The following is a 72,089-nucleotide window of genomic DNA, read 5'->3' on the forward strand; positions in this document are numbered from 1 at the left end:
GTACACATTAACTATTTTGTCTCCTGCACCCACCACTCTCACCAGCCTACATAAATAGAAATAAACCTCACATCCACAAGTCCTCCTTGCATGTCCTCTTTCTCACCTTACTCCTTTTCATAGCTGTTGGTAATATCTCATATAACCCTGGGCCCCATACAATCACAATTATCTGCTTAGGCTCCTTGCTCCACCCCAAACCTTTCCATCCATCCCGTATTTCCAATCCTGCCAACCTTATCCACATATCTCCAATACCCTCCTTTCCCTTCTCCTTTGCACTATGGAATTCCAGATATGTTTGTAACAAACTCACATCTATCCATGATCTATTCATTTCAAAATAATTCAACCTCTTGCCTTTAAAAAAAAACTTGGCTCACCTCCTCTGACACTACATCCCCTGCAGCTCTCCTATGGGAAACTCTCTCTCAGCCACACTCCCAGACCTGGAAACAAACAAGGTGGTGGAGTAGACAAATCTTACAGCGCTAAAATAAAAAAGTAAATATACCTAATGGCCAGGAAGAACCAATAATTGTTAAAAATCAAAGAGTGGTAGATCCAATGATTTAATACACTGCACATAACATTATTAAAATACATATAAAATAACTTTTAATCAAAAGAGACTGGTCTCATAACAATGATTGGCCAATGTAGAAAAATACAAAAGTAATATTAATACAATAAACTAAAATTCATTCCAAATGAAATGCACATATGTATCTCCAAAAAGTATAGAGAATAGAAAAACGAAACAATGTATCCCAGTGTAAACTCAGTATTGGATACCAATATAGGGTGTAGCAGCTGAAATATGCAACAGTATTGACCCTCGATATTAGCACAGAGTCAGTTCTTTTAAATGATGATATGATATTCCTATATCGTAATCAGTTAATAATAATGAAAATCGGAATGAGACATACCGTTATTGACACAGTCAAATGTTCTATTCACCATGTGTCAGGGCTAATGTAGTTCCACTTAGCATCCGTGACCAAGCGTTAATATCACAGCTAAATCCTCTGTTCATCACATGTCGGGACTTAGTATAACTTCACTTAATAACCATGAGCCAGGAGAACCATGTATACGGACTAATGAATTCTGATCCCCGCACTCAGGTCTCGTAGCGAGCAGTATACACACCAGTAGATGAGCAATCCAGAGCGGCGTGTCAGTTTGACCTGAGTGAAAATTAGTCCTACTCCGCTTGTAGTCCGTGATATAGAAATCACTGTTTGCGTTCGCTGGTACTTATGGGACGAATCTGGTGTACTATGGCCATTATATAGATAACCTTTTCATTATTTGGAAGGGCGGTTACAATTTGACACTTGAGTTTATATCTTTTCTTAATACTAACATGTATAATTTATCTTTTACCCATACTTTTGATTCTAATTATGTTAATTTTTGAATGGGTCTCTTTTGGTACAAAATAACAAGATCATATCAACTAATTACAACAAGCCAGTAAATGCCAGTAATTTTCTTAGTTTCAATAGTAGTCACCATAGACCTTGAATTACAAATATACTGAGTAGAGATGAGCGGGCTCGGATATCTGAAATCCGAGCCCACCCGAACGCTGCCGATCCGAGCCGGATCCGAGACAGATCCGGGTATTCCCGCCAATTGCAAAACTGAAACCGAGGCTCTGAGTCATAATCCCGCTGTCGGATCTCGCGATACTCGGATCCTATAAATTCCCCGCTAGTCACTGCCATCTTCACTCGGGCATTGATCAGGGTAGAGGGAGGTTGTGTTAGGTGGTTCTCTGTCCTGCTATATCTCGTGCTGTGCTGTGCTGTTCAGTTCAGTTCTGTGCTGTGCTGTGCTGTGCTGTGCTGTGCTCTGTTCTGCTCAGTCCAGTGGTGCTGTGTCCTGTGCTCTGTCCTTCTGAGTTCAGTGGTGCTGCTGGGTCCTGTGCTGTGTCCTGTTCAGTCCAGTGATGCTGTGTCCTGTGCTCTGTCCTTCTGAGTTCAGTGGTGCTGCTGGGTCCTGTGCTGTGTCCTGTTCAGTCCAGTGGTGCTGTGTCCTGTGCTCTGTCCTTCTAAGGGCATTGTTATTTCCCCATTATTCCCTAGTTAAAAAAAATTTTAAAAAAAAGTTATAAAAAAAAAATATCCAAAAACAATCCTGCAGTATAAATCCATTGGTACTGCAATATTACATAGTTCACTGATTCTGCAGTATAAGTCCAGTGGTACTGCTATATTACAAAGTTCACTTATTCAGCAGTATAAGTCCAGTGGTACTGCAATATTACAAAGTTCACTTATTCAGCAGTATAAGTCCAGTGGTACTGCTATATTACAAAGTTCACTGCTTCAGCAGTATAAGTCCAGTGGTACTGCTATATTACAAAGTTCTCTGATTCAGCAGTATAATTCCAGTGGTACTGATATATTACAAAGTTCACTGATTCAACAGTATAAGTCCAGTGGTACTGCTATATTACAAAGTTCACTGATTCAGCAGTATAAGTCCAGTGGTACTGCAATATTACAAAGTTCACTGATTCAGCAGTATAAGTCCAGTGGTACTGCTATATTACAAAGTTCACTGTTTCAGCAGTATAAGTCCAGTGGTACTGCTATATTACAAAGTTCACTGATTAAGCAGTATAAGTCCAGTGGTACTGCTATATTACAAAGTTCACTGATTCAGCAGTATAAGTCCAGTGGTACTGCTATATTACAAAGTTCACTGATTCAGCAGTATAAGTCCAGTGGTACTGCAATATTACAAAGTTCACTGATTCAGCAGTATAAGTCCAGTGGTACTGCAATATTACAAAGTTCAATGATTCAGCAGTATAAGTCCAGTGGTACTGCTATATTACAAAGTTCACTGATTCAGCAGTATAAGTCCAGTGGTACTGCAATATTACAAAGTTCACTGATTCAGCAGTATAAGTCCAGTGGTACTGCTATATTACAAAGTTCACTGATTCAGCAGTATAAGTCCAGTGGTACTCTCCTGTGCCGCATATAATTTTTAAAGGCTTTGCCGAGTGTGTGTGGCTTAGGGGTACGTTCTCTTGTGCTACATATAATGGAAAACAAAAATTTGGAGGATAAAGTAGGGAAAGATCAAGACCCACTTCCTCCTAATGCTGAAGCTGCTACCACTAGTCATGACATAGACGATGAAATGCCATCAACGTTTGGCAAGCCCGATGCCCAATCTCCTAGTACAGGGCATGTAAATTCCAAAAAGCCCAAGTTCTCAAAAAGTAGCAAAAAGAGAAACTTAAAATCATCTGAGGAGAAACGTAAAGGTGGCAATATGCCATTTACGACACGTAGTGGCAAGGAACGGCTTAGGCCCTGGCCCGTGTTCATGACTAGTGGTCCAGCTTCACCCAAGGATCTAAGCCCTCCTCCTCCCCCCCTAAAAATTTTTTAAGAGAGTTATGCTGTCAGCCACAGTTGTTTGGTAGGCCCTGACGCTGAAATTATTGGTTTGTTAAAGTGTGCATGTCCTATTTCAACAACATAAGGGTGGGTGGGAGGGCCCAAGGACAATTCCATCTTGCAACTCTTTTTTTTCTTTGCCAGCTCTTTTTGTGGGGGTCCAAACAAACCAATCATTTCAGGCACAGTTTGGTAGGCCCTTTTGCTGAAATGATTGGTTTGTTAAAGTGTGCATGTCCTATTTCAACAACATAAGGGTGGGTGGGAGGGCCCAAGGACAATTATATCTTGCAACTCAGTCAACAAATAACACTTCGACCCTGTCTGTCTTTCACATACTTGATGGGATCTCAATGATGAATGCTCTGTACCATGGTCGTCTAAAACAAGAGTTATTGATGTGCTATAACTACTGTAGTTTTTATAAATTATAAACACTACACTTGAAAGTTGGAGGAGGTATTGTGGCCCCGGTACCAAATTGGGTACCGGGGCCACTCCACTATGCAGTCCAGATAGAGGCGTATCAGATATTAAACAACATTGACTTTTGCTGCCAAATCATAAATTAATGAAAATGACCTGTCATCGTCAAAAACAAGAGGTATTGACATGCTCGAACTACACCCTGTATATGCTGCAGAGGATGTAGGAGCAGGCAGCTGTGCAGTGGAATTCAGACCATTTGAAGGCGGAGGTATTGTGGCCACGGTACTAAATTGTGTACCGGGACCACTGCACTATGCAGTCCAGAAAGCTACCTCGGTGAAACGTTTTGGACTAAAAACAATATTGTGAGGTGTGAGGTGTGAGGTGTTCAGAATAGACTGGGAATTAGTGGAAATGATTGTTATTGAATGTTATTGAGGTTAATAATAGCGTAGGGGTGAAAATAACCCCAAAAACTTGTTTTTAACACTTTTTATGTTTTTTTTCAAAATAAATCCGAATCCAAAACCTTAAATCCGAGCCAAAACCTGTCGTCAAGTGTTTTGCGAAACAAATCCGAACCCAAAACCTCAAGCAAATCCGAATCCAAAACACAAAACACGAGACACCAAAAGTGGCCGGTGCACATCCCTAATACTGAGGAGTCAGTTTTATCATTTGAGGAGGAATTGCAGCTTGAAGATTATCAGGTTCAGTCGTTGAGAATGTGTCAAGAGTTCCTACAGAGGGGTTATCCGAGTGATCTCTTAAAAGATGCTAGAATAGAAGCCTCTCAGTTAGATCGAACTAAGCTTCTTCAATGTCAATCAGATATTAAAAACTCAGAATGTATCCTTCCTAAGGACAAAGATATTCCCTTGTTTATATCTAAGTACAATACTAAAATCAATGCAAATATAAAGAATTGTTAACCGTAACTATGAAATACTGAAATAAGATACTATCTTGGGGTCCTATTTAGGGGAGAAACCTAAAATTGTAGTCCGTAAAAATAAGAATCTGAAAAATATACTAGCGCCAAGGTTTTTCAAACACCATAAAGATCATAATACAGCATCTATTAGTTGGCTGCCTCCCAAACCCCTAGGTTGTTACAGATGTAATAAAAATATATGTGTCACTTGTACATTTCTAGTTAATAGAACTAAAGAAATCACCTCAACAATAAATATTATACTATTAATCAAATCTTCAATTGTGGATCAAAGTCATTTTGTTGTCTTTTATATTCAATATAAGGTGGTGGAAGCATTTTACTTTCTCCAAGCTGCACCATCCAAGTCATGCCCTTTGAAATTTCCCTCTCATTCTCTTTTGTTTAAAGTCCACACTATCCATTTATTTTATCCTCTCCACCTTCATGTTGCTGTCATTTATCACACCCAGGTCCAGTTTCCCAATGCCTTGACAACTTTGCAGCTTGGCTCACTTATTTCCAATCCTTTGACCTTCCTACTTTTATATTTGGCTATTTCAGCATTCCCATTGATAATCCCACTGTCTATTTTGCTAAAGTTCTTTCACTTGCTTCCTCCTTTGGTCTCTCGGAATGGGCCTCATCTCCCACCCACTGTGATAAAAACTCCCTTTACCTTGTCTTCTCCCACAACTGCTCCATCTCTAGTTTCTCCAATTTAGCCTTCTAACTCTATGACCACAACCTCCTTTCTTGCAGCCTCACTTTACCTCATGCCCTCCCCCTGCACTCAAATCCACATGTACACAATGAAACCAAAGTAGTCTTAACCCAATCCACTTCTCATTTTCACTAATAAATCAATTTTCTCCAATGACTGCATTGTCCTGTCCTAATCAGGCTGCTTCTTTCTGTAAAAATACACTCAGTTAGCCCTAGACAATGCAACCCAAGCTACTACATGTAGTCTCAGACAATCCATGCCCCAACCAAGGCACACCAACAGACCCGCTACCTGCAAAAGTGTTCCCACACTGCAGAGCACCACTAGAGGAAATCTCGTTCCTTTCCCAATTTCCTCCACTATAAATCCATCCATTCATCTTACAGCACTGCCCTTTCAATTGCCAAACAAACATTCTTCAAATCTTTAATATCCACCCAGTATTCTAACCAATGTCACCACCTTCAACTCACTTCTCTGCCACACTGTACTTCCTACCCTTCCTCCCTCACAGCCCATGATTTTGCCACCTATTTCAAAGACATAATTGACACCATTCGAAAAGATATTTCCTCATGCCAAATGTCACTCACTCCACTTACTTACACTCCCCAACCCACCTTTAATTCATTCTCTCCTGTAACTGAAGATGAAGTACCTGCACTCATTCATCATCTCACCCTTCAACCTGACTCCTCGACTCTATTCCCTCCCAACTTCTCTGCTCCCTCTCCTCCACTGAATGCCCACCTCTAACGCACCTCTTCAATCTGTCTCTCTCCACTGGTACATTTCCATTCTTCTTTAAACATGCGCTCATGTCACCAAATCTAAAGAAACCATCTCTCGACCCAGCCTTTCTCTCCCACTACCGCCCTATTCTCTCCTCCCCTTTGCCTTTAAACTACTTGAGCGATAAGTGTACATTTGCCTGTCTCACTTTCTCTCCTCACATTCCAAACTCGACTCTCTGCAACCAGGCTTCCGCCCCAAACATTCTACTGAAACTGCTCTCTCAAGAGTGCTCAATTATCTACTTACTGCAAAGTCTAAGGGCTAGATTTACTAAGCTGCTGGTTTTAAAAAGTGGGGATGTTGCCTATAGCAACCAATCAGATTCTAGCTGTTATTTTGTAGAAGGTACTAAATAAACGAAAGCTAGAATCTGATTGGTGCTATAGGCAACATCCCCACTTTTTCAAACCCGCAGCTTAGTAAATCTAGCCCTAAGTGTCATTTCTCCATACTTATTCTCCTGGACCTCTTTTGACACTGTTGATCACCCTCTTCTTCCTTCACACCCTTCACGCCATTGACCTTCATGACACAGTTCTTTCCTGGTTCACTTCCTATATATCAAACTTCTTCTTTAGTGTTTCTACCTCTGGCACATCCTCCGCCCCACTCCCACTATCTATTGGGGTCCCACAAGGCTCTATTCTTGGCTCTGTACTTTTTTCATTGTATACCTCTTCTCTTGGGGCACTAATTCGATCATTCGGCCTTCAATACCACTTGACACTGATGACACTCAAATCTATATCTATTCTCCTGATCACTCTCCCTCTGTACTATCTTGTGCAACCAACTGTCTTTCTGCTATCTCCTCATAGATTTCCCAACGCTACCTAAAGCTCAACATGTCTAAAACCGAGCTTATTATCTTCCCTCCTGCCAGAGTCACCACTTGCCCTCAAATCTCCCTCACTGTCAATAGCACCACAATTTCATCAGTCTCCCAACCGCGCTGCCTTGTCACACCTTGCCTTACTCCTGTGTCACACTTGGCTCCACCCTATGCTTTATTTCTCACATCCAGACTCTCTCTCAGTCCTGTCGACTCCCCCTTAAAAACATTGCAAGAATACGTCCTTTTCTTACTCAACATGCTACCTGCCATTCTTGACACTTCTATATCCACACTTTAGTCCATTCTAAATGCCTCTTTTACTGCTCCACATCCGCTACTCCACTTTGCAAATCCCTACCTGACTCCCTCTGTCCTCCAGAATCAAATTCAAATTACTCACCCTTACCTACAAACCACTATACCACAGTAACTCTTCATACATCTCAAATCTCATATCAAAATACTTTCCTTCCTGCCCTCTTAGATATACCTCTGACCTGCACCCTGTCTTGTCTCTGGTTACCACCTCTCACTTCTGCCTACAAGACTTCTCCATACTGCTTTCCACTTATGGAATTCACTACCACACTCAAACAGACTTTCTCACAGCCTTTAAATCTTTATACACTCTTTGAAAACCCATCTCTTTTTTAGAGGTGACCTTATCCCCGATAACACTATTCACACTAATGCACCCTCACAACTGTCCCTTAAAACTGTCCTAATCTCCACTCTGAACCACATTTGCTCCTCTTATTTCAGCTGTGCCTTCTTCCTCTTAGAATGTAAGCTCTTTATTGAGCAGGGTCCTTCATACCGTTGTTTTCATGTGTGCAGTTATTTTGTCTACCTTGTATGTCCCTATTTTATGGATGTACTCTTTTCCCTACTGTGCAGCACTGTGAACACTGTTGCTCCTTACAAATCTATGATAATAACAATAATAATAGTAATATATATTTATAATAAGTAATGGTATAACAGGCAAAAAAAAATATATACATACAGATAGATTCTACAGAATTGACACATGGTGAATCAGTAAATAAATTGGACTTTATTGAGGATATTGATTTTTCACATGTGTTAACAATTCATGTTGTATTCAATTGCTTACAGGAATGCAAAGATGACATGAAGAGCATGTTAAAAGTTTTTTTTTATTGATTTGCAATGAAAAATTTTCATGTGTTCTTTTACAATATTATTCCCAGTGCAAAGCAACTGTCACTCACCGGACCGTGAGTGCCTCTTCCCGGACATTTAGGAACCGTGGCCGTCCACCATCCTGAGGGTCTGCGCATGCGCAGCCCTTTTCTATACTTCAGTGTATACCCCTTTAACTTAATTGGCAGATCAGGCAACCTCCCTATATTAAGCACCTGTGGTCACCACCACGTTGCCTGATCTTGGAGTCTCATTCCTCATGAGTCTCTGAAGGTGTTCCTGTATTACTTGTGTATTCAGTGCTGCTGATTCCTGTGGTTTCCAAACCACTTCTACTATTGTGGTTCCATACCACTTCTACCATCAACTGTATCATCATGACTGTTTGCTGATTCCTATCCGCTGCCTCCGTGCACTACAGTCTTCTACACCACTTCAACGTTATTTTATATCAATGTGACTGTTTACTCATTGCTATCCGCTGCCTCCGTGCACTCCAGCTTTTACCTCACTCACCTGCTTCTCATCAAGTCTGTTTGCTGATTTCTATCCGCTGCCTCCGTGCACTACCGTCTCCTGCTTGCAACTCGCCTGTGTTCAACATCGTGACTGCCAGCTGACTACTATCCGCTGCCTCTGTGCACTACCGTCTCCTGCTTGCAACTCGCCTGTGTTCAACATCGTGACTGCCAGCTGACTACTATCCGCTGCCTCTGTGCACTACAGTCTCCTGCTTGCAACTCGCCTGTGTTCAACATCGTGACTGCCAGCTGATTACTATCCGCTGCCTCCGTGCACTACACTCTCATCTCATCTTTGCTGTGACTTCCTCGAGACTGCCGCTTTTCATTACCATCTGCTACACTTCGTGATCTACAGCTCCTGCCCTGCGCTGCACTCCTGTTTCCCATCGCTGTTGGTTCCTGTGGTTGCTACTGGTTACCTCCGTGTGCCGCTGAGTCCTGCCGCTGTGGTCAGCGCTATCGTCCATCTCCTGCTGATCCACTCTCCACGCCTTCACGTGTTCCACTGGCCTCTACCCTCCTGTCAGCATTGGATTTGTATCTCTTCTACTACCCTCTGCTGGATCATCTCCATTCTCCTGGGTTTCCTATGAGTCCAGTTCCACGTGTTGCTGACTCCTGTGGATTCGTGTCCCTGTCGGTCTACTCACCTGTGCGCTGCACCTGCTAGACCGCTGCTTCTCCTATCCAGGGACTTCCTATCCAGCCGGCCTCCAGCCGCTCAGGTACCGCTGCAATCCCATCTGACTGCTACTGCTGAACCACGGTATGCATACTTCTCATTGACTGTGCTGTGTATTGCATATCTTGCTGGACTGTGTTTGGTTCTCTCTGGAGTCTGCTATCCGCTGAGTCTATTGCCATCATTGACTGTGTTATCATTGTGCTGGACTACTTCAAGAGACTTTCTAGATTGCAGACCTGATCAGTCATTTACATATATATATACCTATATTGTGCATATTACTGTGGATCGTGTATAAGGTGCCTGTGTATATCCTGTGTTGCAGTCTTCCCCCGTGCACCTCCTCACATATATATGCAGTGGTACAACTTGCTGATGTCAGACCACTGATCCCTGTTTCCGGTATCACCTGTTCCATTATCCTCTCACATAGCAGTGGTACAACTTGCTACCGCAGACCACTGACTACCTGGATACCTCCACTTGGATTCCATTCCTTCACTCAGACAGCGGTACAACTTGCTACCCGCAGACCGCTGACTCTCATCACCTCCTTGTTTCTGTTGGACATTCCTCCTCACTATAGCAGTGGTACAACTTGCTATCGCAGACCACTGACTACCTTCACGTGTCCTTGTCCATACAGTTCCTTGTGTATCATTACCTCATTATTACCAGTGTTGCTAGTCATAGACTTTCCTGAGCATCTCATCGGCCATCATTTCATGTTCCGTGATCACCCAGCTACCAGAGTACCCTATTACCATCTACATTGCTCTGGTAAGCCTACCATCTGGTGATTCCTGGGTAAAGACTCCTAGTGCCCGTGACAGTAAGATCAGGCCATGACAGACCCAGATGTGGAACCTACCGCCAAAGAGATGCTGCAACATCTGGTTAGCCGTGTGGAGCAACAGGATGCCCGCCAACAGCTGTTACTTCAGTGTTATCAGTCATTAACCTCCCAAGGAACATCTGGACAGACTGTGACAGCTACTACTGAAGCTCCTGTGCTTTCCTCCGTTTCCCCATTGCCATCCCAGGTGTCTATAGCTTCCACGCTTCACCTGCCTACTCCGTCAAAGTACGATGGAGACCCCAAAACTTGTAGGGGTTTCCTTAACCAATGTTCAGTCCATTTTGAGCTCCAACCTCAAAATTTTTCTACCCATCGTTCCAGAGTGGCCTATCTTATCTCTTTGTTTTCAGGACAAGCCCTGGCTTGGGCCTCCCCTCTGTGGGAGAGGAACGATCCAATATTACAAGATAGTGCCAAATTCATTTCTACATTCCGAAGTGTGTTCGATGAACCAGGTCGTGTGACCTCCGCTGCTTCCAGCATCCTCCGTCTGCGACAAGGATCTCATACTGTGGGCCAGTACGTCATTCAATTTAGGATCTTAGCCTCTGAACTTCAGTGGAACACTGAAGCCCTAGTTGCCGCCTTCTGGCAGGGGCTTTCCGATAAAATTAAAGATGCACTGACTACCCAAGAGCTTCCTTCGTCACTTGAAGATTTGATCTCTCTATGCCATCGTGTTGATATGAGATTTCGTGAAAGAGAGGCTGAGAAAACGACTTCTGCTAAAGCACCTTTTCGCTCTAACCCTCAATTTCGTCCAGTGTCACCCGCTGTGATTCCCATGGAGATTGGACGTTCCAAGTTATCTTCTGAGGAGAGGAAACGAAGAGTCAAGAATAGACTCTGTATCTATTGTGCTGATTCCACTCATGTCCTCAGCTCCTGCCCTAAGAGATCGGGAAATGCCAGGCCCTAACTAGTTCTGGAGAGGTGAAGTTAGGGTCCCTGGAGTCCTCTCCATCGTCTATGAAATCTAAAGTCTGCGCTTTTGATGTGACTATTTCCTTTGCTACCAAGACCTTTGAGTCACAGGCATTGATTGATTCCGGAGCAGCAGGAAATTTTATTTCCAAATCGTTAGTTAATCAATGGTCTCTACCAATGATTACCTTAAAAACTCCCATTACTGTGACGGCTATCGATGGATCACGTCTCATCAACGGTCTCATCACCCAGAGTACGTCTCCAGTAACCCTTCAGATTGGTGCTCTGCATCATGAAGAGATATCGTTTTTAATTCTTCCTGTTACGACAAGTCCGATTGTCCTAGGCCTTCCATGGCTTCAGTGTCACTCTCCCCAGATTGACTGGCGCACCCCTCAAGTCACGTCTTGGGGGCCTGAATGTCACCATCATTGCCTTTCCCAAGTCATTCCTCTCAAGGTACAGCAAGCTTCCATTTCAGCTATTTCACCGGGACTCCCTCCTCAATATGCTTCATTTACCGATGTTTTTGATAAAGCTCAGTCTGAACGTCTTCCTCCTCATCGTTCTTGGGATTGTCCGATTGATCTTCTTCCTGGCAAGACTCCTCCCAGAGGCCGGGTCTATCCAGTCTCGTTACCTGAAACTCAAGCTACATCTGAATATATACGGGAGAACCTCCAGCGTGGGTTCATTCGACCTTCCACCTCGCCCGCTGGAGCTGGGTTCTTCTTTGTCAAAAAGAAGGATGGATCATTACGCCCTTGTATAGATTTTCGTGGACTCAATGCCATTACTATCAAGAACCGGTATCCCATTCCGTTGATCACTGAGCTATTTGACCGCATCAAGGGAGCCCGTATTTTTACTAAGTTGGATCTTCGTGGTGCTTACAATTTAATCAGAATCCGTTCCGGTGACGAATGGAAGACGGCGTTTAACACCAGAGACGGGCATTACGAATATCTGGTAATGCCTTTCGGGCTATGTAATGCCCCCGCTGTTTTTCAGGGCTTCATTAATGAGATTTTTCGGGACTTATTATATGTATGTGTCGTCGTCTACCTGGACGACATATTGATTTTTTCACAGGACCTGCCTTCTCACCACCAACATGTGGCAGAAGTCCTCTCCTGGCTACGGAAAAATTCATTGTTCTGTAAATTAGAAAAATGTTCATTCGAATTACCCCAGATTCCATTCTTGGGGTATATTGTTTCCGGAGTTGGTCTGAAGATGGATCCTGACAAAGTAAATGCTGTACTACATTGGCCCCAGCCAACTACTCTTCGTGCCATCCAGCGTTTTTTAGGTTTTGCCAATTACTATAGACGCTTCATTCAAGACTTTTCTTCCATTGCATCTCCTATTGTGGCCCTGACTCGTAAAGGGGCTAATCCTAAGCAATGGTCTACTGAGGCTATTCAAGCCTTTCAAACATTAAAAGAGTCCTTCTCTTCGGCTCCAATCCTTCGTCAGCCTGATGTGACACTCCCTTTTTTCCTAGAAGTAGATGCCTCTAATGTGGGCTTAGGAGCTATTCTCTCCCAACGCTCGGAACAGCAAAAATTCCACCCTTGTGCCTTCTATTCTCGGGGTCTCCTACCCGCAGAGAAGAATTATACCATCGGAGACAAGGAATTACTGGCTATCAAAGCCGCATTAGAGGAATGGAGATACTTGTTGGAGGGAGCTCGCCATCCGGTGACGATCTTCACGGATCATAAGAACTTGTCATATCTCCAGTCTGCCCAATGCTTGAACCCTCGTCAAGCAAGATGGTCTCTTTTCTTTTCCCGTTTTGAATTAATTATAACCTTCAAACCAGCTGCCAAGAACAAAAAAGCTGACGCTCTGTCTAGAGCTTTTGTGACGTCCTCTGATGTAGAAGAGGTTTCCAACCATACTATTCTAGATCCCAAATGTATCTCACTGGCTGCTTCATCCACCAAAACGCTACCATTTGGGAAGACCCTCGTGCCTTCTACTCTAAGGAGGAAAATCCTTTCGTGGTTCCATGCCTCTCGTTTTTCTGGACACGCCGGTGAACACAAGACTTTTGAGATCCTCTCTCGAAGTTACTGGTGGCCTTCAATGAGGAGAGACGTCAAAGAGTTCATTGCTTCCTGTGAATTATGTTCGCAATTCAAATCCTCCCGCAGAACCCCAGCAGGGTTGCTGCGACCACTACCCATTCCGTCCAAACCATGGACCCATATTAGTATGGATTTTGTTACTGACTTACCACCTAGTAAGAACCATAACACTATTTGGGTGGTAGTGGACAGATTTTCGAAGATGGCTCATTTCATCCCTCTGTCTGGTTTGCCTTCCTCGTCTATCCTGGCTGAACATTTCATTAAAGAGATCTTCCGTATCCATGGATGTCCATCTGAGATTGTGTCTGATAGAGGAGTACAATTCGTGTCCAGATTCTGGCGAGCCCTTTGTAAAACCTTGGGCATACGATTAGCACTCTCATCTTCTTACCATCCACAATCCAATGGACAAACCGAACGTGTCAATCAAGATCTTGAGACTTTTATAAGGATATTTTCATCAGCCAATCAAGACAACTGGGTAGAGTTACTCCCTTGGGCTGAGTTCGCCCATAACAACATGTACCATGAGTCATCATCCAAAACTCCATTCTTTGTGGTTTACGGTCACCATCCGTCTTTTCCGGAATTTCCTGCCCTCCCGCCCACCCAAGTTCCTGCGGTGGAGACTGTTTGTCAGACCTTTAAAAATATCTGGTCTCAGGTTAGAACCTGTTTAAAGAAGACATCTGTCAAATATAAATCTTTCGCTGATAAGAAGAGGCGGGCTATTCCACCACTAAAAATTGGAGATCGTGTCTGGTTATCCACAAAAAATATTCGTTTGAAGGTTCCATCCATGAAATTCGCCCCTCGTTTTATTGGTCCATATAGGATCATTCAAGTTATCAATCCAGTATGTGTGAAACTCCTTCTTCCTAAGAGTCTTCGGATTTCTAATGCCTTCCATGTATCTTTGCTCAAACCTCTTATTATCAACCGTTTTTCAACTCCTCCCTCAGCTCCGCAGCCAGTTCAAGTCCATCAGGAGGAGGATTTTGAGATTACCGAGGTACTAGATGCAAAAATTTCGCGAGGAGTCCTCCACTTCCTCGTTCATTGGAAGGGCTTTGGTCCTGAAGAGCGTTCATGGATCAAAGCTGAAGATCTTAGTGCTCCTGCCCTTCTGAAGAAGTTTTATTCCAAAAATCCGGACAAGCCCGGTTCCAGGCGTTCTGTGCCCACCTTTAAAAGGGGGGGTACTGTCACTCACCGGACCGTGAGTGCCTCTTCCCGGACATTTAGGAACCGTGGCCGTCCACCATCCTGAGGGTCTGCGCATGTGCAGCCCTTTTCTATACTTCAGTGTATACCCCTTTAACTTAATTGGCAGATCAGGCAACCTCCCTATATTAAGCACCTGTGGTCACCACCACGTTGCCTGATCTTGGAGTCTCATTCCTCATGAGTCTCTGAAGGTGTTCCTGTATTACTTGTGTATTCAGTGCTGCTGATTCCTGTGGTTTCCAAACCACTTCTACTATTGTGGTTCCATACCACTTCTACCATCAACTGTATCATCATGACTGTTTGCTGATTCCTATCCGCTGCCTCCGTGCACTACAGTCTTCTACACCACTTCAACGTTATTTTATATCAATGTGACTGTTTACTCATTGCTATCCGCTGCCTCCGTGCACTCCAGCTTTTACCTCACTCACCTGCTTCTCATCAAGTCTGTTTGCTGATTTCTATCCGCTGCCTCCGTGCACTACCGTCTCCTGCTTGCAACTCGCCTGTGTTCAACATCGTGACTGCCAGCTGACTACTATCCGCTGCCTCTGTGCACTACCGTCTCCTGCTTGCAACTCGCCTGTGTTCAACATCGTGACTGCCAGCTGACTACTATCCGCTGCCTCTGTGCACTACAGTCTCCTGCTTGCAACTCGCCTGTGTTCAACATCGTGACTGCCAGCTGATTACTATCCGCTGCCTCCGTGCACTACACTCTCATCTCATCTTTGCTGTGACTTCCTCGAGACTGCCGCTTTTCATTACCATCTGCTACACTTCGTGATCTACAGCTCCTGCCCTGCGCTGCACTCCTGTTTCCCATCGCTGTTGGTTCCTGTGGTTGCTACTGGTTACCTCCGTGTGCCGCTGAGTCCTGCCGCTGTGGTCAGCGCTATCGTCCATCTCCTGCTGATCCACTCTCCACGCCTTCACGTGTTCCACTGGCCTCTACCCTCCTGTCAGCATTGGATTTGTATCTCTTCTACTACCCTCTGCTGGATCATATCCATTCTCCTGGGTTTCCTATGAGTCCAGTTCCACGTGTTGCTGACTCCTGTGGATTCGTGTCCCTGTCGGTCTACTCACCTGTGCGCTGCACCTGCTAGACCGCTGCTTCTCCTATCCAGGGACTTCCTATCCAGCCGGCCTCCAGCCGCTCAGGTACCGCTGCAATCCCATCTGACTGCTACTGCTGAACCACGGTATGCATACTTCTCATTGACTGTGCTGTGTATTGCATATCTTGCTGGACTGTGTTTGGTTCTCTCTGGAGTCTGCTATCCGCTGAGTCTATTGCCATCATTGACTGTGTTATCATTGTGCTGGACTACTTCAAGAGACTTTCTAGATTGCAGACCTGATCAGTCATTTACATATATATATACCTATATTGTGCATATTACTGTGGATCGTGTATAAGGTGCCTGTGTATATCCTGTGTTGCAGTCTTCCCCCGTGCACCTCCTCACATATATATGCAGTGGTACAACTTGCTGATGTCAGACCACTGATCCCTGTTTCCGGTATCACCTGTTCCATTATCCTCTCACATAGCAGTGGTACAACTTGCTACCGCAGACCACTGACTACCTGGATACCTCCACTTGGATTCCATTCCTTCACTCAGACAGCGGTACAACTTGCTACCCGCAGACCGCTGACTCTCATCACCTCCTTGTTTCTGTTGGACATTCCTCCTCACTATAGCAGTGGTACAACTTGCTATCGCAGACCACTGACTACCTTCACGTGTCCTTGTCCATACAGTTCCTTGTGTATCATTACCTCATTATTACCAGTGTTGCTAGTCATAGACTTTCCTGAGCATCTCATCGGCCATCATTTCATGTTCCGTGATCACCCAGCTACCAGAGTACCCTATTACCATCTACATTGCTCTGGTAAGCCTACCATCTGGTGATTCCTGGGTAAAGACTCCTAGTGCCCGTGACAGCAACCTTATATGGGTGTAGTAAGTAAATCAGAGTACTGTATGAATATAAATATATAAAAGCTGACTTTATTGAAAAAAATTATATAAAATAATCCCTAAAATTGTCTATAAAAGTATCCTTAGTGCAATGCCATATGATGTAGGTCTTCCAATGTGGAGTCATCAACATTTTGATGTCAAGCAATCATTAGAAAGTGTATAGCAGCGTGTACCCAGCTAAAGAGAGGCACATGCAAGTAAACACTATACACCATAATAATGTTCCCTATTTATGAAGGGGGGAGTGTTACAACTGTAAATTGATATTGCAAATTTTAATGTTTGTAGTTTAAATATGGATTGGGTCTCTTATGCTCCAAGAGAGCTTGAGTTAATGCCTGATGATGACACAATGTTATCACTGGCCTGGCTTTCACACAAGCACAGAAGAATGTTCATTGTGATGAAGCGAATGGGTGCAAGAGAACCAAATGAAAGAGTCCTTCCCTGAGTGTTGGGATGGGGTATAGAAAAGAGCTTAGGGATGGTATTCCAGCCTCCCTTACATGTTTATTTTCTGTATGTCATAAATGCTATAGTAATTGTAAAAATAATAACACTATTTTATTTTCAACTTTTCTCCATTAAATTGCTGCTACATATATTAATATATTTCTATGATTATACTAAAAGAGATTATGAAAATATAGCAATTCAGATATAACAAGTGTCTTTCATTTGTCAACATGCATATTAAACTGCCTTTATAAATGTGTTTTATCTCTTTTCTTCAGTACATATTCCACTTACTACAGTAATACCTGCTGAATTTAATATAACTGATGCTAGCCATATGTGCTATGATATTGCAATTTATATATGGCAACTAGAGTGTGGCCCTAAAACTACCGTGAGGCCTGAAAATACATTTGCCAAGTGTTGTCTGAAGATGACCATATTCATGCTGCGCATAGTAACCCTTTGAACAAGAGGCTGACTTAGCTTGTGTATATGTAATAACAAGGAAGTGAGAGCATGTTCATCTTGAATTGGTTGCCTATAACCACATGCACTTGTATAGTCCTGTGTTTATACTGCAAACACCATGAAAGTTTTCTTGTAATTGCTTGTAAGCTTAATAAATAACTTTCATACTGCAAAACCATTACAAGCATAATAATTGCCTTTCTATTTACATACCTGCCCTTCCCATCAGGAAATCCCCAAGCAGGAGGAAATTGGTCTCATTTATTCCCTGAAGTTATGAAGATTTTTTTTTTTTCGTGACAGGTTAAACCAGTTCAATCTGTGTAATTTTATACACCTACCATTATCTCATTATTTGCAGCATCCACTTATCTTTTAGCTGACTTTTCTTATTGCTTATTTATATGGGGTGGGACGGGAATCCACCTATTATTTAAATTTAAATTAAAGTAAAGTGAACACGCGTGCACACACACACACATATATATATATCTATATATATATATATATATATAGATATATATATGGAGCTATATATATACATATATATATATATATATATATATATATATATATATATATATATATGTGTGTTTTAGAAATTTGATGACCATTAACATTTTTGCATTACAATTTTCAACAGACTGTAGACGTTAACATTAGTATTTTAAAATACTATTTAGATCTTAAAAAGCTCACATTATCCCTTGCTTTTTACATTTAAAAACAGATACAATGTATCAGTTTAAGCTTGAACGTGTTCAAGCAAACTTTCCCAAGGTTGAACCAGCTCAAATCTGTTTAAATTGCTTACATTTTGCTTGATTTTTTAAATCAATCTAAATTTCAAAGAATTCCATAAAATTTTCAAACTTTTGTATTAATTTGACAAACCTGTTTGAGAAACAGATTTCATCAGATTCTAATCACTACATACATGCTTGGTAAGTGAACAATTCTGTGACATACTTTACATGTAGGATACATCTTTAATGTGTAGCACTGTGTTATATGTAAAATTAACCTAAAAGAACAGAACACAACCATTTACTGGCAAAGCTACAAAGCATTCTCTCAATGTTTGTATAGCACTGTGCAACCACAAAGATCAACCACTCCAAACCATATCCATAATTCCCAAATGTCCTGAAACCAGCAGGACAGTAACAAATTGTGGATTTTAAAAGCGATGGTGCTTACATGGAAATGGGTGAAGCTTTGCTGAAAAGTGGGGGTTTTGGCCAGGTCCTGTGTAGATATTTTTATTTAAATTTTGCACATATAAATGTTGCATACCACACAAACAACCTTGGTGATAGAGCATTCTAACAAAACAGTTGTGTTGAAGCATTTAATGTTCTTATATTAGGTCTTCAACTGATATCTGAAAAGTAATACCAGTATGGCATACTTAAAGAAGAACTCCAACCAAAACTTAAAGGCTGGTGTTGGTCGGAGTTCACTAAATAAACTTTAAATATGGAGATTTACACTGATGTTCACCAAAGCACTTAACCTGAGAAAGTCAAGCCTCTATGGCAAAATGTCTTTGAAATTGCTGACTATAGTGACAATAGAAGGCTGTCGTAGACAGGAAGGGGTTTGTTTTCCACAATGTTACATAATAAGGGAATACAGAGAAAGACACGTTTATCTCACATCCGGTGAAAACAAAAATGTGGTACTCCAAGTACCAGCATGACCTGTCAGCCATGGGTATTCTGGTGCTTGTAGTACTACAAGCACCAGCATGCTCAATCTGTTAATAGCAGCATGGACTTGCTGGCATCTGCAGTGCACCAGGGCCAAAAAAGGCATTTTACTTAAAAATATAGTTTGATAACCCCACAACCACCACCCAGGGGTGTTGGGAGAGCCCATTGGCTTTCAACACAGGGTTGGGTACTCTTAAGGGGGGGGGCTTTTTTATTTGCAGACCCCATCTCCCTAGGGAATCCAGTGCCATGCTGACCTGCCTGTGGTTGGTTGTCATTATGATAGGGAAACCCCACCCTGCGGATTCCCCTGCTATAGTGCCACAAGCCGCAACTGGCAAAGCCTAGTACTATTACTAATAAAATGCTTTTGGCTCCCCAATTTTGCTAGTACCACCCTAGACAGGCGGCACTAGGGTTAAGCTGTTTGGGGAGGGGGCAGGGGTTCACACACTTTTTGTTTTAAAGTTTATGTACGGACATTTTCTTTTTTTTTCTTTACCATGTTATTTAATGTATTGCACCGGCGGGACCAGTGGCTGGTTGTGGCATTAGTGTTTGAATGTTGACATTGTGACTTTCGAATTTAAAAACCGTTGACAGTCACAAAATCGACATTTTAACCGTGTAAATACACTGAACCTGACAACATTCTGACTGTCTACATTTTGGTATCGACAACCTGACTGTCGACAGGTTCAGCGTCTACAGATCGTCCCCAACCCATCTAAGAAAATTTTACATTTAAATGCTAGAATGATTACACTATAGACATCCACTTCTTGTATTTTAGAACAATAAATGGAAAGGAATATATTTTACACACACATTAATGTTTTAATTAGAGTGTAGTCAGTATCTAAATTAGAATAAAAGTTTCACTAATAAAATAAGTAATTTTCAGATTTATAGTTAAACAATAAATACAATATCACAAAACAATGAATCACACAATATATTGACACATATATATGTATATAATATATTTACATATATATTTATATAGAGAAAATTTATTGAGCCCTGTCCTGCAGGACTTTTAATTCTGGTGAACATGGGACCATTAAAAAATATATTTTTTAGTGCTCCTACAGCATGTCCTGCTCCATGTTCTTAGCACGCTCGAATAGCTGCATAATCTTAGCAGCTGGTACACACCCTTCCCGTAATATACTGATGGCTCCTGCAAAAGAATAATGAGCTATGTTAGTAAATAGCACAAAGCAATTAAGTGATAATATTCAAAAGTTACTAGACCATATTTGCCAACTTTCTTCCATTGAGACATTGCCAGGGGAGGGCCCGGGGGACAAGACTTGACTCAGCAGCCTATTTTAAAGGAAAAAAATGCAGGTGAACCAGGCCAAGGTAGCTCACAATGGGACCAGCCAGGTAGGCAGATGCCCCCCGGCTCCCCATCCCAGCCCAGCCCCTGGACATTGCACAGTCTGGGGAGCATGACGATGCAATTTTCTACAAATGACTTCATCGAGTCTCCTGTCCCATCCACTTCACTAGGAAGCAGGTAGGATGCGGGAGAGTAGCCTGCTCTCCTGGGAGTTCAGGAGAACTACTTAATATCTGGAGTATACTGGACATTTTGTGAGAGAGGGCAAAAGTGTACTAAATAGATTGAGCTTTTTTAATTCATATGGTAGATATTATGCATTGAAATATGTGAAGTTGTTAATTTGGTTTGCTGTGAATATCTAATGCAAAAATATCTGTTGGTTTATGTATCCCTTGAAGGTTAAGTCTAATATCCCTCATACTACTGTAAAACATCAGTTAGTTGTGTTATTTAAAGAGCAGTTGAAATTTATAAAGTGCAACAAACTATTGTTAGCACTTGTATAAGTTTAATATGCACTGTAGGGCAAGGCACATTAAGTAATATTCAATCTAATAGCATTGGCAGATTAGAAACTAGAGATGTTCACTGACCCCCGTGGTTTGGTTTTGGTTCCCGATTTTTTTCTAAAATCCCTATTTTTTTTTTCTAAAATCACATAATTTAGCTCTTTTTCCAATCATTTCCAGACAATTTTTGTCAAATGACAAGAACACTGCTATCCTTCCTGTTTCTGTATGAGCAATGGCACTGAGCAATGTCACAGGAAAGTGACAAGAACACTGCTGTTTCTGTGTGAGCAATGGTGCTGGATCTCCTGGGGAGGGAGGTACTTAAGGAATCCAAAACCTGTGAGATCCGACAACGCAATGATGACGTTTTACCTCGATTCAGATCCGAGGATGTGCAGAGACACCAAGCCTGTTCGCGGGCCTATCTCGGATCCCCTAAATTCAGGTGGGCTCGGGCTTAAGCTAGAGATGCTCACTGACCCCCGTGAAGTGGTTTTGGTTTTGGATCTGGATTAGTTTCATGTTTTGGTTGTGGTTTTGGCAAAACCTCCTTCGTGTGTTAGTTTTGGTGTAGGATTTTTTAGAAAAAAATCCTAAAATATGCTAAAATCACATATTTTTGCTCTTTTTTTCCCCAACATTATTATTAACATCAATAACACTAATTTCAAGTCATTTGCAGTCAATTTTGACCACCTCACAGATCACAATATTATTTTCATACACTTTCGGACAAATACTGCAGCGACCTGGGTGGATGTTAAGTGACAGAGCAATGATACAAACACATAGCAGTTCCAAGCACATCTAGGACACATTGGCACACAGCAGTGGAAGAAAAGAAAAACGGCGCAAGATGGAATTGTCTTTGGGTCGGCCCTACCTCCCTCCCACCCACCGTTATGTTGGATCTTAAAAGGGAATCCAAAAATCACGAGATCCGAGATCCGACGACATAACGATGATGTTTTGCCTTGTTTTCGATTCCGAGGGCGCGCGAAACTACCGAGCCGAGCCTCGGATCCCCTAAGTTCGGGTGTGTTCGGTTCTCGAGGAACCGAGCCTGAGCATCTTTAATTTAAACCTTTGCAGAAACTAAATATTTCAGTTCAAATTTCTAGACATTTTGCTGCAGCTGTCATAGACACTTGATGCAATGTCAGCTTAATTTATAGGCAACCAGAAATTGCATGCTGGGATATGTCATGCTTTATTACAAGTTACACCTATGAAGAATACTTTGCTTTGTCTGCTTTCAATGATTTTTGTTGTTTGCTACTTGTGCATTTGATTATACATATTTACCTTCATCTACTTTGGTGCAGATCACCACAGTTGATCCCACAAGCTCATTTGAATAACCATCACACAGAATTGCATCCAGCTTATGATTCAGACGTCTGCAAAAATGTTTACATTTATAGTGTTATAATAAGGAATAGGTCAGGACTACAGGTGGTACTGTGCATCTTACATGTTAGAATGTGTTAACATATAAAACTGAAAGATGAGTACTGCAGATAAGCTCTTCTAAATACCAGGTTTTAGCAAAAAGAATAAAAAAAGAGACATGAAACATCTATGTACATAGTACAGAATAAGTCAACTGTTAAGAGTGCTATGTGGAGGTTGTATTTAAGGCAGTGTCTGAGTAAATGAGAAGCACTTTGAAATATCTAATTAAAGGTAACTATCTGTATATATAACATTTTAATGTGAGGCTATGCTTACAAAGTGCTGGTCTGAATAAGCTCTTACAGTATCTAGCAATGCAAAGTAGCTGAATGATTTATTATTATTTACAATAATAATAATCATTTTTATTATTATTATTATTAGTCATTTTGGTGTTGGATTGGTCATATTCAGATCAGAGTATTCTACTTACGTTATCACGTGGTCATGGTGAGTACTATCACTTTCGCCACTTGGGTTGGCAGAGGTGATAGCTAAAGGTCCTGTCATATCAGTAAGATGGGCTGTGACTGAGTGATCAGGAACTCTTATCATAATAGAGTCGTGTGTACCAACATATTCATATGCGGGCCCCACACCTAGAACACACAGAAAGCCTGGTAAGCACACTGCAAAATTATTACCATTAAAATTGTATGAAGTATAGACTTTTGTCTGGCCACAACCTTCTATAATCACCTTTGGCATACTCATGGCTAATGATTCATCCGTTTGAGTTACTTTTTACATTAGTAAAACGTCTGCCATCAAACTCTTCACAGTATTTATGTGAAATGTAGCTGTTAAATCACTAAGAGAAAGGATGTCACAATGTTGGTAAAATAGAAACCACTGGGGCTAAAGAGCGGTTTGCTGAAACCGTCAGTTTTCTACGTTTTTTCCCGGCCATTTTACTAAAGGCCAAATTACCAGTTAAAAGGCTGAAAACCACCACTTTACAAATCCCTATTCCCGAATTTTAACAAATACAAAACAAAATACAAACAGTCAGATTTACTAAGCTACTGTTTGAAAAACCGATGGGGATATCACCAGCAATACAATCAAAACAAAAGAGGTGGCTGTGAGAGGAGAGATTGCTCAAACAGCATGCAATTTGAGCAATCTTGCCCTTCAGAACATTAAAATTGACCTATGAATTAAGGGGTCAATAATTATTTATTGATTAAGGGGGAAAATTTATTTAGAATTAACTTATGGGGCAAATTTTATTTTTCATTCTATTAAGGGGGCAATATTATTGTATTATTATATTATGGGGCAATATGTAGTGCCACATGTGTGCATCATAAAAAAGTTTTGCCCCCATTAGCAATCAAATAGTATTGCACAGATACTATAATTGTATATTCATATTGCTTCATAATATAATTCAATAATATTGTAATATATTGAAAAAAAAATACCCTCATAAGTTAATAAAAAATTAATTTTGCCCCTTAATCAATAAATAATGACTACCCCTATAATTCATAAGTCAACGGTGCCTCCTCTTACATTATGAATGAAAAGTTATCTCAAACATGCTGATAGAATTATCTGGCCAATCAGAAGCAGTTATAAAAAAAGTGACTGTTTTGATTGCTGTTTTGACCAAATCACCGACTGTTTTGAGTAAACCACCGGCTGTTAAGCTGTTTTCAATCAGCCACACATCGCCAGCCATTTAACATGCCAGCCACAAACCGCTCTATTATTAAATGCAGTGGATTGGAGCACTAAACTGCATATGTGTGGCAGTTTAAAACTGCAACTAAATGTGATTTTTAGTAAATCTACCCTCTAGAATTTTAAGGATTTTCAACCGATTACAAAACACATTAGTCACAAATTTTAATGGGGCCTAAGTAGGCTACATAGTGTAGAGGCAAAACTACTGAATGGTAAGTGGCAAAGCAGGATGGGCATATCACGAAGAGTGACAGGATACATATATAGTAACATATTCACAGATATGTGTATATTTTATATGGTACTGGAATTTATATTTGTGTGTGGTACTTTGACAGAATAACCAGCTGATACCCATTTCCAGGGACAGACCCAGGATTTATATGAATATCCTTACATATTTGCCTGTGACAATGGCCCTATTTTTCAAACATAGATTTTGATAGCAGATAAGAACCACACAGACCATCTAGTCTGTTCATTTTTATTTCCTCAAAACCTCAAACCCTATTTGATCCTTTGTCTCTCAGATTTAGGATAGCCTTATGCCTATAAGCATGTTTAAATTCCCCTACTGAACTAGCCTTTACCATATCTGTTGGAAGATTATTCCGCCTATCTAATACCCTTTCTGTAAAATAATTCTGCTTTAAATTACCCCTAAACCTGATACCTTCTAGTTTTGGTGCTTGAGTGACAGTATAGTAATGTACTATGTGCATCATTTACCTAATCTTTTTAGCCACTCCCCTTTCTTCACAATGCAGCTTATTCCTCCTGGATATACCGAGTCCATGAACCTCCACAAGAGAGGACTGAATGGAGGATTTATCACCCTCAGCTGCTCCAAGTTAGAAATACAGATACAGATAGGTTTCTCTGAAGGTCGTTCCTGTAACATAATGTGTCGTGATAGATTATAGAAACTGACTCCTTCTACTGTTCAATAGAGCTTACATAACGAACATAATAACAAATATACTGACATTTCATATCATTTTCTTTATATGTTCTATATATTTTCTAAAATAATTTTACTGATCCACATTTTAACATTCTAAAACTTTATTTAAATAAAGGAAAGTTTAAATTTGCTGCTTCCCATATTCAAAACTTGGTGGAGGCGTAGAAGCTTTCAACATCAGTACATGAATAGATATAAAATGTTGGCAAGTATGAGTAAAATTCCTGGTTGACACATATAAATATGGCCTAGACAATGTTAGTCTCACCTTTATAGTGTAAATCCTCTTGATGGCTTCTGGGTGTTTGCAGGAAGCAGCCAGTGCATAGACTGTGTCTGTTGGGATTCCACACACACCTCCGCTCTCCAATATTTTTGCTATCGTTCTCAAACCGCTTGTACGATGAGATTGAGGCAGGAGACATGAGCTGGAAACTTCTTCCTTCTCTGGCTCAACTTTCTGTGGTGAAAGTGATCACAATTACATACATGCACATATGCTGATTATTAATATATTAATGTAATATTGGGCAGTCTGTTTATGATACCCCCCAACCCACGGGTACCAGATCTTTAGATCACTTTTGAAAATGTTTTATTTACTTTATATCCAAAGGGGAGTATAATGGTTCCTATTCCATATGTAACAATAGTCAGTTATTAAATTAGTAATTAGCTCTTTTCTGATTTATCACCATAAAACCATGTTCACAAAGTGTTGTTAGTTGGGGTGCTGAAAGTAAATAATTGTTGTCACAATATGGTAACATAGAGACTGACAATGGTACAAATATAAAATCAGTCTTATAATAAAAATTCCCCATAGATATATAGATATGGATAATGAATACATTGACCGTGCTGTGACAACTGCAACCTGAAAAGGTCAGTGATTTAAACAGTATTCACTTAATTCACAACAACAATAGGTGACCCGTGGATTTTCAGTTGTTGTGGAACTATATGTCGACGAATTTCATGACAGCGAGAGGCCAATAAAGCCTAAATGACTTATACAACAGCTGCAACAGCTGGAGATCCCAAGTAGATTTGTCAGCATACAATTGAACAGTTTGACTTTGTGTGTAAATATTTTAACTATTAAATATGCTTTTGCCTAGTTTACCTTGAACACTGAAGGTCCCAGTGGTATTAGCTCTTTGTTGAACATGCAGTTTGCAAGAGAAGCCAATAAGCCATAGAGACAAATTATGCTAAAGATGGACAGCACTGTAACTAGAGAAGGAGTAAATCAATAGGTTAGGTCATCAATTTGGTACATTAAAATCAAAGATTAACATTCAGTTACTTTGTCTATAGACAAATATTTTGTTTATAATTTACATCTATATATTTACATGACCATTGATATATAGATCCACAATATAAAGGACTGCACAAAATAAGGTTTTGTTCCTCTCAATTGTCAGAACTACAATGCCCCTTATTTAAGATGCTCTTCTCACTATCTGTTGTTATTCTGCTGGCTTTGCAGGTTTATATATTAAGGAACAAAATGTAAAATACAAACATATGAGATAATAACTAAGTCCAATGAATATGTAAAGATGGAGATTGTAGTGATCGGAGGTCCACCTCTAAAGATTCCTATTTACATGTGACAAAACAATTTTTTTTTATATTTAAGTCTCGCCCTTAGTCATGCACTAGACCAACCCCTCATAAACACTGTTCTATAAAGATACTTTATAAAGATACTTAAAAAAATAATAGCAATAATAATAATAATAATAATAATAATAATGCTGCTTAAAATGGTCTCCCCAGATCATGTTACCGCATGCTTATTCTGATCCATGCCATACCCTTATTGATTTCCCCAGATCCTTTTCCCTCTAGTTGACTCTCCCTAAATCCCATCTCTTAATCACTCCTGGAAATAATTATCCTACAGATCATGACTGGTGCCACATTTGATAGTCCTCTATATCATGATAACCAAACTTTGAATTTATCCTCTCCCAGATCATTACTGCTCCCCCCCCCCCAAATTATTAACACACACACACATGCACTCTCAACAGCAGCAGCATGATAATCAGAGTATTGGGCAGGTGAGTCGGTGCAAAGCTAAGTCTCACAAGATAATATTTTGATCATGTCACACTCCCATATTAATGCTCGTTATTCATGTTAAAAAAAACTGATCTTAAGATCTGATCTGATTGTTTTTATTCAAATTGTAAGAAAATATGTGTGGGTGACAACAGATTTAATACAATTAAATATAGTTGTCTAAATATATGCGATCAACACATTAATCTGAAGTGGTCCAATTGAAATTGAAAATGTATGCATTTGTATACAAAGTCAAATGTTTTTTCTAAAACAGAGGTGTCCAAGTTCAATCCTCAAGGGCTACCAACAGGTCATGTTGTCAGGATTTATGTCAGTAGAAACATGTGGGATAATTACTGACCTAGCTAAATAGATTAACTCAAGTGTGCATGATTGAAGAAATCCTGAGAACATGAACTGTTAGTAGCCCTTGAGGACTGTGTTCTAAAATGAAGGAAATTGATATTGCTAGCCTAAGAGCTCCATACAACAGTATGTGAGAGACAATCTGTAGCAATTCAGAATGCACATACAGGGAAACCTGGGCTCCTGGACAGGGAGGCTAAAGCAAGATAGTCCTACTGAAACTTGGACAGTTGGGAGATATGTGCTTGGACCACACCATGCATAACATTTTAATAATGTGCACAATTTTAAATTGTTGGCAATAGAGAAACAGTATTATAATCTATAGCAAAACATTATCTTTTTACTGGCATTTCTCTACTGCAGTTAAAAAAATGAAAGCAAATAGTTCATCACCATTTATTTATTTAGCGCCACTAATTCCGCAGCGCTGTACAGAGAACTCACTCACATCGGTCCCTGCCCCATTGGAGCTTACAGTCTACATTCCCTAACACACACACACAGACTAGGGATAATTTTGTTAGCAGCCAATTAACCTACCAGTATGTTTTTGGAGTATGGGAGGAAACCAGAGCACACGGAGGAAACCCACGCAAACACGGGGAAAACATACAGACTCCTCACAGATAAGGCCATGGTCGGGAATTAAACTCATGACCCCAGTGCTGTAAGGCAGAAGTGCTAACCACTGAGCCACCGTGCTGCCCAGTTGACTTGTTTCTACAGATTACAACACCTTGTTACCTGAGCACCAGTTTTCATAAAAGTCCTCAAATGTTTGTAGTATTTCACAGTGATAGTAAACACTAGCATTCTATTAGTATATTGAAATACTCAAAACTTACTTTCAAGTGGAAGGGGAAGACTTTCCAATGTGAAAAGAAGAAAACAGACAATAACAGCCTCCATCACAAGGGTCAGAAGCAGCAGAACTGTATTGGCATAAGTAGCTGCATAAAAGGGAAAAAAAAAACATTTAAATTTTCCTAGTCAGGACTATGGAATTCTCATTGTTTTGCATTGATTTTTTTGTTGCTTTATAAAAGGGCCATTAAACTTAAAACATGAGGTCCCTTACATAAAGAAGTTATTAATAACATTCACAGACATATATGTAAAAGTTTTCAAACCTTGGCAGAATTTAACATGTTTGACATTGTATAAACATTTGCTGTGTAGATAAGCGCATACTATTGCCTCTACATTATCAGACATTTCAGACTAGGGAGAGGTTGGCTGCAGTGACTTCCCATGAGATCTCCTTTAAATATCACACTTTTGGATCTATGTAACAATATCAGGAGATATTAAAGATTTTCTATCACCGATTATTGCCTGAATTTACCATTAAATTTTCGCCATGGCAGTTGAGCGATGCTCAGCTAGCCGCTGACACTGACTGGCAGAGGTAAGAGTACTCTTAGCACTTTATCAGCCAGTCTAGAGTCAATCTGCGCATGTGTGAAATGGCTTGCTTGCTCTCACCTCGCATGCGTGCTGGAACTGCAATACCAAACATGGACTTCCAGATCCACTTTAAAGAAAAAAAAAGTTTTAAAAATATGTTATATTGGCTCCGGAGAACCCTGACGAAGGTTACGACCAGCTATCGTCGCCCATAGTCTTCACCTGCCTAGGGGCTATGATCAGAGCTTGATTTTCCAATATGCTGAATAGGCTGCAGCCTATGGTGTGAGGCTTTTGGGGAGGGCTTAAATATTTGGGGATGCAAAATTGTTACAAGGAGAGGTATAGTAAAGTAAATATAAAACATGAAAAAAAATGTAGTAAGGTTTAATCTTGACGTATTATCATGGTAAGGACTGCAGACAAGGGGGTAAATGTATCATACATACATATCATACAAACTTCCCTTTACAAGGCAGCACCGCTTTAAATTTAAGCTGCGAAGACGCCGAACTCTCGGGAGTTGACAAAACCGGGGTATGATACATTTACCCCAAGGAGTCATCCTTGGGCGGGCGCTTGAGAATAAACGAGTAGCCGAGACAAGAATGGCAACAAACGCAAGCGTGACAGCCCCCTCCCCTTCACATATTCACCCTCAGCAGCGCTTGTTCATGCCTCCTTTCTGCTATACAGTTCCGATTTTAATGAAAAAGAAATGAGTGACAAAGATTGCTGTAACCTTTTAAAAAAGCCATGTGAAGCTTAGTTTTAGAAAATGCTGGAACATAAACACTGGTGGGGTGGTGAAGGGTTAGGGTTAGGGTTAGTTTTTAAATTAAGGATGAGTTTGTTTTTACCTAATGTGTATTAGCCTGGCTTGGAAGATGAGGGGTCGCTATAAGCCTATTAGCCTATTATTATTATTTATTATTATCATTTATTTGTTAGGCACCACAAGGTTTCCGCACAGGCTGGCAAGTTTCAGCCCGGGAGGCGCACAGGCGGCCGCATCACATAACACGCGATGTCCCGTGTTATGTGATGCGCCTGCTTGTGAGCTGACGCGGCTGCATCGCGTGTCATGTGATGTGGCCGCCGGTAATAATGAGCAAATATTGCATCCGGGGGGGAGGGGGGCAGGGCGGCAGGCCCTAACAGTGGTTAGACTGAGCGGCCCCCCTGCCCCCCAGCGCCTTACATAGTACAAACAGTAGACCATACAGGGTGAAACATTACAGAATAATAAACACAAAGTACTAATGCTTTAGAGACTCCAGGCAGACATATGCAGTAAAGGCAGAGCAAAAGAGTAGGTATGGAGACAGGGGGGGAGAGGGGCCCTGCTCATGGAAGCTTACATCCTAAGGGTGGGTGAACAAAACAGGCACGAAAGGGAGGCAGTGATGCGAGGGAGAAAAATGGACCAGGGGAGAGAGGGGAGAACAAGCAGAGTAGATGAGGGATTAAGTGGATGGTTGGTAGGCATTCAGGAACAGGTGATTTTTGAGTGCCCGTTTGAAAGAGCACAGATTGGGAGCAAGACGGATGGAGCGAGGGAGGTCATTCCAGTGCAGGGGGGCAGTTCGGGAGAAGTCTTGGATTCTGGAGTGGGAAGAGGTAATTAGAGTGGAGGAGAGGCAACGGTCATTTGCCGAGCGCAGGGAGCGTGCAGGAGTGTGAATGGTGAGGAGGTTAGAGATATAGGGGGCAGTAGACTGGGAGAGAGCTTTGTAAGTGGTAGTAAGGAGTTTAAAGAGGATTCTGTAGGGGAAAGGGGCAGGGAGCCTAGGGCAGTAGGTAGCCTAGGGCAGCCTGAACACATAAACAGGCCCTGGCTATTTTAAATAGAGAGAATCTCTAAATCCTAAAAAAGGGCTTTTATCCCCTTGATAAATAGACCCTCTTATCTGAAGATGTCTGAAAAGCTCCTGAAATTTTTATATACATATGTGAATGCTATTAGTAATAGTTATTATTTTATATAGGGAATATGGGTTTAGTGGTATTTTAACAGCAAAGCTTCCATTCCATTTTGTCTCATAACAATCTTTTAACTAGGAAAGGAAAATTGATGTCTACAGTTATCACTAAGTAATGTGAAGGAAATAAAATGTAAATTAATACTTTCAGTAAAATAACAGGTTTATTATAATCCCTTTGTACAAAATCTGTCTGTCATTTATATACAGTGGGCCTTAAAAGGAGTATAGTAATGTTTTTTGGTTATCATTTTCTACCCCTGTATCTTCTGATTCATATAAAGCTATCTGTATTTATCAGATGGTTTGATCTCCTTTCTTACTGCATCTCTTCAGCAGGAAAATATGGAATATGCTTAGTGTTAGGCTTGTTCACCCATAGGACTAGCTCAACAAAAACTGGAGTCAAAAGAAAAATATTATTTGCTCATAAAAATACATACATTTATAGCATAAAATATATTTAATGTAATATGTAGTACTATCTGATTATTTATACCCAGCATCAGAAATGCCTGTACTATACCTATACGTTGTAGTATATTATAAATGTGTGCATAAATAATATGTGTCATTAATAAGCCCATGTCTTCAATTTGCCATCAGTAATAATTCTCTATACCCAAAGATGCAAAATAACATTAGTTTTCTTATGCAATGGGCACTTTAGATATGTTCCTTCTGTGTTTCTACATTCACTGCCAAGGCTGTCGCCTCTTCCTTTGTGCAGGTCTGTTGAGAAGTTCCCAGTCCCTGACATGAATGGGACATGGTGTGAAATAGACATGACGTGAATGTGAGTGTCAGCGGCTTCCAAGTTGTTACTGCCAGTGGCCAATTAGAAGCCTTTGGCACATGTCATGTGATGTGCAGCACTGAACCCCACTGAGGAAGCTTTTCAACAAGTGCCACAGTGAAAGAATATTTGTTTTAAATAATCTACAGTGGAATGGGCCCATTTTACCAACCAGGTCCTAGCGTTAGTGCAATGACTTTGGGCACACCAGTACTTCTGCCTTTCCAAATTCACCAAAGACATTGTCTCACCTATTTTGGCCATTGAGGGACAAATCTATTGTGTACTAATGACTTTTGTCTGTTCTGCTTAGTCCTAAACATGTCCCCAATTTACAAATCTCTGCTTTTAGTAAACAAAATGCAAATTATACTTAAATCATACTTACCGAAGGCAACCAAAAACATGTTGACGATCAAAAAAGCGATTGCTCCAACTGTGAATCCCCCATCATTGTTTGCAGTGATTCCTAGCAAAGAACCTAAGGAAAATGTTATCTATTAGACTACACAGTTAACTGAGGAACATCACTTTCCATTAGTCCCTACCAGTGTTGTCCATATTATACTCAAACTAAATAGTATGGAAAATTCAAATAAATCTCTCTTTGAAATGTTTCAACAATTTTACATTGAAATGTTGAAACCAAGATGGAATTTACTATCTCAGTTCAGCAACGAGAGGGACTTTGATGTTCTAGATTAATTCCTCATTGGGAGATGATAAAATGGCTACAATGGATGAGGAACCCTTTATCAATGATACATAAATGAACTGATTTAGTGTATATAATTACAGTATATAAATATTTATTTATTATGCCATGGACTATTTATATTTAGAAGAACAGTATTATCTGATTACATTGAAAAAGCAATATGCCTACTTTTGCCTGTATTTATAGATTTCATACCTGCAAAACGTAGCCATACCCATGTAGCCCAGATAGCAGAGAAACAAAATGGCAGAACCGAGCCAAATCTTCGACCTCCTTGGACATCAATTCTACAGACGTACAGTTGCATAATAGCACCAGGTATAAGCACCCAAGGAATGGATAAATGGGCCTGGATTGTATTGTCTAACGAACTTTGGATAGCAGCAAGTGCCGCTAAACCATTACAGATGTAGAATAGTGGTTCTGAAGACCGGGAGCTGAGATTTTCCTTGATGTTTAATTCCTCTCCTGACGTTTGCAAGTGTTGTTTGCCCCATACCAAAACATCCTGGAACTTGCCACTTGACATCACTATGTTCCCAATAGGTATTAGTACTTTCTCTGCAATTGAATTAACAAGACTGGCAAATGTTGTGTAAAGGGAAATTACAGTAAATATACTGCAAGTCACTCCAAAGAATATGTAAGCAGCTGTGCTTGGTATCTGCTGAATTGTGGATACAGTCATTAGGGCAAATGCAGTATTGTGTGTCACTTCTAGAATGTCTTTATTTAATGATAAAAAGCAAAACACACATGCCGCAGCCAGAAAGAACCAGTCGCCAACCATCAAATCTCTGCTTTTAGACACATTGCTAGATGTGAGAACAACTGTAACAGTAAACTCTTCCCAAGACTTGACCAGCCAGAAGGTCCCATGAAAAGCAAATTTTGTAGCATGATAAATATCATCCCGTAGATAACTGTAGTAGCTAGAGCACAACTGAGATATGACATTGATGCTGATCCATATGGAACCTACATAAAATGTTTTCATATATCCAAAGCAGTAGAATGCCATAATGAAAGGAGAGATGGTGTCACACAGGTAGCCTAGTGCCATGGGTTCAGCATATTTTGTATTTTTCTTCTTCTCTTCTCCAGCAGTTTTTGAAGTGTTGCGATTTGCAGAACCAAGAAGTAGGACATTGAAAAGAGAATTCCCAAAGCCTGGAAGAACATATTTCTGAGTGATGCCTTTCAGCAGAAGGGCTCCTGCTCCGTAAAGTCCACACAACACAATTATTAACTCTAGTACACCAGAGACTACTAGGGCCCAGTGACCAAACAGCCCTATAGCCTCAAAGATTAGGGTTAGTGTTAAAGCCCCAAACACAAAAGGCATAATATAATTGACTGTTGCTGAGCAGAAGGCGAGGATGACAGCAATGAATATGTAAGCTACCAGCCCAGCCACTGCACCCTCATTAACTGGAATCTGGGGAAGGGTTGGCACAGCAGAGCTATTTTGGGAAGCAGATTCTGAGCCTACGATAATACGAGTAGCACCATAGCTGCTCCACAAAGCAGAGAAGGCTAGGAATGAAGTACCACTTAGATGGTCATACTTTCGAAAAGACAGAAATCCGGCAATGAGCTGAGTTACACCTCCAATTAGAATCAGATGAACACCTGCAATATTTAAAAAAGAATATAAGTAACATGTTAGATAATATACTGTATATATTAAATGTTTCCAGCTGTCTGAAGCCTTTCTATTTTAACTCCGTAGATCCTCTTAGTCTCATGGACGTTTCAACATAGCTGCAGTTTTATTATTGTTCATGAACACGGTATGGTAAATATATAGCACACATACGGTTTAGAAATTAACTGTCCATTGTTCTTTTTTCTTCTTCTGTTGTATTATGTGTATTATTAACAAAAACACAGATTTTATCTGGTCTTGTCAGTGCTGGTTTTTAGGGCAGATAACTTTGCCTAGGACCTCCTAAAGGCAGATAATCACTTGGAGCACGATTATAGCCACACTGTACTGTATGGATGTAGAAGATGTGAATGATGGGCAGCACAGTGCCTAAGTGGTTAGCACTTCTGCCTCACAGCGCTAGGGTCATGAGTTCAATTCCCGACCATGGCCTTATTTGTGAGGAGTTTGTATGTTCTCCCCATGTTTGCGTGGCTTTCCTCTGGGTGCACCGGTTTCCTCCCACACTCCAAAAACATACTAGTAGGTTAATTGGCTGCTATCAAAATTGACCCTAGTCTCTCTTTCTTTCTGTGTGTGTGTGTGTGTGTGTGTGTGTGTGTGTGTGTGTGTTAGGGAATTTAGACTGTAAGCTCCAATGGGGCAGGGACTGATGTGAATGAGTTCTCTGTACAGCGCTGCGGAATCAGTGGCACTATATAAATAAATGGTGATGATGATGATGATGCTCTTTCCATCATTAAATGTAACCTAGTCCAGCAGTGCTCATCTCCTCAAGTACCACCAACAGATCATGTTTTCAGAATTTCTTTAATCTTTCACAGGTGTGCTAATTTGTTTCACTGGATCAGTAGTTATCCCACCTGTTCCTCATGCCAGAAATACTAAAAACATGACCTGTTGGTGGTACTTAAGGACAGGAGTTGAGCATTGACCATGTTTAAACTTAGATGGTTATATTTTACGGCATTTTTAACATGTGGCTTTTTTGAACAGCAAACATTTCTGTGTTTGAATTGAAGCTCAAAGTTTGCATGATAAAAAGAATACATAATTTGTATGAGTTAAACTATATTTGAGACAGTTTAAACATGTTCAACCGTAAAAGACTTTTATAGTACTTTCAAAGTTTTTTCAGCTCGAACAGCAAACATTGCTGAGTTTAAGTTCAAAGTTCGAATTTGCTATTTGCATGAAAAATTGTAAAAGTACTTTATAATTCAGCCGTTTAAAATTGAACATGTTCAAACCGACTCAAATAGCTACATTTTTTTCGTTTTGCGATCTAAAGTTCAAAAATTAATTAAATGTTAAAAATTGTGAACTTTGCAATCGTCCCAACAACCACTTCAAAACAAATGTAAGCATCTTTACAAGAATATGTAAGAGAATATTGAGATGAATAAAAACAAGAAAAGCAGAATAAGTGAATAAGAGAGGTGTATGCAATCGCTTGTTAGTTTTCGGGTGGAACTAATTGCAGGTTACAGTGGGAGTGCCACAGAAAATGTATATAACATATTTTGCCATTTTTATATCATTGCAATTCATTTAAAAACTTGAAACTTACCTGCGAGGATGTTCTCCACTCCTCCTGCATTAATAGAGGTGTTAAACAGAGAGAAGTTCTGCATACACACCAGAAAGGCACTAACAGCATTTGCAAGAAGCCCCAGCACCGCAGGCTCACTGTAAAATACAGCAGGAAACCCCTCCATGGTGATGTCTTGTGTAGAAATGACTTGCTCTTGACAGTCCAATATGAATTTATACAACAAAATTTTCACATGAAATGTAAATTTAAATGGTGATTCCTAAGGAGAAAAAAAAATGTGATTATTTTTACAATAAACCATCATTATGTTACTGTGTTTATGTCCATACAATCATGAGTAAATATCAGTATATATTCTGTATTTGCAAAGACTTTTGTTGATTTATGTTTTTGAAATAAGTCCTATAAGTGAAAGGAAGTGAGCTATGTAATAAATACATTAGCTCTTATAAAATAAATTGCACTTTGATGTCCTCTATGCACTCAAATGACCTCATACATTAATATACTAATCCTCTATGTTTTATTCAGCTTGTAACAAATGGGAACAGGACACCTCTCTTGGTTCTTTAATGTACGCTTTGTAAGTCGCAGCTGCTGCCAAGTAGGCAGTATAGTCACAGTAATGAGCTGTCATCGATTTGTGAGCCTCTGGAGGCAGAATTACTATGGATTTTACTGTACACAGTTCAGTGTGCTTCGGCTGTCTGATGAGTAACACTTATTTTCTTGCCCTTCAGCTACTGCTTATTGGTGTTTTTCCCTGCTGTAAGTGATATTTAAAAAATACCAAAATGAGAAGAATGATCTAACCCTGAAGCAAATCAAAGGACTCTAATGTGGCAACTATCACTAGGATGGCCAGAAAAATCAGGCAGTGAACAATAGCAAATCCCTAGGGCACCAGATCCATACTAGTAAGAAGACAATTACTGGTTTGTTAAGAGTTAAGGAACACTGGCTAAAAGACATAGAAAAGGTCTTATTGTTATATTAAGAATATTATTAAGGGCTTATCCACTTGGCTAATCTCTTCTATATCAGACGTTTTCATTGGTTAGCGGGGACTGGTAGTGGCTGCTACTACTCTCTCTATGTGACAAATGAATTACAGTTAATAAATGAATGTTTTTTTATAGTAATTCTGTGTTTACTTGTAATCTTTTCTTGGTAGGACTTTGTGAAAGTTTATTATTCTTAGTGACTATTGTTCCTACCTTTTTTTAAATATTTTTTCATGTACTGTCTCCAGGCACACAATGTAACATATCCTGATTACATTTATTGCTCTTTGAGCTAGTTTTGCAATTTGTGTTATATTTTCTTCTAGGAGCTTTTGATGTGAGAAAACAAAAATTCAAAGCAAAAAGTGGGAAAATCCAAGACTATTTTGATAAAAGGTACTCTTTCTAGTCACGTGCGATACTACAGAAAATGTTTATACATTAAGTTTCTGTTGCATGGTTTTGACTTAAAGTAGCCACATGCTGTCGGATTGCCTAATTTGGTTGACCGTGACCAGTTTGACTAAAACAGTCATAATTGAGTATGGTGGTAAATGTGTTCAATAGATTGTTGCATGTGTAGTGTAATAGGTTTTAGGAAAAGCGAATGTCTGCATATGCCCATAAAAAATAAATACGTAAATTATGTTTCCTTAATTTTTATTTGTCTCTCTGGAAAATGTAATCTTACAATTTTTTGGGGGGATAAGGAGCTGCTTTGTTTAAGTGGAAATGTTTACACTGAAATAGCACCTTTACTTTTTCGCTTGCTTTACCTACTAATTTCTTATTATAATCTGGAATCAAGCAGGGTTATTTTTATGAAAGGGCAAAGTTGCAGTTACCCTTGGCCCACCAGTACAAGGGACCCACGATTACACTACTTAGTAATAAGAGTCTAAATTGGAGAACTTCTATTTCAGCAGTCAGACTCTTGGGGTATATTTACTAAACTGTGGGTTTAAAAAAAGGGGAGATGTTGCCTATAGCAACCAATCAGATTCTAGCTATAATTTATTTAGTAAATTCTACAAAATGACAGCTGGAATCTGATTGGTTGCTATAGGCAGCATCTCCACTTTTTCAAACCCGCAAATTAGTAAATATACCCCTCTTGTCTCAAATTGGTAACACTTCCCTTTTACATTGAATGTAAAGTTATAAATGAAAACTAGGCTCTAACTTGCAGACTCTTACACATTGCCCTAACATTAGCCCAAGAGATACGTATAAATTTACATCAAGTTTTAACCCTAGACCTGTCCAAACCCCAATCCAAGTTTAAACCACAAACCTAACTGAAAATGTAGCACTAAAGGTTCTCTGGTCTTCCCCCTCAAGTTCCAGACTTAATCATTACTTTTGGGATATACTTGCAAGCTTCCTCAATTTGGTGACCACTAATGTGCTCTTTGTCGTTTGTCTAAATTTTTGAACCTTGGTCTTGAACACAAGTGTATCACTCTCATGTCTCATTGTCTGAAAATGAGACACAATATTTAGTTTCTGACACACTATGCATGTCCATTTTCATTGCTGGTAATTAAATAAAATGAAACATTCCACAACTTTTATAAAAAACAATGCCTAACATCTAAATTAAATGCAGATATGCCAGGTCACCTAAATTATTAATCAGGAAACATTGAAACAATCTAAATTGAACATTGTAGACATAGCAATACCCTAATTACAAACCACCTACCTTAGAGATGTGAAAAGCAGAAATCTACTTTCTTTTCAGAGACTAGCCCTTCTGAACTCTATAACAACATCCACTGCTTGCTGAATGAATGTGCTTCTGAATAACAGGTTTTATAGTTTCTACAACCTCTGGGTGGAGACTTTAAGTCTTTAGAATTTCCAAAGTATTTTTGTTTCCTGCTGCAAATGATCGTACTCAGTGATATACCTCCAGTAAGACTTCCTTATACATTGCAACTATGCTATTTCATGAGATCACCTTTATAATGAGTTATTTATAATTTTGTATTTATTTCTGGGAGAGACAGCAACTATCTTAGTCAATAACTGGTTACTTTTTCTATCAACCTTTTTCCTCATTCCTTGAATTGTCTTGGTATCATTGGAAATCACAGATATCCTGTATCCCAGGAACAGTCATTACACCACTTAATGGGTGTGAGCAAAATTCAGAGTCTTAAGTCAAATAATTGTTTCTTAGCCCATGACTACCTATACTAAACATTGATATATCAATACTTACTTAAAAATGTCACAATAATGAGGAAACAACTGCTTTTGTAGATAAGTTACATATTGTAAAATTCTAATTTTAGAAACTTGCCAATTCACATACTCCCACTGTGTGAGAAATAGAATGGGAGAGTTGCACTTGGTCTCCTGACATGGCTCAGTTCATGTGCTTCTACAATAATAATTATTTTGGGATGTTTTCCCAAGTTAACAAATCTGAATTTAAGTTATAAATGATGGCAATAACATTTTATGAACATTTGTGGCATCTGCCTGTCTCAAAGTTTGTTTTCATTCAAAGGTGTTAAAGTAATTTCAATGTAATCTCAAACATTTTATTTTTCTAGTTGTACCTAATATATAGAATGCATAAGTTGGACTTATTATGTTATGTTATTTTTATGCACAGGATATAAGGAGGTTTTATCGGCTACGTCTTTGTCTGCTGTTTGTCGTCTTTTTGGTCTATTCAGGACCTGTCCACCATACCAACGACATAATACCCCATCTCCCAATGATATCACACATATCCTTTTAAATTAAGCCTTACTTACATTGCATTCCAAGAGGAATATTACACCTCAGTAAGCTTGACAGGAGGGTTAGATGAGAGAATGAAGGGATTATGGGAAAGAAAAATCAAATAATGATACCAATTGGTAGTATTTAGACAATCATATTAACTAGATAAGGTACTATAAGTAGAATATTTTAAAACATTTACCCCTTAATATTTCCATTTAACAATACAATAGGTAAACAAAATATAGGGTGAGAGACCCTTAAAGGAGCCTAGAAATTACACATGGAAGCATATTGTATATTCTACTACTTCCTACACAGTACTCTTTAGAGCTACTCCTTCCCTTCAATAGTATAAGAATATTCATATTGTTCATATGGTTAATACAAGTTAAAACCCAGGTAGTAAACTAAGACAAAAAAATATTTCTACTATTGGCAACTTAATTCATTTTAACGCTAGTTTAAACAAAAATTCAACATTGTAAGGGCATTAAGTTTGTTCATTTGTTGAGAAAAAACACTTTGTAAAAGCTATTTTGAAAAAAATAAAATATAAATAACCATTTATTCTGAATTCCATTTTATTCCAGCACAGCTAATTTTCCTTACAAACACAAATAGGCAAAAAGCTGAATTGACCTGTTAAAATTTAAGGAGTTACCTTTCTTTTTGAGATGTTGCAGATTTTTGTGTGCCTAAGCAAAAGCATAGGTGTAAATTACATCCATGAAAACTCTGTAATTTACTTAGTATGTATCGTCTCAAGTATCTTAAAAGTGTGTACATTTCATTAACAAAGCATATCATATATGAATAGTGTAGCATATGCTTTAACTGTATCTTACACAAAGGAAAAATAAATAAATATTTCTTTAAAAAAAAAAAAAAAATTAACGCCCCCCCCTCCCTCCCCCCGAAGAAAAACAAAAAACAAACCAGCTCTAGTGCTGCCAGCGGAGGCAAAAAGTGTGGGGGCCCTTAAGATTGCGAAAACCAGCAATAGGCTTTGCCAGCGAGGGCTTTTGGCACTATAGTAACGAAACACTCAGCATGGGGTCCCTCTACCAAAGTTCCAACCAGTACTAGAAAGGTCAGCACAGGGCTAAATTCCCCAGGGAGAAATCAAGAATGCAAAATAAAGGAATAACCAGCCCTATGCTGATAGCACTAGGATTATTCCCACAACCCTGGTTGGTGGATGTGGATTAAAAATGTATGTTAAAGGGTTACATAATCAATTTGTCCATGGTGTACTACGGATCCCTGCATGCTTTGGCCACCTTTAAGTGGTTGGGCAAGCTGTCATTTGGAAAACTACAAGCACCAGCATACCCATGACTGCCAAATCATGCTGACACTTGAGGAACCACAAATGCCAGACTGACCTGACTTTTAGGATCCACTGGGACCTGTAGCGCACCATGGAAAATGTAAATAAAACCACATACACCAAATTAACAATACTTTTAATTGAAATACATCTCCACACAACCCTTTTTGACCCTTTTTATTTCCTAACCTAAGTAAGAAGGCACATTCTGCCTACTTGCTAGTGAAGTGGGCAGGATCGGAACCTCCATGACTCGATTCGCGTCATCAAAGTGACACGATTCACCGCAATCCACCCCCCCTCCTCATACTTCACCTCCCATCTGGAATCTCCAGGAGGGAAAGAGTAAAAAGTTGGTAAGTATGCTCAACTGTAGTGCACCAGCCCTTACTGACATAGCCTAGTGCTTTGTATCCCCCCAATATTGCTGAAAACAGTCTAGGCTGGCAGCACTTTATCTGGTTTGAAATTTTTGAAGAGGACTGGATATTATTTTTTTTCTTTTATTTATTTTTCTACAGTCGGGGCAAGATGCTGCTGCTAAACATGGATTTTGCACCAGGGGAAAGCAGCCACAACAGATATACCTCCTAAGAGGCCCCAAGAGTGTACTGCAATTAAAAAAAATTAAAAAAAGAAAGAAAATGAAATGCCTAATAGAAATAAATCATAACCTCTTTGTCCTTTTTTTCCCTTCTTTTTATTTTTGTGAACTTTTTCTACTTTAATTCAGAGTTCTATATTGATAACAAAATAGCCAAGCAGCAACCATATACAAATACCAATGTATATTGTAATCAAATAAAGAGGCACTTCTTTGTGTGTAGTCCAACCTTGCTATTTTTCAATACAGAACATTACACAACATTAGACTATGTTTACAGTTGAAGTCAATATATAAATACAGTTATGTAATTAGGATCGGGTTCATGCGCTTTCATCCTTAGCCTTTTTTTAAAAAAAATGGTGTTGACACATCTTGTATACTCATCTCAATTGAATTTAATGTGCTGTTGTGAAATAGAATGCCATGTTACTCCAGTTTTTCTTGAGTACTATAGGGGATGCTGTCATCTAGTGGCTGTTTACTCCATTGCAACCTCCATACCATATCATATCACCAGTGTGAAATAACACATGGGGCAGCAGATGCTGTACTTAAATTCAGCATTTAATCTACACACCTTGCAAAGAGAATTGCTTAAAAATAATAATCTTATTTGGGCTGTCTTGATTGTGGTCCAGAATTATGTATACAGTATATTTATCTACATCACAACATTTAATCAAGAATTTGCTTTACATAGAGAACACTCTAATTTCCAAATATATATTTAAAGATGCTACACTACTGTGACAAAGTATAATACACAATCCAAAATGCAGATGCAGGTGCATACTTTAAGCACTAAAAACATTTTTAGAGACACATATATGTGAAACTCTGCAGTAATATATAGTCTATAATACAACTGGTAGAATAAACATGAAATTCCTAGTGTACATTTTGATCAAACTGTGGATACCCATCTACCACGTCAAGGAGACATAATGCAGATGTGTACCTACATTAACAATTTATAATTGTATAATATGGGACTTACCTCATTTAGTGCCTCTAAACTACAAGTAGCATTGGTAGAAACACCTATTGATAGATGGGTGGGGTGCTGGAATAAAAAGAAGGGAGTCACAACCATGAAAATAAATGACACAAGAAAAAAGTTTGCAATAGTGTGTAACGTACCAGGTAAATAGACTGTGGCAGTTTTTATCATTTATTTATATATAGATCCATAAAATATATTAAAGCAATATAGAAAAAGCCACTAAAACTTGAATATACAAACCTAAAATATTTCTAATGGGCTCTTAACAATTATTAATCAAGATCCCAAAAAGGTATATCAAGACTGAAAAAACGTTTAGATGTCAAATCCACATTAGCCGATATTCTCAACGACAAACTTGGAAGAGGAAAAAGAACATTATTCCGTACAGCTACGTGTGCATTGTGATACTGATTTATCTTTGGTAAGAACCATCTAAACTTGATATTAATATGCAGCAAGGTTTTGAGGTTCCTGGACTTATACTAATACATAATAGCATATTTTAGTCCAAGATTGGCTACAGGAGGAATAATATGCCTGAAGATACAAGAGAATTGTCAGACGCCGTCCCTGCGCCTCCTCGTTAGGCAGGGATGGACGTCTGTCTCTTCCTGAGCGCCCCGTTGCTAAGCAACGGGGACGCGTCTTCCGGCGGCGGGGTGCGCAGGCGCGCCCGTCGCCATAGCAACGGGACGCGCTTCTGGACTTCCTGTCGGTGGTCAAAACAGCTGACCGCCGATCCGCTGCCACCAATGAGGACTGACCACTTCCTATTTATACCCTGCTCTGACACCATTAGGGTGCCAGAGCAACTAGTTTATCTAGCCTCCAGTGTTCCTGTTACTCATATAGTATCCTGCTTGTTTGACTTCTGTTACTGACCCGGCTTCCTGACCTCGCCTTTGGATTCTCCTTTTGTCTTGTCCTGCTATTCTGGTTTGACCTCGGCCTACTGACTATTCTCTGCCTCCTGATTTGGTACCTTCTCTGCCCGTTTGGATTTGACCCTGCCTGTACGACTACGGATTTCCCTGTTACCTCGCAAGTAGCTACCTGGGAGGGCCGCGACCTGCACGTCGCTCGCCGCGAAGTCCAAACTCCCATGCGGGGGTCCCTGGTGAATACTGGCGGCGTGTTAGGCTCCACGCCTCCTTGTGTAGTAGTGCCAATACTTGCAGGTACTGAAGTCACCACTGTGACAAGAATGTGCCTAGCTTCAAATAAAATACCTGGACATTAATTCCATTTATTGACATCTGAATGTTTTTTGTATCTTGATATACCTTTTTGGGATCTTGATTAATATTTGTTAAGAGTTTATTAGAAATATTTTAGGTTTGTATATCCATGTGTTACTGGCTTTTTCTATATTACTTTAATATATTATATGGATTTATATATAAATAAATGCTACAAAATACCGCAATCTATTTACCTGGTTATTGATTGGCACATTACTACAGTTGAATTTTTTTTTCCTTGAGACGTCTTTTTTGGAGCTAGCAGACCCCTTGCAAATCAGTACGTTGATCGTACTAGCCTATTAAGCGCCAGAGGGTATTTTGTTTCGTGATTGAAAATAAATGAAGCTTCAAAAGGTCAGCACATCCTAATTTCCGAATACTAAAAGGTGCTTACACTGCTGTGACTGCAAGTACAAGAACATATTTAAGCTTACTTAGAGACAAATATATGTTAAACTATGCAGTAATATAAACTCTACATCACAGAGTCTGTCGTGAACATAGAGAGCTTGCAGTTATTTATAAGGGATAAATCATAACTGTAGTGTAAATAGGTTATATCAAATGAATCCATTCATAAGTTTAGTAAAAGTGTAAAATGTGAGGTCAGAGAGTCTGATGTAAATGTATTGGTTGGCTTTGCACATCCCAGTGTGAGAAGATAGAAGTGTCACCTGGGGGCAACTTCAAAGAGCTCCTTGGGTGAGATATAGCCTGGTTGTGACACCTGAATAGACGTTTAGGTACCGTTTAGCATGTGGTCTGGCTCAAAGAGGCCATGTGCTGATATAGGCTATATCTAATATAGACAAAAAAAAAATCAGTTTTAAAATATGCCACTTAAAATCAATAAAAATAGGGATCAACCACATATTCCTCAATAGCATGATGAAGGGCAGCTCATATGTTGAATTAACAATTCTGCCCCACAGAAAAATGAAGGAAATGAGTGTAAGCTCTGCGAATACACTGTATTTAGGCGTGTTTGATATCAAAAGATGGACAGAGTCTTAAGGGATTTATTAATAATAAAATTGAATCAATGTGATGCTCTACAAAAACGTTATATCACATAGTAGAATTAATTAGTAAATCAGGCAAAATGCAAATGGTGATTGAAAAAGTGGCACGGGCCACAACCCCCTATTAGCATTAAACACTGCCCCTGTGAAGACCATCCCATTTCATTTTGCTTAAAAACCTGTGTTTTGAAGGGACAGACTGTCAGCTTCTTGGGGATCAATCTAATTAAAGGACTGCCCATCTTTTATGCCTGCCCAAGGCATACAAATATTATATGAAAGTCATGCTCTGTACTTTCATCCCATTTGTTTTTATAACTGATTGTAATTTTTACTTGTATGTCAAATCTTTATCTAACTGTTTTTTTATTCTCTGTAAGCATTGTACTTTTTGTATATTATATCTAAAATGTAATACTTCTGTCCATATTGCTCTAAACAAATTCATTGCCTGTTTAGAAGAGACAGATTGCTTGGCTGGATTAACTCTTTAGAAACCAGTGTGTGAAGGGTTAACTTTTTAGCTACCAGGGCACAGTGTGTGCATAATTGGGTGATTAAGTCATAGGTTGGCTACCGGCCTTATACAAAGTTGCTGAGAGGTGTGAAGCGTGTGTCTGTGTTGGGAAAAGGGACCAGCGAATTCTGTAGTCTTAGAGAGAGGTGAGTGCAATATTTGGGTTGGAATCCCGTGTGTTCCCTTACAGTAAACTTCCAAGTCACAAGTGCGCAGAGGGCGGTTCGTGACAGAAAAAGGGGTTCAGGAGCGGTTTCCTGACAAAAAAGAGGTGATATATTGTATGACTGTTGGAATATATGATAAGATATCTAATCAGGGAGTGGCTAGATGGGCTTATCTCTGACAATTGTTGGCAGCTTGTGGGATTTTTTCAAATTGTTAGAGCATTAAGTGCTGGGTTTAAGTAATTATTCTCTGCATGTAAGAACTGGTAGTATCCTTGTGAGTAATACAGCCGTGTTCATAAGGACAATACTCAATGCTTAGTATTTTTTAAGACATACTTGCAAATCAGTTCCGTTCCCTTCTCTCTTGTTTTTCTTTTTCTATGTTTTATTTTGCAAAGTAACTGCAAGGATGGCAGCTGCTTAAAGAAAAAAGCCAAAGAAGTTTTAATTGCCCTGTGTGAGCAGCAAGGTCTCGACTGGACAGATAAAACTAAAAAGGAGCTGGTTCGCGCATTATTCTAGGATGATGCAAAGAACCAATATGATTTGGAACCTGAGCTGGGGACTAAGACAACACTAGAGGATCAAAGTGTGGATATTGTCCCAGATCCAGAGGATCCACTATGATGAGTATGGCAGAGCTAATTAAAGAATGTCTGCTGCGAGGTGTCTCCTGCTACAACAAAACTCGAAAGGAGATGATTAAGGACCTCACCTGAACACAGGAAGACCCACATGATGCTCTCAGTCAGTATCGCATGTGGATTCTTATTCCAGGCTACAAGATGAGTCTTGTGGAACAGCTGGAATGCCTAGAGGAGAGTTTTCAAATTGCTCAAGAAGAGGTATATGCTTGGGGACTGATCCATACCCCATTTTCGCAAAACCAGTGTCGCTGGGTGGCTTCAGAAAGGCACCTCCTGCAACGGCTTCTTTCACCAGCTGGAGAAGCAATCGCCCAGCCTATAGGGTTGGCCCACGAGGAAAAGTTGCCCCTGCCAGCTACAGTCGATATGGAATATGCTACTAAGATTTTGCATCCAGAGGCCCCATTTACTCTGCTGGGGAAAGCTGATAATGCAAGCAGCATACTACCAGAGGCTGCACAGAATTTGCTATTGGTGAAGGCTGATTGTAAAGAGGACATCATTTTTGAGAAGACTATTTCTGTGGGAGAAATGTAAGAGTCTGAAAATATTCCCCCCAATGTATTAGTAGGTACTGAGCTTGGACGAGTAATTTCTCAGTATGTTCCCGCAAATGTTGTTCCTTCTATCTCTAATTCTGTTGCACCGTGTGACTCATCTCAGGTAGTATTGGATAATGCTAAAACTGGCAATGATGTGAATTTGTGTAAAGAACCTGAAATGCTCTGTGATCATTTTGCATCTGGTAATGTGCTAGTGAAATGTAAGGGTGAGAACCGGATAGGTGCCAGTGTTAGCTCTGGCAATTATGATGATTTATGGAAAGAACCTGAGGTAATAGGGGGTAATTTGGAAACCCCTAATAGTGTAATATGTAATGAAGTCAATGCCAAACATGCAGGCGCAGACTGGGAGAGGGAAGCCCGGGGGGCACAAGGGCGGCCGGCCGCGTCATTGATGATGCGGCCACATCCCCTGTTATGTGATGCGGCCGCCTGTGCGCTGACGCGGCCGCATCTGATGTCATCAGATGCGGCCGCGGGGGGAAAGTGTTGTATTTTGCATCCGGGGGGCGGCCGGCCGGCCTACCCCCCGGCCCGAGTAGCGGCCAGCCCGCCCCTGCAAACATGTCACTGTGTTAGAATCAGCTGAGAATACCAACATTTTTTCCCCAGGCAGCAGGATGTGACAGGGAAAGGGAATGCCATATTATACCTGAAGTGTGTAATGATTTCAATGCCACCTATGTTACAGTATCAGAACCTGCTGAGAGTAACCACGTTTTTTCCCAGGCACCAGGATGTGACAGTGAAAGGGTATCTTCTATTGTACCTGAAGTGAGTGATGATGATAATGCCAAAAGTAGTATCGCATTAGAATCTACACATGTTCTTAAACTAACATCTTGTCATGAAGTAGAGAAAGAGGACAGTGTTACTGCAAATAATGGCATTGATTCTGGTATAGATGCATGCTAGAAATGGGACAGATGACAATGTGATTAATTCTGTTGTGTTACAGATAGGCAATGTTTCAACCCAGGTAAGATACTTAGAAGATAGGGTACAAGGTAAATGGGAGGGAGGGCAGCGTGAAACTGTGTGTTCTGTGCCTGAACCAGCTGTACCCAGCGGTGTTGAGAATGTGGGGGAGACACATAGACCTGACCAACGGAACGTAGCGAGTGACAGCAATCCTTACATTGGTGCTGTGACCTGTAGTTCGAATGTTCACCTCTCAGATCTCCATCTGAGTTCTGACCATTCATCTGAGTTTTATATAGAGACAGGGGGGTCAGTTGCTAGCCCACACTCACTTAGTCAACCGTCTAACGGTTTAAAGGAGGTAGATGAGGGGCCCAAACTCCCTGTTACTCTACACCCCCATGTAGATGAGTACAATGGGGAGGGGAGTGTCCTTTCAGTAGCCCCCACATAAGAATTGCACAGTGTGTCCCACAGACAGGGAATTTTGTAACTGGGAAGCAGGGCAGAGTGGAAGTAGGTATTCTGCTGTGCCAGGATTAAGGGGTTCCCACATACAGGAGTTTTAGTGAGAGGGAGGCATTCTCTCAAGCAGCACCCACAAAAAGACACAGTCAGTGAGAGTTACAGAGAGTGTAGCTAGGAATGCAGAGGTTATCCCACAGCTATTGAAAGACCAGAAGTCTCAGCTAAATGAGATATTTAACCCCTTCTTAACCCTTCTTCCCAGAGAACCTATTGAGACCCAGCGAACAGCTATTCCATTCGAACCAGGTGGAATGTGTGTGAGATGGCTTGGGCAATGACCTTTCAGCCAATCCCCATGCCATCTCTTAAAAAGGGAAGGTGTTGTTAACATAGAGAACTTGCAGTTATTTATAAGGGATAAATCATAACTGCAGTGTAAATAGGTTGTATCAAGGAATCCATTGATAAGTTTAGTTAAAGTGTAAAATGTGAAGTCAGAGAGTCTGATGTAAATGTATTGGTTGGCTTTGCACATCCCAATGTGAGAAGATAGAAGTGTCACCTGGGGCAGCTTCAAAGAGCTCCTTGGGTGAGATATAGCCGGGTTGTGACATCTGAATAGACATTTAGGTACCGCTTAGAATGTGGTCTGGCTCAAAGAGGCCATGTGCTGACATAGGCTATATGTAATATAGACAAAAATAATTCAGTTTTAAAATATGCCACTTAAAATCAATAAAAATAGTGATCAACCACATATTCCTCAATAGCATGATGAAGGGCAGCTCATATGTTGAATTAACAATTCTGCCCCACAGAGAAATGAAAGAAATGAGTGTAAGCTCTGCGAATACACTGTATTTAGCTGTGTTTGATATCAATAGATGGACAGAGTCATAGGGGATTTATTAATGATAAAATTGAATCAATGTGATGCTCTACAAAAACGTTATATCACATAGTAGAATTAATTAGTAAATCAGGCAACATGCAAACACTGCCCCTGTGATGACCATCCCATTTCATTTTGCTTAAAAACCTGTGTTTTTAAGGGACAGACTGTCAGTTGGGGATCAATCTAATTAAAGGACTGTCAATCTTTTCTGCCTGCCCAAGGCATAGAGATTATTATATGAAAGTGATGATCTGTACTTTCATCCCATTTGTTTTTATAACTGTTTGCAATTTTTTACTTGTATGTCAAATCTTTATCTGTTTTTTATTCTCTGCAAGCATTGTACTTTTTGTATATTAAATCTAAAATTTAATAGTTCTGTCCTTATTGTTCTAAACAAATGCACTGCCTGTTTAGAAGAGACAGATTGCTTGGCTGGATTAACTCTTTAGAAACCAGTGTGTGAAGTATTAACTGTTTAGCTACCAGGGCACAGTGTGTGCACAATTGGGTGATTAAGTCATAGGTTTGCTACAGGCTTTATACGTATCTGGTGGCAGTTGCTGAGAGGTGTGAAGCGTGCGTCTGTGTTGGGTAAAGGGACCAGCGAAATCTGTAGTTTTAGAGAGAGGTGAGTGCCATGGCCACCTTAACAACAGTATGGGCCCCCGGTGTCGGGGTAATGAGGCTTGGTGCCCCTACTATCAATCTCTGATAACCTGATTTCCCATGTGGTATTTTGCCGTCGACAGCAAAGTGGAGAAATGAAACACAAACGAGGTGTTGCAGTTTCAAATTCAGCTCTGAGGGTCCATGCAAGCTGATCCTTTATTATACATAGTGACCAGCATTAACTGGTTAACGACAAGGACATATAAGGAAATCTCTTTAGCTCAGCAAATATACATATAAGCCCACATCCTCTATTCAGCATTACATGCTTTTTCCTGCCAGCTGCTTTCTTCAGTCTGGAATCTTGCTGCTGTCTGTTTCATAGGAAGCATCTGGTTTTTTTTCTTCAAAGCGTAGCTCTGTATAGTTTTTTTAAGGCATTTACCATATATTTGTACATCTTAATAACTATCAATTATTTTATACTCTCACACCGGGCACAGCAGTGCATCGGGGCCCCAATTTATAAATATATAAGTAAAAAAAAAAAAGGATATATATATTAATATATATATATATATATATATATATATATATATATATATATACCCAACTTAAACGATCCATAAAATTTCAACTATAAAATTAAAGTCATTTTTCTTTTTTTCAAATCCCCCTCTTTACTTACCTTTCAATCGCGATAAGTTGAATCCTCTTCTGTACTTTGTCGCTGTGCTTCTCCATGCTGTGCTCGCAGTCAATGTCTGGCGTGATGACGTCATCATGCCCGACATTCAATGCGAGCGCATCACGGAAGAGAGGATCAGGGAGTGAGTCGGATCGTCACCTGACCTGAACGTTCAGGTGACCGCAAAAGGTAAGTTTCTTTTTTTTTTTTTTCTTTACAGGATTTTTTACAGCAGCAGACCTGCCAGGGCCCCCTTTCCCCCTGGGCCCGGGCACCTGCCCATCGTGCCCAATGGGAAAGACGGCCCTGGTGACTGCGAGATTTGGGTTGGAATCCTGTGTGTTCCCTTACAGTAAGCTTCCAAGTCACAAGTGCGCAGAGGGCAGTTTGTGACAGATAAAGGGGTTCAGTACCGGTTTCCTGACATGATAGAGGTGATATATTGTATGACCGTTGGAATATATGATAAGATATCTAATCAGGGAGTAGCTAGAGGGCTTTATCCCTGACAGAGTTTATATTATGTGGTGTTATGTGGTGGCCGAGAATTATGGGATTTCCTTACCTTACCTTGTCCTCCAGACACGAGTCAGGTTCTTTTCGGATATCCGGTGGTCAGGAGATAAATTCTTCAATGAAAGGGACAAGGATTGGTCAAATAACTTGGGTTTATTAATAATGCGGTAAAGATAATTTACCACCGCGCCACTGACCCCTTCAACTCAATGGTAATGACAAAATATTAATTTGATCAACATAGAGCACAATAGCATTTAACATATAATAACAATAAATCAATTTTCAGGTAAATCACATAACATTAACATCAACTAAAACATTTGGTGCACCAATATTATCCCTGGTAACATTACCATATTTTACACTCAATCCTGGGTTGAACTGTGCACAGGAATTTAGTAGAAGTGGTGCACATGGTTGGGGCCCATAAATTACTTTTTCACACCAAATAAACTGATGATCTTTTGTATTGCACAATCTCTCTATTTTCTCTCCTCTCACACTGTTCTCAGTACATAGCTCAGTCTGTTTAGTGTGATGTCACAGATCTCTATACTGCTTATTTGTTTATAGTACTTTCCTTTTTACTCACACCTCTCTTTGGCACACTTCTTATCTTGTTCTCTTCTTACACTTACTTCACTTTTAATCTGCTTATATATCACTTTGTCCGATTTTCATTCTGTCCCTATTTTTCTCTCTCAGTCTATGCAGACACAGGGATCTCTCTCTCTCAGAAGTCTAGAACTTTCCTCTTCCCACTGCCTTGTGGGAGTTCACAGTTATTACCAAAGTTAGTGGACTTGTTGCTATGCCACACACTCCTCCTTCCTGTTACTCCCGGCAACCACCAACCACTCCCAACTGTCACTTTTCCCTAAAGAAAATATATATATATTTTTTAAATCTTTATAAACACTTTTAACAATTAACAAATTAAATTAACAAATTAAAAACATATAGATACACCCCAGGGTACTCAGATTTTGGGGCACCACATTCACCCCCGCTTTTTCAGGTGCGGTCCTCACGCATTAAGACATAAAGGTGGTTGTTCTTTATCAACTCATATCACACATTTACAACATTTATAATAGCAAACATTTTCAATGACAACAGTTTTAATATACATTATATACATTATATACAACAGTTTCAGTGAGAAAGATCTCTAATCCTGATACCGCCAATAGTAGCTCGAAAGGGTCGGTGGGCAGCTGAGGCAAAGTCCTTTGTCTATCATCTGGTTCTTCGTCCCAGTCATCCCTTGATGTTTCTTCTTGAGGACGATGCTTCCTTCTGACAGCCGATAGGCCTGCGCATCCCAGTTGTAGTCTTTCTGCTGCCTTTTGTAGAAGAACGGAGGAGGGCGCCTGCGCTGGACAGGTCTCTGCTGAGAGGACACTTCTTCTGCTCTCTCTCCCTTGCTCACTTGCTCTGTACTTACTTCCCCACCAGATTCTGCAGCATTCTCTCCTCTTGGCCGGTAGAAACGTCTGCGGAACCTTCGTCGGTAGGGTTCAAATCTGCTTCCTTTTACTGGTACACCACCAGGGCCAGTCACGTTTGCTGCCTTGTCACCCTTCTCTCCGTCCACAACATCAAATTCCACAGTCTCCCCGTCTCCAACACTGCGCAGAAACTTCCGTGGGTTATTTCGCTTTTGTTGCTGCCTGGTGGACAGACATCTTCTTTGGTGTCATTTCTGTTGATGAAGCCATATCCATTCCGCACATTAAACCACTTGACAGTGCCCGAAACCTTTACATGAGAATCAGCGGACTTTTGGTAACCTTGTAGGAGCCGAACAGTATGTTGAAAGGCCTGATGACCGAGGGAAGCCGCTTGGGTTAATTTACCCTTCAAAGTCGCTACTAGCTCATCCGGGCATCTTTGCAGCACATTCATCCCTAGGATGATGGGGGCTATGTTCCCTTCACAGGGGGCGGTGACAAGACAGCCTTGTCTTGGCAACAAGGTCGCTCCGATCTGGATGTCCGCTTCCCAATACCCTTCACACGCAATCTCGAGGCCGTTACTGGCGGTTAGCTGCAGCCAGGTTGGGGGTGGTGATAACAGCTGCTCTTTGCCCCAATACCTGTGGAATGTAGGGAGCCGGATGGTCGTAATCTGTGACCCCGTGTCAAGCATAGCCAGAGTCTCCACTCCATTAATTGTAACGGGTAACGTGGGACATTGTCCGATGAACTGGGGCCTCCAGTTTTCTGGATCCAGATCTATTCCCGGGGTTCGCCCCGAGATTCGGCCCTCAATCTCGGGGTGTCGGATTTTAAATGTTCATTTTGGTCGCAGTTTCTTTCTATGTGTCCTATCCCATGGCACCGGCGGCATATCGGGCGCCCTTGACTATCGAATTGGTTGGGCGATCGCCGTACATACTCGCGAGGTGGTTCCCACCTGCCTCGGACTGGTCTTTGTCTTTCGGGCCTCCACTCTGGTTCCCCGTAGGTGGGTGCCGGTGGCCTCGCCATTTGGCGCATCTCTCGCTGGATTTCTGCCATTCCGACGGCCAGCTCCTCCATTTGCTCTTTGAGCGTTTACATTGGGTCTCTGGTGGGATACTGACCGCTCTGTATTACCGATTCTTGAGCCCGTGTTGACTTTTCTGTGCTGCTTGCTATGGCTCCCGTCGAGCTTGCGCTTTCTCTTAAGCCTACCAATTCTGGGTATTCTTCCTCCCTTCCCCGTTGGTTACCGACAATGGCGATGGCTGTCTCTTTAAACTCTCGGAAAGGTTTTGCCTGGCATCTGTGCTTTCATCAGTCGTAGCTGAATCTTAACGCTTTCTTGGGCGACTCCTTCTACGAACTGTACGGTTAGGGCTTCGTCCACGTTTCGTACTTCCTCTTTGTCCACTGCCTGAATGGCTCTTAACATCTCTTGTAGGCTCAGTGCATAGTCTCACAGTGTCTCGTTCGGTTGTTGCTTGCGAGCATATAGTTTCATCTTCAACTCCGTAAGAGTTCTTGTCTCAAACGTTGTGGAAATTTTTTTTAAAACTTGTGCCGCTTCTTTCTTGTCGTCCATCGGCCATGAGATTACTTCTCTGAGCGACGACCCTGTGAGTTGCCCTATTAAGATCTCCACTTTCTGCTGTTCATTCAACGGGTATAGTCGGAACATGGATTCCAGTTTGTTCTCAAATTCTGTGAATGAAGTCTTCTGTAGCTGTACTTCGGGAGCCATGGGGCCCCGAAATAGTATGGTAGAGTTATGGGCCCTGCCAGTTGCTGATCCATTTTTCACTGAGGGTATTACTCTCCTGATGCACTCGGATCCTGTTCGGTTTGACGCCAAAGTTATGTGGCTAGCATAACTTCTAGCATAAACATGAGGTTCTTTGTGAACATTTTAATAAAACTGTCAATGCCCATCTACCACATCAAGGTAAGCTCTTTCAGATAGCTACCTACATTGACAATTAATAATATAGGAATTCAGCTTCCCCATGCAATACACCTACACACACACACGAAAAGAAATTAAAAGATATTCTGAAACAAACAACATATAAATCACTATGTGTCAGCATATGCATATGAGGAGAATTTTGTGCATGATATATTTATATTGGGATAAGCTCACCTTCCAATGTCAAGACATCTCCTGTAGGTGATGCACTCCCTTGACCTTGGCTTCTCCCACTACTGCTCCATCTGTAGTTTCTCCAATTTAGCCTTCCCACTCTCTGACCACAACCTTCAGCCTCACCTGGCCTAATGCCCTTTCCCCTGCACCCAAATACACACGTAAACAACGAAACCTAAGTACTCTTAGCCCAATCCACTTCTCATTTTCACTAAAACTACTATATTGATTTTCATTTGTTTCAATTTCTTGACATTCTCATCATAGAACGATGTATGAGGAAACAAAAGAAGAGAAGGATATCATAGTGTAATCCATATAAGCAGTTGTACTTAATATCAAGAACGAGCCACTATAACCGGTGTGATAGTTAATAACATACTTAAACACCACGTGGCACACTTCTTTTCCCCTTTTGGGTTTACACTTACACAAATAAGGAGTGCAATTTGCATGTAAACCAACACGGGACTGTGGATCCATTTGTTATATCGACGAATCGCTTTCTCCCATCCAAATTATATATAAAACAGAATTTTCTTTCATACTGTAAAATCATTTAAACATTTATTAAAAACACATGAAAAAACACACAAAAACGAAGTGTATGATCAAGGTGGACTCTTACCCCGGTCCAAAGGGAATAGGCATGTAAGATACAATCTTTATCCGGAGAGCTGTGTTTCGACTGCCCGGTGATATGCAAATCCCACTGCCTTTGAGTAAGAGTTCTTTACTTTAAACTCACAGACTTTACCCCGATGTATAGGGAACAGGTGTTTGAGATTAATCCCAGTTTAGAAGGCTACTTTTCAACTCTCCGATAATTGGTAAATCTCACTGTCGTTGTGTGGAAAGTTTCCACTGCAAACTCCCCAGTTCTGGTTGTAATGGGAGAGTATCAGATGTACAAAGGTATAGTATTTTCCGGAGATTATAACAAAGTTGCCGGATGTTTAAGCAAACACGGATCCTGCTAGAATCAAAGTAAAAAGTGACTTCTCCTCGGAAGTCATTAGCATCACCTACTCAAACCAACGCGCTTCGAATACAAAATCACAACAAAAAGAAGCCTGAGATCCGCGCTCCTGTATAATGATAAATGTGCTAGTCAATGCTGCCTGAGGGAATCAGATGAAACAAAGGGAAGTTCCAACCCTTCAGTGGAAACATCCTTGCTCCATCCGTCTCTCTCCTATTCTGTGCTCTTTCAAACGTGCACTCAAAACTCACCTGTTCCTCAAAGCCTACCAACCATCCACTTAACCCCCTCATCTCCTCTGCTCATTCTCCCCTCTCTCCTCCCGGCCCCCCTCTTCTCTCGCCCATGCTTCAACTGGCTCCCCTTGTGTCTGTTCTGTTTACCCTCCCTTAGGATGTAAGTTCTCATGAGCAGGGCCCTCTTCCCTCCTGTCTCCATACCTGTCTTCTGCCCCGTCTTTACTGCATTGGCCTGCCTGGAGTTTCTGAAGTATTGGTATTTTTTGCTTATTGTTCTGTACTGTTTCACTCTGTATAGTCTACTGTTTGTATGGTGTACAGTGCCACGGAAATCTTGTGGCACCTAACAAATAAAAGATAATAATAATATTAATATTCCCTTGGCACAGATCAGTACACAATAGTCCAAATAGCAGGCAGGTATTTTAATAACACAGTTATGACAGTAAAAATGCTGAAATAGAGCATATATCATTGTATAAAACTAAACAGATCAATAAAGTCAATATGTGGATACTCAACATAAGAGATTCCTCCATCCACATCTGGAGTCACATATCAATGTGATCGATCAAGGTAGAGTGGTGCCTGGACTTAGGGAGATGCAGAAACTTACCATGTTAAGGGCTGTAGTGATGTTCCTCTTTCGGTGTCTCTTCCGTATGCGCTGCCGCAATTGATTCTGAGAAAATAATGAAAAGTTCTGACTTGCCGCGGCCGCGACTTTATCCGCCTCGTGCATGCGAGAATATTTGAACCAGTGCTGTTACTCCGTATGCTCCGGCCTGGAGCACTTACAATATAGGAAGAATAGGTAGTTAGCAGGTTCCAACGTGTTTTGCCTTAGGCTTCTTCAGTGAAATGAATGGTCTGTGGGGATATTAGAGAGTTTGCTGTTAATGACAGTAGGTGGGGCTCTGTGTTGATTGGTGGTTGTAAGCCAGCCCGCACATTCAGAAAAAGGAATGACACTTCGTAGTCATGATGTTAATAATAATAATAATACTACTAAGCAAGGATTAATTCAATAGCAGTGTAAATGAATTGTCACAATGTCAGTCTCAATCTGCGATATTTTATAAACAAATAAGGTATCAGTATGAGGCAGAGAAAAGTATTAAACCATACAGTCTCAGATTTAGCAGTAAGGTTGAACTGCTGTACCTTATCCACTGTACAGGTAGACAATCCTGAAATGTAATGGTAAGCATCTAGATTACAAGAGGCAGAGATACTGACAAGGGCCATGAAGGATGCAGGGTGATAGATAATGATTAAAGAAATTGGCTTAATTCAAAGTCATTATTGAAACCTTTAGATACTAAGGTCCTCATATTGAAGATCCATTTTGACTCTTCCTGGGAGATTAGCTTAGTGTAGTGCCACCCCCCCTCCATGGCTTATCCACTTTTCTAATGCCCATAAACTTGAGTAGGGAGGGGTCCTGAGCATAATGGGTGGAAAATGTTCTGATACACTGTGTTTGTCAAAACCCTTTGTAATGTTTCTTTGGTGTTCTAATATTCTCACACTGAGCTTCTTAATTTGTCCTCCCGATATACTGTACACCACAGGGGCATTGTAATAGATAAATGACTCCTGTGGTGTCACAGGTTAGTCTAGTATCAACAGTGTGTTTTTCCCCATTGGCATGGGATGTGAAAGTGGTGATAGATTTGATGTTGCCCACTTTGCGTGCTGAACATCTATTGCAATAGTAGAACCCTTTATCCATTTCTTTTAACCAGGTGCTCTTTTGGAGGGCAATTTTTGGAAGAATGGTGCTGGGTGCCAAATGTTTTCTAAGGTTGTTAGCCCTGATGTAGATAAATTATTTTTATACTTATTTTTTATACTTATTCTTATTTTTATACTTATTTTTATACTTATTTTAATACTTATTCTTATTTTTATTTTTAATCTTATTTTTATACTTATTCTTATTTTTATACTTTTTTTTCAACTTTTATTATACTTATTTTTATATATTTTTTTATTTTTATATATTTTTTATTTTTATTCTTATTTTTATACTTTTTTTATACTTATTTTTATACATATTCTTATTTTTATTTTTATATTTATTTTTATATTTATTCTTATTTTTATACTTATTCTTATTTTAATTCTTATCTTTATACTTATTTTTATACTTATTTTTATATATATTCTTATTTTTATTTTTATACTTATTTTTATACTTATTATTATTTTTATACTTATTATTATTTTTATACCTATTTTTATACTTATTCTTATTTTTATACTTATTTTTATACTTATTCTTATTTTTATACTTATTTTTATATATATTTTATTTTTTTTTATACTTATTTTTATACTTATTCTTATTTTTATTCTTATTTTTACACTTATTCTTATTTTTTTACTAATTTTTTTACTTATTCCTATTTTTATACTTATTCTTATACTTATTCTTATTTTCATACTTATTTTTATACGTATTATTATTTTTATACTTATTTTTAAATATATATATTTTTTTTATACTTTTTTTATTTTTATACTTATTTTTATACTTATTCTTATTTTTATTTTTATTCTTATTTTTATACTTATTTTTATACTTATTCTTATTTTTTTTACTAATTTTTTTACTTATTCATATTTTTATACTTATTCTTATTTTAATTTTTATTTTTATACTTATTTTTATACTTATTCTTATTTTTTTACTAATTTTTTTACTTATTCTTATTTTTATACTTATTCTTATACTTATTTTTATATATATATTTTTTTTATACTTTTTTATTTTTATATTAATTTTTTTACTTATTCTTATTTTTATACTTATTTTTATAATTATTTTTATTTTTATACTTATTTATATATTTATTCTTATATTTATTTTATTCTTATTTTTATACTTATTTTTATACTTATTCTTATTTTTATTCTTATTTTTATACCTATTCTTATTATTTTACTAATTTTTTTACTTATTCTTATTTTTATACTTATTCTTATACTTATTTATATTTTCATACTTATTTTTATACTTATTCTTATTTTTATACTTATTTTTATATATATATATATATATATATATTTTTTTTATACTTTTTTTATTTTTATACTTATTTTTATACTTATTCTTATTTTTATTTTTATTCTTATTTTTATACTTATTTTTATACTTATTCTTATTTTTATTCTTATTTTTATACTTATTCTTATTTTTATAATTATTTTTAAACATATTCTTATTTTTATAATTATTCTTTTTTTTATACTTATTGTTATTTTTATACTTATTTCTATACTTATTTTTATTTTAATACTTATTTTTATACTTATTCATATTTTTATACTTATTCTTATTTAAATTTTTTATTTTTATACTTATTTTTATACTTATTCTTATTTTTTACAAATTTTTTTACTTATTCTTATTTTTATACTTATTTTTATACTTATTTTTATTTTTATACTTATTTATATACTTATTCTTATACTTATTTTTATACCTATTCTTATTTTTATTCTTATTTTTATACTTATTTTTATATATATATTTTTTTTTATACTTTTTTTATTTTTATACTTATTTTTATACTTATTCTTATTTTTATTTTTATTCTTATTTTTATACTTATTTTTATACTTATTCTTATTTTTATACTTATTTTTATATATATATATATATATATATATATATTTTATACTTTTTTTATTTTTATACTTATTTTTATACTTATTCTTATTTTTATTTTTATTCTTATTTTTATACTTATTTTTATACTTATTCTTATTTTTATTCTTATTTTTATACTTATTCTTATTTTTATAATTATTTTTAAACATATTCTTATTTTTATAATTATTCTTTTTTTTATACTTATTGTTATTTTTATACTTATTTCTATACTTATTTTTATTTTAATACTTATTTTTATACTTATTCATATTTTTATACTTATTCTTATTTAAATTTTTTATTTTTATACTTATTTTTATACTTATTCTTATTTTTTACAAATTTTTTTACTTATTCTTATTTTTATACTTATTTTTATACTTATTTTTATTTTTATACTTATTTATATACTTATTCTTATTTTTATACTTATTTTTATACCTATTCTTATTTTTATTCTTATTTTTATACTTATTTTTATATATATATTTTTTTTTATACTTTTTTTATTTTTATACTTATTTTTATACTTATTCTTATTTTTATTTTTATTCTTATTTTTATACTTATTTTTATACTTATTCTTATATTTATACTTATTTTTATACTTATTTTTATATATATTTTATTTTTTTTTATACTTATTTTTATACTTATTCTTATTTTTTTACTAATTTTTTTACTTATTCCTATTTTTATACTTATTCTTATACTTATTCTTATTTTCATACTTATTTTTATACGTATTCTTATTTTTATACTTATTTTTATACTTATTTATATATATATATATATATTTTATTTTTATACTTATTTTTATACTTATTCTTATTTTTATTCTTATTTTTATACTTATTTTTATATATATATTTTTTTTATACTTTTTTAATTTTATACTAATTTTTTTACTTATTCTTATTTTTATACTAATTTTTACACTTATTCTTATTTTTTTACCAATTTTTTTACTTATTTTTATTTTTATACTTATTCTTATACTTATTCTTATTTTCATACTTATTTTTATACTTATTCTTATTTTTATACTTATTTTTATATATATTTTTTTTATTTTGATACTTATTTTTAAACTTATTCTTATTTTTATTCTTATTTTTATACTTATCTTTATATATATATATATATATATATTTTTTATACTTTTTTTATTTTTATACAAATTTTTTTACTTATTCTTATTTTTATACTTATTTTTATACTTATTTTTATTTTTATTCTTATTTTTATACTTATTCTTATTTTTATACTTATTTTTATAATTATTTTTATACTTATTTATATACGTATTCTTATTTTTATTTTTATTCTTATTTTTATACTTATTTTTATACTTATTCTTATTTTTATTCTTATTTTTAAACTTATTCTTATTTTCTTACTAATTTTTTTACTTATTCTTTTTTTATACTTATTCTTATACTTATTTTTATTTTCATACTTATTTTTATACTTATTCTTATTTTTATACTTATTTTTATAATTATTTTTATACTTATTTATATACTTATTCTTATTTTTATTTTTATTCTTATTTTTATACTTATTTTTATACTTATTCTTATTTTTAAACTTATTCTTATTTTCCTACTAATTTTTTTACTTATTCTTATTTTTATACTTATTTTTATACTTATTTTTATTCTTATTTTTATTTTTATTCTTATTTTTATACTTATTCTTATTTTTATACTTATTCTTATTTTAATTTTTATTTTTATACTTATTTTTATACTTATTTTTTTATACTTATTGTTATTTTTATACTTATTTTTATACTTATTTTTATACTTATTCCTATTTTTATACTTATTATTATACTTATTTTTATATATATATTTTTTTTATTTTTACACTTATTTTTATACTTATTCTTATTTTTATTCTTATTTTTATACTTATTCTTATTTTTTTACAATTTTTTTTACTTATTCTTATTTTTATACTTATTTTTATTTTTATACTTATTTTTATACTTATTTCTATACTTATTTTTATTTTTATACTTATTTTTATACTTATTCTTATTTTTATACTTATTCTTATTTTAATTTTTATTTTTATTCTTATTTTTAAACTTATTTTTATATATATATTTTTTTTATACTTATTCTTATTTTTATTCTTATTTTTATACTTATTCTTATTTTTTTACTTATTCTTATAATTATTCTTATTTTCATACTTATTTTAATACTTATTCTTATTTTTATTCTTATTTTTAAACTTATTTTTATATATATATTTTTTTTATACTTTTTTTATTTTTATACTAATTTTTTTACTTATTCTTATTTTTATACTTATTTTTATAATTATTTTTATTTTTATACTTATTTATACATATTCTTATTTTTATTTTTATTCTTATTTTTATACTTATTCCTATTTTTTTACTAATTTTTTTACTTATTCTTATTTTTATACTTATTCTTATACTTATTTTTATTTTCATACTTATTTTTATACCTATTTTTATACTTATTCTTATTTTTATTTTTATTCTTATTTTTATACTTATTTTTATACTTATTTTTATATATATTTTTTTTATACTTATTTTTATACTTATTCTTATTTTTATTCTTATTTTTATACTTATTCTTGTTTTCATACTTATTTTTATACTTATTCTTATTTTTATACTTATTTTTATACTTATTTTTATATATATTTTTTTTATACTTTTTTTATTTTTATACAAATTTTTTTACTTATTCTTATTTTTATACTTATTTTTATATATATTTTTTTTTTAGTTTTATACTTATTTTTATACTTATTCTTATTTTTATTCTTATTTTTATACTTATTCTTATTTTTATAATTATTTTTATTTTTATACTTATTTATATACTTATTCTTATTTTTATACTTATTTTTATATATATATATATATATATATATATTTTTATACTTTTTTTATTTTTATACTTATTTTTATACTTATTCTTATTTTTATTCTTATTTTTATACTTATTCTTATTTTTATACTTATTTTTAAACATATTCTTATTTTTTTTATTTTTTTATTTTTATACTTATTCTTATTTTTATACTTATTGTCATTTTTATACTTATTTCTATACTTATTTTTATTTTTATACTTATTTATATATATAGATATTTTTTATTTTTATACTTATTTTTATACTTATTCTTATTTTTATTCTTATTTTTATACTTATTTTTATATATATATTTTTTTTATACTTTTTTAATTTTATACAAATTTTTTTACTTATTCTTATTTTTATACTAATTTTTATACTTATTCTTATTTTTATACTTATTTTTATACTTATTTTTATATATATATATATTTTATTTTTATACTTATTCTTATTTTTTTTAATTTTTTTTTACTTATTCTTATTTTTATACTTATTCTTATACTTATTCTTATTTTCATACTTATTTTTATAATTATTCTTATTTTTATTCTTATTTTTATACTTATTTTTATATATATATTTTTTTATACTTTTTTTATTTTTATACTAATTTTTTTACTTATTCTTATTTTTATACTTATTTTTATAATTATTTTTATTTTTATACTTATTTATATATTTATTCTTATATTTATTTTATTCTTATTTTTATACTTATTTTTATACTTATTATTATTTTTATTCTTATTTTTATACCTATTCTTATTATTTTACTAATTTTTTTACTTATTCTTATTTTTATACTTATTCTTATACTTATTTATATTTTCATACTTTTTTTTATACTTATTCTTATTTTTATACTTATTTATATATATATATATATATATATATATATTTTATACTTTTTTTATTTTTATACTTATTTTTATACTTATTCTTATTTTTTACATTTTTTTTTACTTATTCTTATTTTTATACTTATTTTTATACTTATTTTTATTTTTATACTTATTTATATATATATATATATATATATTTTATTTTTATACTTATTTTTATACTTATTCTTATTTTTATTCTTATTTTTATACTTATTTTTATATATATATTTTTTTTATACTTTTTTAATTTTTTACTAATTTTTTTACTTATTCTTATTTTTATACTAATTTTTATACTTATTCTTATTTTTTTACCAATTTTTTTACTTATTTTTATTTTTATACTTATTCTTATTCTTATTTTTATACTTATTCTTATTTTTTTACAATTTTTTTTACTTATTCTTATTTTTATACTTATTCTTATTTTTATACTTATTTTTATACTTATTTTTATACTTATTCTTATTTTTATACTTATTTTTATAATTATTTTTATTTTCATACTTATTTATATACTTATTCTTATTTTTATACTTATTTTTATATATATATATATATATATATATTTTTTATACTTTTTTTATTTTTATACTTATTTTTATACTTATTCTTATTTTTATTCTTATTTTTATACTTATTCTTATTTTTATACTTATTTTTAAACATTCTTATTTTTATTTTTTTCTTATTTTTATACTTATTTTTATACTTATTTATATATAGATATTTTTTATTTTTATACTTATTTTTATACTTATTCGTATTTTTATTCTTATTTTTATACTTATTTTTATATATTTATTTTTTTTATACTTTTTTATTTTTATACTAATTTTTTTACTTATTCTTATTTTTATACTTATTTTTATTTTTATACTTATTTATATATTTATTCTTATATTTATTTTATTCTTATTTTTATACTTATTTTTATACTTATTCTTATTTTTATTCTTATTTTTATACCTATTCTTATTATTTTACAAATTGTTTTACTTATTCTTATTTTTATACTTATTCTTATACTTATTTATATTTTCATACTTATTTTTATACTTATTCTTATTTTTATACTTATTTTTATATATATATATATATATATATATATATATATATATATATATTATACTTTTTTTATTTTTATACTTATTTTTATACTTATTCTTATTTTTATTTTTATTCTTATTTTTATACTTATTTTTATACTTATTCTTATTTTTATTCTTATTTTTATACTTATTCTTATTTTTATAATTATTTTTAAACATATTCTTATTTTTATAATTATTCTTTTTTTTATACTTATTGTTATTTTTATACTTATTTCTATACTTATTTTTATTTTAATACTTATTTTTATACTTATTCATATTTTTATACTTATTCTTATTTTAATTTTTTATTTTTATACTTATTTTTGTACTTATTCTTATTTTTATTCTTATTTTTATATTTATTCTTATTTTTTTACTAATTTTTTTACTTATTCCTATTTTTATACTTATTCTTATACTTATTCTTATTTTCATACTTATTTTTATACGTATTCTTATTTTTATACTTATTTTTATACTTATTTATATATATATATATATATATATATATATATTTTATTTTTATACTTATTTTTATACTTATTCTTATTTTTATTCTTATTTTTATACTTATTTTTATATATATATTTTTTTTATACTTTTTTAATTTTATAATAATTTTTTTACTTATTCTTATTTTTATACTAATTTTTATACTTATTCTTATTTTTTTACCAATTTATTTACTTACTTTTATTTTTATACTTATTCTTATACTTATTCTTATTTTCATACTTATTTTTATACTTATTCTTATTTTTATACTTATTTTTATATATATTTTTTTTATTTTTATACTTATTTTTAAACTTATTCTTATTTTTATTCTTATTTTTATACTTATCTTTATATATATATATTTTTTTATACTTTTTTTATTTTTATACAAATTTTTTTACTTATTCTTATTTTAATACTTATTTTTATACTTATTTTTATTTTTATTCTTATTTTTATACTTATTCTTATTTTTATACTTATTTTTATAATTATTTTTATACTTATTTATATACTTATTCTTATTTTTATTTTTATTCTTATTTTTATACTTATTTTTATACTTATTCTTATTTTTAAACTTATTCTTATTTTCTTACTAATTTTTTTACTTATTCTTATTTTTATACTTATTTTTATACTTATTTTTATTCTTATTTTTATTTTTATTCTTATTTTTATACTTATTCTTATTTTTATACTTATTCTTATTTTAATTTTTATTTTTATACTTATTTTTATACTTATTTTTTTATACTTATTGTTATTTTTATACTTATTTTTATACTTATTTTTATACTTATTCCTATTTTTATACTTATTATTATACTTATTTTTATATATATATTTTTTTTATTTTTACACTTATTTTTATACTTATTCTTATTTTTATTCTTATTTTTATACTTATTCTTATTTTTTTACAATTTTTTTTACTTATTCTTATTTTTATACTTATTTTTATTTTTATACTTATTTTTATACTTATTTCTATACTTATTTTTATTTTTATACTTATTTTTATACTTATTCTTATTTTTATACTTATTCTTATTTTAATTTTTATTTTTATTCTTATTTTTAAACTTATTTTTATATATATATATTTTTTTATACTTATTCTTATTTTTATTCTTATTTTTATACTTATTCTTATTTTTTTACTTATTCTTATAATTATTCTTATTTTCATACTTATTTTAATACTTATTCTTATTTTTATTCTTATTTTTAAACTTATTTTTATAAATATATTTTTTTTATACTTTTTTATTTTTATACTAATTTTTTTACTTATTCTTATTTTTATACTTATTTTTATAATTATTTTTATTTTTATACTTATTTATACATATTCTTTTTTTTATTATTATTCTTATTTTTATACTTATTCCTATTTTTTTACAAATTTTTTTACTTATTCTTATTTTTATACTTATTCTTATACTTATTTTTATTTCCATACTTATTTTTATACCTATTTTTATACTTATTCTTATTTTTATTTTTATTCTTATTTTTATACTTATTTTTATACTTATTTTTATATATATTTTTTTTTATACTTATTTTTATACTTATTCTTATTTTTATTCTTATTTTTATACTTATTCTTATTTTCATACTTATTTTTATACTTATTCTTATTTTTATACTTATTTTTATACTTATTTTTATATATATTTTTTTTATACTTTTTTTATTTTTATACTAATTTTTTTACTTATTCTTATTTTTATACTTATTTTTATATATATATTTTTTTTTGTTTTATACTTATTTTTATACTTATTCTTATTTTTATTCTTATTTTTATACTTATTCTTATTTTTATAATTATTTTTAAACATATTCTTATTTTTATAATTATTCTTTTTTTTATACTTATTGTTATTTTTATACTTATTTCTATACTTATTTTTATTTTAATACTTATTTTTATACTTATTCATATTTTTATACTTATTCTTATTTAAATTTTTTATTTTTATACTTATTTTTATACTTATTCTTATTTTTTACAAATTTTTTTACTTATTCTTATTTTAATACTTATTTTTATACTTATTTTTATTTTTATTCTTATTTTTATACTTATTCTTATTTTTATACTTATTTTTATAATTATTTTTATACTTATTTATATACTTATTCTTATTTTTATTTTTATTCTTATTTTTATACTTATTTTTATACTTATTCTTATTTTTAAACTTATTCTTATTTTCTTACTAATTTTTTTACTTATTCTTATTTTTATACTTATTTTTATACTTATTTTTATTCTTATTTTTATTTTTATTCTTATTTTTATACTTATTCTTATTTTTATACTTATTCTTATTTTAATTTTTATTTTTATACTTATTTTTATACTTATTTTTTTATACTTATTGTTATTTTTATACTTATTTTTATACTTATTTTTATACTTATTCCTATTTTTATACTTATTATTATACTTATTTTTATATATATATTTTTTTTATTTTTACACTTATTTTTATACTTATTCTTATTTTTATTCTTATTTTTATACTTATTCTTATTTTTTTACAATTTTTTTTACTTATTCTTATTTTTATACTTATTTTTATTTTTATACTTATTTTTATACTTATTTCTATACTTATTTTTATTTTTATACTTATTTTTATACTTATTCTTATTTTTATACTTATTCTTATTTTAATTTTTATTTTTATTCTTATTTTTAAACTTATTTTTATATATATATATTTTTTTATACTTATTCTTATTTTTATTCTTATTTTTATACTTATTCTTATTTTTTTACTTATTCTTATAATTATTCTTATTTTCATACTTATTTTAATACTTATTCTTATTTTTATTCTTATTTTTAAACTTATTTTTATAAATATATTTTTTTTATACTTTTTTATTTTTATACTAATTTTTTTACTTATTCTTATTTTTATACTTATTTTTATAATTATTTTTATTTTTATACTTATTTATACATATTCTTTTTTTTATTATTATTCTTATTTTTATACTTATTCTTATTTTTTTACAAATTTTTTTACTTATTCTTATTTTTATACTTATTCTTATACTTATTTTTATTTCCATACTTATTTTTATACCTATTTTTATACTTATTCTTATTTTTATTTTTATTCTTATTTTTATACTTATTTTTATACTTATTTTTATATATATTTTTTTTTATACTTATTTTTATACTTATTCTTATTTTTATTCTTATTTTTATACTTATTCTTATTTTCATACTTATTTTTATACTTATTCTTATTTTTATACTTATTTTTATACTTATTTTTATATATATTTTTTTTATACTTTTTTTATTTTTATACTAATTTTTTTACTTATTCTTATTTTTATACTTATTTTTATATATATATTTTTTTTTGTTTTATACTTATTTTTATACTTATTCTTATTTTTATTCTTATTTTTATACTTATTCTTATTTTTATGATTATTTTTAAACATATTCTTATTTTTATAATTATTCTTTTTTTTATACTTATTGTTATTTTTATACTTATTTCTATACTTATTTTTATTTTAATACTTATTTTTATACTTATTCATATTTTTATACTTATTCTTATTTAAATTTTTTATTTTTATACTTATTTTTATACTTATTCTTATTTTTTACAAATTTTTTTACTTATTCTTATTTTAATACTTATTTTTATACTTATTTTTATTTTTATAATTATTTTTAAACATATTCTTATTTTTATTTTTTTCTTATTTTTATACTTATTCGTATTTTAATTTTTATTTTTATACTTATTTTTATACTTATTTTTTTTATACTTATTGTTATACTTATTCTTATTTTCATACTTATTTTTATACTTATTCTTATTTTTATACTTATTTTTATTTATATATTTTTTTTTTATTTGTATACTTATTTTTATACTTATTCTTATTTTTATTGTTATTTTTATACTTATTCTTATTTTTATACTTATTTTTAGAATTATTTTTATTTTTATACTTATTTTTATACTTATTCTTATTTTTTTACAAATTTTTTTACTTATTCTTATTTTTATACTTATTCTTATTTTCATACTTATTTTTATACTTATTCTTATTTTTATACTTATTTTTATATATATATGTTTTTATTTTTATACTTATTTTTATACTTATTCTTATTTTTATTCTTATTTTTATACTTATCTTTATATATATTTTTTTTTATACTTTTTTATTTTTATACAAATTTTTTTACTTATTCTTATTTTTATACTTATTTTTATACTTATTTTTATTTTTATTCTTATTTTTAAACTTATTCTTATTTTCTTACTTATTTTTTTACTTATTCTTTTTTTTATACTTATTTTTATTTTTATACTTATTTTATACTTATTCTTATTTTTATACTTATTTTTATATTTATTCTTATTTTTATTCTTATTTTTAAACTTATTCTTATTTTCTTACTAATTTTTTTACTTATTCTTATTTTTATTTTTATTCTTATTTTTAGACTTATTCTTATTTTTATTCTTATTTTTATACTTATTCTTATTTTTGTACTAATTTTTTACTTATTCTTATTTTTATTTTCATATTTATTTTTATACTTATTCTTATTTTTATACTTATTTTTATACTTATTCTTATTTTTAATCTTATTTTTATACTTATTTTTAAACATATTCTTATTTTTATTTTTTCTTATTTTTATACTTATTCTTATTTTTATTCTTATTTTTATACTTATTTTTATTTTTATACTTATTTATATACTTATTCTTATTTTTATTTGTATTCTTATTTTTATACTTATTTTTATACTTATTCTTATTTTTATTCTTATTCTTATAATTATTCTTATTTTCATACTTATTTTAATACTTATTCTTATTTTTATTCTTATTTTTAAACTTATTTTTATATATATATTTTTTTTATACTTTTTTTATTTTTATACTAATTTTTTTACTTATTCTTATTTTTATACTTATTTTTATACTTATTCTTTTTTTTATTCTTATTTTTATACTTATTTTTATAATTATTTTTATTTTTATACTTATTTATACACTTATTCTTATTTTTATTTTTATTCTTATTTTTATACTTATTTTTATACTTATTCCTATTTTTTTACTAATTTTTTTACTTACTCTTATTTTTATACTTATTTTTATACTTATTTTTATTTTCATACTTATTTTTATATTTATTTTTATACTTATTCTTATTTTTATACTTATTTTTATATATATATTTTTTTTTTATACTTTTTTTATTTTTATACTTATTCTTATTTTTATTCTTATTTTTATACTTATTTTTATACTTATTCTTATTTTTATACTTATTTTTATACTTATTTTTATATATTTTTTTTTTTATACTTATTTTTATACTTATTCTTATTTTTATTCTTATTTTTATACTTATTCTTATTTTTTTACTAATTTTTTTAACTTATTCTTTTTTTTATACTTATTCTTATACTTTTTCTTATTTTCATACTTATTTTTATACTTATTCTTTTTTTTATACTTATTTTTATACTTATTTTTATATATATATTTTTTTTATACTTTTTTTATTTTTATACTAATTTTTTTACTTATTCTTATTTTTATACTTATTTTTATATATATTTTTTTGTTTGTTTTATACTTATTTTTATACTTACTCTTATTTTTATTCTTATTTTTATACTTATTCTTATTTTTATACTTATTTTTAAACATATTCTTATTTTTATTTTTTTCTTATTTTTATACTTATTGTCATTTTTATACTTATTTCTATACTTATTTTTATTTTTATACTTATTTTTAAACATATTCTTATTTTTATTTTTTTCTTATTCTTATACTTATTTTTATACTTATTCTTATTTTTATTCTTATTTTTAAACTTATTCTTATTTTTATACTTATTTTTTGTATACTAATTTTTATACTTATTTTTATACTTATTCTTATTTTTATTTTTATTTTTATTTTTATACTTATTCTTATTTTTATACTTATTCTTATTTTTATACTTATTTTTATACTTATTTTTATATATATTTTTTTTTTATACTTTTTTTATTTTTATACTAATTTTTTTACTTATTCTTATTTTTATACTTATTTTTATATATATTTTTTTTTTGTTTTATACTTATTTTTATACTTATTCTTATTTTTATACTTATTTTTATACTTATTTTTATATATATTTTTTTTTTATACTTTTTTTATTTTTATACTAATTTTTTTACTTATTCTTATTTTTATACTTATTTTTATATATATTTTTTTTTTGTTTTATACTTATTTTTATACTTATTCTTATTTTTATACTTATTCTTATTTTTATACTTATTTTTAAACATATTCTTATTTTAATTTTTTTCTTATTTTTATACTTATTCTTATTTTTATACTTATTGTCATTTTTTACTTATTTCTATACTTATTTTTATTTTTATACTTATTTTTATACTTATTCTTATTTTTATACTTATTTTTATATTTATTTTTATACTAATTCTTATTTTTATACTTATTTTTATACTTATTTTTATTTTTATACTTATTTATATACTTATTCTTATTTTTAATTTTATTCTTATACTTATTTTTATACTTATTCTTATTTTTATTCTTATTTTTAAACTTATTCTTATTTTTATACTTATTTTTTGTATTCTAATTTTTATACTTATTTTTATACTTATTCTTATTTTTATAATTATTCTTATTTGTATTCTAATTTTTATAGTTATTTTTATACTTATTCTTATTTTTATAATTATTCTAATTTTTATACTTATTTTTATACTTATTCTTATTTTTATAATTATTCTTATTTTTATACCTATTTTTATACTTATTTTTATTTTTATTCTTATTTTTATACTTATTCTTATTTTTATACTTATTTTTAAACATATTCTTATTTTTATACTTATTTTTATATATATATATATTTTTTATTTTTATACTTATTTTTATACTTATTCTTATTTTTATTCTTATTTTTATATATATAAGTCTAAAAATAAGTATAAAAATAAGAATAAAAATAAGAATAAGTATAAAAATAAAAAAAAAATATATATAAAAATAAGTATAAAAATAAGAATAAGTATAAAAATAAGTATAAAAATAAGAATAAGTATAAAAATAAGTATAAAAATAAGAATAAAAATAAGAATAAGTATAAAAATAATTATAAAAATAAGAATAAGTATAAAAATAAGTATAAAAATAAGAATAAGTATAAAAATAAGTATAAAAATAAGAATAAAAATAAGAATAAGTATAAAAATAAGTATAAAAATAAGAATAAGTATAAAAATAAGAATATGTTTAAAAATAAGTATAAAAATAAGATTAAAAATAAAAATAAGAATAAGTATAAAAATAAGTATAAAAATAAGAATAAAAAT

At 34.0% G+C, this 72,089-nt stretch overlaps 1 protein-coding gene across 2 annotated transcripts; it reads right to left on the reverse strand.

Moving 5' to 3' along the window:
• Window positions 1–20,135: 20,135 nt before the first annotated feature.
• Window positions 20,136–38,609, reverse strand: LOC142101638 (uncharacterized). Of its 2 annotated transcripts, none has more exons than XM_075186044.1 (11): window positions 38,536–38,609; window positions 35,842–36,085; window positions 32,975–34,234; window positions 32,273–32,365; window positions 28,545–28,649; window positions 26,378–26,487; window positions 25,520–25,711; window positions 25,017–25,179; window positions 23,029–23,194; window positions 22,446–22,540; window positions 20,136–20,460 (listed from the first exon to the last, which is right to left on the reverse strand). In XM_075186044.1, the coding sequence occupies exons 2-11, from the start codon at window positions 35,987–35,989 to the stop codon at window positions 20,366–20,368; spliced, it is 2,427 nt and encodes an 808-aa protein (XP_075042145.1). In that variant the 5' UTR covers window positions 35,990–36,085; window positions 38,536–38,609; the 3' UTR covers window positions 20,136–20,365. The 2 variants fall into 2 exon arrangements, with proteins under 2 accessions (XP_075042145.1, XP_075042144.1); XM_075186043.1 differs by having other exon boundaries at window positions 32,798–34,234.
• Between the last annotated feature and the right edge of the window lie 33,480 nt (window positions 38,610–72,089).

This window comes from Mixophyes fleayi, chromosome 9, assembly GCF_038048845.1.
Source record: "Mixophyes fleayi isolate aMixFle1 chromosome 9, aMixFle1.hap1, whole genome shotgun sequence".
Taxonomy (NCBI): Eukaryota; Metazoa; Chordata; class Amphibia; order Anura; family Limnodynastidae; genus Mixophyes; species Mixophyes fleayi.

Excerpts from the sequence above, each read along its gene's own strand:
- LOC142101638 (XM_075186043.1), bottom strand. The coding sequence starts at position 35,989 with ATGGAGGGGTTTCCTGCTGTATTTTACAGTGAGCCTGCGGTGCTGGGG. Across the intron at positions 28,650-32,272 it reads CATGTTTTTGGTTGCCTTCG|CTACTTATGCCAATACAGTT; the intron begins GTAAGTATGATT and ends CCTTTTATGCAG. Across the intron at positions 23,195-25,016 it reads GGAGTGGCTAAAAAGATTAG|GTGTGGGGCCCGCATATGAA; the intron begins GTAAATGATGCA and ends TGTGTGTTCTAG.